Consider the following 72,089-nt stretch of genomic DNA (forward strand, 5'->3'; position numbering starts at 1 on the left):
TAAGCTTATTAATTTTCATCTCTGCTAACTCTGTTCTGTCCTGAGCAGCAGTTGACTTTGCTCCCTCTACCACAGGAGAGGCCAGGAACCCTGAAAAAAGACTAGGTTTCCATATGTGAGATGGACTGGTTTGTAACAGTCAGTACCAGGGTGGAAGTCTGCCCAAGAGAACATAAAATGGACTAAGCACCTGAACAACTCAGGAGAGTAGAGAAGAAAGAGACGCCTCTCAGGTGCCCTGGCATTTTCCTAGAATTAAAGGCTGTCCTAGAAGCAGGACAATTAAGATGGCCAAATGAAATATCTAAGAGATCTTACAAAATCTTGAGAATTGATGGTTTTTGGGATTTCTTCAGGAAAGAATTCTATACCATCCTTTGCTAGGGCTGAGAGCATGCCTGCCAACCAGAAGACATGAAAAATATTTAAGTTATAGTTTGGGTGTTATCTACTTCATTTTTTACACCATTACTTATGGTTTATTCATTGTCAGCATCCAAAGACCCCTGCAAAGAAGAAAAGCCAACACATTCAATAAAAATAGAACATTTGATACACTTTTCCATTGAGCATTACAGGAAAAAAGCCTTTTAATTTGCTTAGTATAGTAATAGCTGTGTCTGACTTAAAGTCTTTGCACTCTAATGCTAAAACACCTTCTGTGCTGTAAAATGCTGCTCTTTTTGAGCTCATTCTGGGGGCAGAAGTTCTTGAGATTCTATAGAAACAAAAAATCCTAAGGACTCACTGGAATGATGAATCTTAATGAAACAGATTTGCCTTGTAGGCTTTTGTGCCTTATGTTTTTACTGAAGCTTTTCCCGAGATTCACAAAGTTTTATCGGCTGTGCACAGTTTTATCTATGAATTTCAGTGAAATCACTGCTTCACCCCATCAGTGCTCACAGTCGGGGTGGTGGGTCCCAGTCATACCGCAGCTCAGCTGACCTTGGGCTGGATTATCCCGAGGTCACTTCAAACTCATTTGCTCATTTGTGATCCTATTATCGGGTAATCTTAATCGGGGTCTTTCTTTTGCAATCCACACAGCGCAACATGTGCATGGTGAGGAAACACTTGTAAACATTGCAGTTTTCTTAGCGTTTTTACATTAAAGAGCAAAACAAATCATAAAACAAGCTCTAACAGGTCACAGATGTACAGACAGCCCCAAGCCTGAGCTCTGGGATAGGGCAGAGAATCAGTGTCAGGTTGGAGGGGACCACAGTGGGGCATCTGTTCCAACCTCCCTGCCCAAGCAGGGTCATCCCAGAGCACATGGCCCAGGATTGCATCCAAATGGTGCTGAAGTACCTCCATGAGGAAGGCTCCACAGCCTCTCTGGGCAATCTTCCAGTGCTCAGTCACTGCACAGTGAAGCTCTTTCTCATGTTCAGGTAGAACGATGTGTGCACCAATTTCCTCCTCTTACCTCTCGTCCTGCTGCTTGGTACCACCGGGAGCAGCCCGGCTCCATGCTCCTGGCACACCCTCCCCCACTTAAATACTCGTATACATGGATGAAATAAGGTCCATAGGAAAAGAGAGTGACGTGAGCAGCCTCGAGCCGTGAGGTGGGATGGTTCGTTTGGCTTTGGGCTCGTGGGGTGAAGTACTGCTGTAAGAGCCAGCCCTGCTACTGCCCCTCTCGAAAGCTGAGGCAGCACCCAGCGCCGGCGGGGCTGGGCCCCGAGGTGCTTCCCTGGATCCCAACAGCGGGACAGGGGGACTGCGCGGGAGGGGACGAGGAGCTCGGCTCCTGCAAACCCCCCGGGGTACCCATTGGTACAGCCCTGCCCGGAGCTCCCCCGCCCCGCCGAGCAATGGAACCTCCCGCGCGCGAGCAGTTTAAATTGGAGCCCCACCCTGACAGGTGCCCGGAGCCCGCGCCGCTCCCAGCCCCGTTCGCGTTCCGCTCCCGCCGTGTCCCCGTTTCCAGCCCCATTGACGTTCGGATCCCGCCGTGCCCCTGTTTCGTTTACGTCGTTACGTTCCGCTCCCGCTGCGCCCCCCCCATCCCGCCCCCCGCCCCAACACGCCTCGCCGCCGCCGTGCGCACGCGCGGCCGCGCCCGCCGCACTTCCCGCCGTGCACGCGCTCCCCGCGCCCGCGCCCCTCCTCTCTCCCCTCCCGGCGTGGGCGGTGCGCGCGCGGTCGCGCGCCTCCGGCGGGGCGGGGGCGGTGCCGCGCGCGCAGCAGCCCCAGGGCCGGCGGCGGGAGCGGCGGCCCCGGTGTGAGGCCTCGGTCCGCCCGTCCGCAGCCCCGCTGCCCCCGCTCCGCGCTCCCCCGACCGAGCCTCCCCGCGCCCCTCCCCGCTCGCTGCCTCCCGTCTTGGCCCCGAGGCGAACCCGGCGTGCGGTACCCGCGACGCCGCTGCGCCCCAGGTGAGGGAGCGGGGGACGGAGAGAGCGAGCGGGGAGCGCTCGCTCCCCCTCCCTCCTCAGCGCCTCCCCGCCTCTCCCGGCGCCGAACCCCGCCGCTCCCTGCTTCACTTCTCCCGGCGGAACCAAACAGCCCCCTCCCAAGATGGGCTGCACGCTGAGCGCCGAGGACAAGGCGGCGGTGGAGAGGAGCAAGATGATCGACAGAAACCTGCGGGAGGACGGCGAGAAGGCAGCCAGGGAGGTCAAGCTGCTCCTCTTAGGTAAGGGACGCCGTGAGGGGAGGCTCCTCTTGAGGCAGCCGCCCCGCGATGTTCTCTCGCCTGCCGAGGGGTATACTTTTATAGGAACCCGGCGGTCTGAGAGAGGGGCGGTGCTGCCCTCGGACCCCGGGGTACGTGCTCGGGGCCCCTCAGAAGTTTTGGGGTTGCGGAAGGCACAGCAGGAGCAGGTGGGCGCCTCGGCTGCTTGATGGGTTGGAGGTAGCGGCCCGGGGAAGCGGCACGGCGTGGGCTGTCCTGGCCCTGACTTCATAGGAAGGGGATAACGCCTGAAACTTTTAACCTGGATTCTCTGTTCCTCTGTTGAAAGAAAGGAAATACGTTACGTTGGGGATATTTATTCTTAATTTTTTCTTGTAGACCCGAATAACTCCTTAACTGTTGCTGTGAGAGTAAAGTATAGGAAAGTGTCAAAAGAACAAAAGGCAAAGCAACATTTAACTTTATGGTGTATTAGTTTTTTCGGTTTTTTTTTAAATTTTGTGGAACTTGCATATGTTTCTGAGATCTTACAACCAAGAAATACCACCTTGATGGATCTACTATGTGTGTAATATAACAACTTACAGTGTACCATCGTGTGTTCTTCAGTTTTGCTCAAAGTACTTGAAGCTTGACTTTTTGTATATTTTAAGATATCCTTGTGTGTAAAGGTAAGGTTATTTTAAAAATTACAGGAGAAAAGAAAGTGAGCATTTTAGTTAGAATACATTTGTATAGGACTAAAACTACTGTAGACTGAGGACAGCTGAATGCTGCAAGACTGCATTGAATTAACGTAGGAAGTTTTGCAGTATATTCTGTATAGCTAAACCAGACTGCATCCTTCTAAGAGCAAGTTAAAGGCTGTTGAGTTGCAGCCTCCCTCTCAGAGGTGATGTTTTGGGCAAATTTTTTAAATGATGCACAATTTCTCACTCCCCTCGACATCGATTTTGCTCTCCTGCAGTGCTCTATTCACTACAAACGTAGTAGACCTCTTAAATAACTTTCTGTTGCTAAATTCTAAGATGGCTCCAGAAAGGGACAAAAGACTGAGAAACTTTTATTGTAGATGAAGAAATGAAGCAAACCTAGAATGGGAAAAACAAAGAACCAAAATGGTTTTCTAGATTTAAAATTTAACTTGTGAGATAAGCCAGAAACAAAAGCTTTAATTATTTTCCAGGAAGTGGAAGCCTATTAGTGGAAACCTAAATCTGTTAGGTTTTGGGCTGGTACTGTGCCTAGTCCTGAACACCTTTGGAATCCTCGGTTTGTTGTACAGAAAGGTTTTCCGGTGTTAATAGCAATACTGCTGATATTACTCCAGTTTTAAAAAGTGGCAAGGTAACAATTTGTGTCGTATGGCAAAGCATTTGAAATTAATTTTCAGTGTTTTGCTGTTCTGTATGGAATTTGTAGTGCCTGTAATTTTTCATCATGAGTCTTGGATATAGGTGACGTCTGTTTAAAGATGCTTTGAACTTAAGAATGGATTTTGTCACTATTTTAATGCTCTTACATACTAAGTCCTATGTTATGAGCTTAAATTTCGTAAATTCTCTGTTTCTAACACTGGAAAGCCTTTGTGCTGGGCTGTCATGAGATCTAAGAATATGGAGCAAATGGTCCAATACATGTGGGCTCTCATGGTGTTCTGAGCAGCAGCTCACTTGGGTTAGCATTTCCCTCTCCCCTACTAAAAGGAGCTGTGAAGGCTGGCAGCCTGGCTTCTTCTGGGACCACTGCTGGGATGATAGTTTAAATAATGATTACCTAAATGTTTAGGGAACTCTGGATGAGGTTTTGTGCATATACCCACAGATGCATGTATATATTTCACATGTTTTGGAATGAAAGTTTTTCCCTTCCTCTTCCTTGCAAGTCTGTCAGATGTCTTGAATGTGATGTGAATTCTTTATCTGATGGCAAAAGTATTTAAAGTTTTTTCCACTAGAGTCACTTTCTTCTCACCACTCACTTTCCCAATTGCTTGTTCCACCCACATGTCATAGTTTATCATCTACTCGGTTGTACTCCTACATCTATTTATGGGTTTGTTCTGCTAAAAAGATACTGGAATAAAAGGAAAAGTACAAATTGTGGTCTGCTGCCAGGAAAATGCAATGTGTGAGAGGCATCTGAAACACCTTGCTTATGTAGGAAAAGGTCATGTAGCAGTAAACATATCATTATTATTATTATTGACCCAATAAATTGGATTAATTCCAGCATATATAAAAATTTTATTTTTGCATGGTGATTACAGAATCCTACTGAAGTTTGAGCTAGAATGCTCAATTGAAAGAAGATGTTTTCATAAAATCAGTCTATTTCTAGACTGGAAATTTAATTTCTTCTATTACATGCTTTCCTAGTTTTGTTTTTTTTTTAAAAAAAGAACAGGAAATTGCAGGGATTTAATTGAGAGAGATGTGACATTGCTGTACCTGCACCATCACTGTGAACAATATCACTGATCCATGCTAGTTTTATTTTTTGTTGTCCTTTCTCTAGGAATAAGCAGATATATTTAATCTGTAGAAAGTACTATTGAATTGGATTATCTGAGTTCTTTTGTCATATCTGTAAATTGGTTCATCACTTCATAAAATTTGGAATGCAGGTATTAGGAATAAAAAATATTGGATTCTACACATTATCTATGTATATCTGTTTTAACCTTGTAATTCTATGCACTTCAATGTGCTATCCCAACAGCATGAGAGCCTTTCCTGGAAAATGTCTGAGAACTATCGTTCTTAGAAGTAAGCTGAATTTGTGCTTGTAGTTGGTAAGCCAGATGGAAAATGCTTGTTTGGATGAACATGGGATTTGATGATTTTCTTTTAAAACCATTACGTAAACAAGTTCATTTACTTTGGTACTATTTTCAATCAATGTATAAGAAAGAAATACTTAAGTTTCATGAGAACTCAACAAAAATTATAAGTGCAATATAGTATATTGGCCATCACCAAAAGTTCAACATACAAAAGTGCATACTTTTTGTTAAGAAGTTTATTTGTTTATTTAGGAACTTGACAGTTCCTAAACTTGTGTTCTAATTGAAGTAATATTTTCTTTTCTTGTATTTTCTATTGTTTTTTTTAAACAGATAAACTCATATACTCAGTGTAAGATTTTGGAACAGCAGTTTATATTTTGGCTGGCTTGCAGGCAGAGAAAATAGTAGATTCAAGTTGGCTTTTTCTTCCATGGTTCCTCATCCTAACTTTTAATATTCAACAAATAAAAATTCTAGTGATGCTTGCAGGATGAATGTAATTCTACTCATGCTGGGAAGTGGTGATTCTGAGTGATGGGTCTGTGGGCTGAATTTAATAGACACATGATCCTGGTCAGGTGTGCATCTGCAAGTACATTTCTGTTGAATTAGCTAGAGCACGTAGGACTGAATTTATGCCAATAGCGGGAGAACAGGCAGTACCCAATTTGGTAGAATGCCTCCTGGTATGAGGTTAAACTCATTAGATTTTATGAATACATTCAAATTGGCACCATAAGTTTACAGGATTAGCACTTTGTCTTTTGAATTATCGCATCCTTCACCTAACATAGCAAATTTGGTGTTAAGATTCTTTGTATCTTGGATGAAAAAGGCAATAGATATGTCTTAAACATTCTTTAGGAGTGGGTCCTGGGATCCGGGAAGTCGCATGTGTTTGACAGTTGTCATTGTTTGTGCCCTTTCTGGATAATCACAGTTGTAGATTTAAGTTCAATGGATACCTTCATCTTCATGACTAGCAGAGCCACTATTCTGTTCCTGAATAGAACCTTGTGATTCATACTGGAATGTGTGCATGTCATGTTCTTAAAGATAAGTGACATTTAACTTCAGGCAGTGCTGCATTTAATCTTTTCCATTTCAGCTTCCTGTTGCTTAAGATGTTAACTAGAACAATTCCATTTAATTGTTTTTTTAATTCTTCACATCTCAGACATCTTTTTCCATTTGCTTTCCTTTTGTTCCAGACCTAGATCTTTTTGTCTGCACAGCCAAACTGACTCCTGCTGCATACTCATCTTCTCAGCAGCATTATCTTCACAGTGCTTGGCAGAAGTACCTAGCTTCTCCCAGACCCTGTTGCACATTGGACAGATAAAATAGATTTATGCTGTTTGTACCATTACTTCTCTTGCCTTTCCTCCAGAATATTCTTTTTCTCCACACTTGCAGTCAGGACTTTAGAAGTCTGAACTTAAGGAGCTCTCAAAGAAGCCTTTTTCTCACAAACGAGTATTGCACATTTTGGAGATGTTGACCTTATCTTCATGAACTATACCAGCCTAGTCTAAAACATTTCTAACAAACTATTTCCTGTCATGCCTTCAGAGACAACTATCTGCAGATGCTTACAAAGTTAGCCTCTTATATAAAAACTGATTTGTGATACCTAAGAGAAGTGTTGAATGTTAGGGTTTGGTTTTTCGCTTGTTGATCTTGTTCATGTTATTGTGAACACCCCCACCTCCCCATTCCTGCCTGTCTCCTTAGATTTAGCAGGAGTTCTAAACGAGGAGGTCTCTTGCATTTTAGTATGGTACAGTTGGACTCTGCCATTCAGGATGTTATTTATGTTGAGTGACTAGATTCTCATAGTGCAATAATCCCCCTTGCATTTGTGAAAGGAGACTCAGGGATGTGCAGAAAGCACACCCATTTAGTTATGGTTGTGTTTGTACAATTGCAGTGTGAGTTCTTTTATGCTTGTCTCCATCTATTTGAATATTGGTGTAAAAGTTTGCAACATCATAATATTGGTCTTTAATGTGTGTATAGACTTTAATGCAAATTATCTTTAGAGATTTCAGGTCTTCTGTTGCCTCGTATTTCTTCTTTTTGGAAGTCACTTTATAAAATGACTATTATGATTATATAATTATTTTAGTTCTTTAACATTCTTAAGACAAAATTTGCTTAAGTACATATTGTTTTGGAAAGGGTTAAAGAGAAGCTGCATTGTGCCATCTTGTGATACTAGTATCAGTGACTTTGCTTTTGTAAAATCTTGTTTAAAAAGTCTAATTATAGATACATAAAAATTAGTTGTGTTGTACCAGGTATTAAGGATTTTTTTTTAACATTTTAAGAGTCAGAAAACATTTTAAGCTTGAGAAATTATTTTTCTTCAACTTTTCATTCAAAAACATATATAAAGCTGCTGCTTCTTTTTTTTTTTCCCCCCCTTCTGAACTGGAGGCTCTAATAAGGTACTTTTTGGTAAACTGTCCACTCCCAGCAGCAGTGGTACCTCAAGACCACACATAAATTTTTTAATACACTATATTGTAATTAGTACCTTCCTACTGTTTTTTTGGCAGCACAGTTTGTTGTATCATCATTGTCATAGATGACAGTTTATTCTGTCCTGTGGATTATATTTCTGAAGTGGTTGTGTGTTTCAGCTAGCCTCCTTTTGTGAAGTTATTTTTAACTGGCATCAGAACTAGACTTTACAGTACAGCTCCCTGCATAGTTGTGTTGGCACAACTTGAACTTGGCGCTTTGTGCTGCAGTTAGGCTGTAGTGATTTATATACTTACATTGCCAAAGTGGGTTGTTCTTTTGGTGCTACGTTTTACCCTTTAGTTGTTTTGGTCCTCTGAGGAGGAATAATTGAGTAGCCAGCACATCCTAAAGTCTGGCTAAATAATTTGAAACCAAGCCATGAGTCTGGCTCAGAGGGCATAAAATTCTGAAGTCAGTTTTTCTGTCTAGCTGATGGATGTCTGCTGTATTTCCTGTAACATGCTATCTGGCAAATGTTGTGGTACAGCAAAACTGGATGTAGAAAAGAGGTATTTAAGATGTTCTGTTAAGCGTGAGGGTGAGGTTTTTTGCCATGGAAACACTGAAGTAAAGATCTTAACTGACTAGATAATTAGCTATTAAAAGTTTGAGTTTTTTTTTCCCCAGACATGTATAGGAGAACCTGTATTAATAAAAACTTTGTGTTCTGAATCTTACTTACTGTCCAGCTTTTACCTAGGTTTGCTGTTCTATTTATTCCCCTTGTTTACTCAGTGCTCTGCTGTAACCTCATGCTTTGTGTAAATTGCACAGTTATTCTATAAATGGAACTTGGTTGGTTTTACCTGAGAGATTTTCTATCCACAAAGTATTGAAGTTGGTAAGGTATATATAGTAGCTGGAAATATCAGAACTTTGGATTTTTCACACTCAAAACTTTTCACTCTCAGAAGTCCAGTTTTTTAAGTGGCTTAACTAATTGACATTTCTGAGTGGAAGGACAACTAAAATTTTGAAATTAGACTATTAGGACAAAAATAAACTGGTTTTGCTGAGCCACTTTTGTGTACCAGGACTGTATGCTTCTGCAATAAGAGATTTGAACTCCTCTTATTACTAAACATTTGTTCTCCTTGACCATTAAGTAGGAGTAGACAAGACAAAATAAGATTTCTTAGTAAAGATGGGAAGTAAAGGAGTGATTTTTGTAGATTAATTACCCTTATTTGTGGCTGCTCATAGTCTTTTACAGTACAGGTGTAAGGAATATTACAGTTGAAGATTTGGAAGATGCTTCCCATCATCACAGGTTTCCCTTAGAGTTTGCAAAGCTGTGGAGCCAACTTCAAGGTCTCTGGAGTTATCTATAGCTTAAAATTTATAGGCCTAAGTATCACTTCGAGTCACAGATTCCCATATGCACCAATCCTTGATTTCAAAGTGTGTTACCTGTTGAAGTTAGATTTTGACTTTGTTTCATTTTGGTTCAATTGCTGACTACCTCTTCTTTTGAAACATATTTCTGTGTTATTTTTTAAAAGTTACTTTTGGTATAATTCTTTCAGTATCTCTGATGGGGCTAATTGACAAAAAGCAGTTAAGAACCAGTTCTTTAAATAAGAGCTTTTTTAAACATGTTAAAAGCAAGTAGATTAGTTTTCTGGCCTTGGTAATTGAAGGGTCATTGAAGCTTTAAACAAGAGCACCTCTGGTATGATTTGGTATTAACTTGATAATCAAGTTGCTGTGTTGACTTATAGATGTATGTTTATATGGGTACTTTGTATTTATATTTACCAATATTTGTAAATTTCAATGTTGTATGTACCTATAAAATTGATACTGAAATTAGAAAATTCTTTTTGTGAAGCAACTTATTTAAAGGAATCAGCACCATTCAAATATGCTGTGCTTCAACTTATGAAATAGGCCAGACTTTATTACTTTTTCAAATATTCTAATAGAAATGTAGTGCTGCTTTTGTAGTGAGTAATATACTTAGCAAAGGTACCTGATTAAATCTTTAGTGAAATATAACAGTATCTAGGCAACCAGAATGGATGGGAGGTCTTTACAATCATTGCTCTAAGCAGATTGTTTTTATAGAAGTAATCAATGTACTGTAATGAAAATTCCTGTTGAAAATGTGAAGTGGGTTTATAATTAATATTCTAGAATTTTATATGACCTGTTTCTTGAATTGAAAGTACTGTTGCAATCAAATGGCTACCTGTAATCACATCTTCCTTTTGCAAAGTTCATCAAATAATTTTTTGCATACGACTTTGGGTTTTTTACGTGGGTGAAGCTGTTGTAGGTATTTGAATCATACTGCAAGTTTTTGTCAATCAGTTGTAAGGATATTCTGAATCTCTGGGTGTTTTAATGGTTTCCAGTAAAACTCAAGAGAGTCTTGCCTACTTTCTAAATCTGTATTGGAATGCTGGAAATAAGCAGTGGATGTTATCTTACAAGCAGCAGAGCTATTCTAGAAGCTCTGCCTTGCTAAAAAGGAAAGCGCTCTTGCAGCATCTGGCTTGAATAGCTTTACCCTCTCCCTGTCACTTTTAAATGCGTTGTTCAGTTCTTTGCTGGTTGAATAGTCAAACTGGCTGTCCTGATTGGACTTCGTTTGCTGCTAGAGTGATCAATTCAACTGATATTTCATAATGGTCTGATGAGGACCTGACTCAAAGCATGATGAGGAACAGAGATATGTGCTGGATGCAGATGGAGTACTGGAAATGCTGAGTAGCAGGAGGGGAAAATGGGTGCAGAATAGGAGGCTTTCAATTTCTGTACTTCTGTGTACAGTTCACAGTAGAAATGAATTAGGAATTACGTGAAATTGTGTTCACCTGCAAGGTCCACTTGGTAGACACATTAAACTATTCAAACCTCACTTTTTTAAGACTTACTTGCTACAATAGGAGGCAGAGACAGCCTACCTTAAGGAATGTGCTGATTGCAAGTTAGAGGTAGGAGTTTCTTTTCATTCCAAGTCCAGAGAGTATCAGATCTGTGCTTCTTCATACTCTTCTGTTTAGTAGGTTGTAGGCTTGGCTAGGAAGAATCCTCTCCTACCTAGCAGTTCTTGGTGAAGAATGCAGGTGGGCGAGAAGTACTGCCAGTCCCGTGTCCAAACAGTAGAGAATGGAGGCAACAGTAAAGTTGTAGTAATATTAAAATAGAATACAGTGTGAATTAAGTGTTGGAATGCGATTTTAAAACTTTCTATTACTGGAGACGCGGGTCTTGCAATAAACAAATTGAGAGTAAACCAGACAATTGTTTTGATTATTTATAGATTTTATTTAAAGAAATGTTATTTTGAATCTTTTTGACTTCATGTCTACCAATAATGTTTTATACAGTGGTGGACTGAAAATAAGTTGTGAAGTCTCACTGAAGTGCTGTCTGTATTCTTGATGCATTAAATATTTCTTGAAGCATTTTGAAAGTGGATTTCTCAGCTGTATGCAGATCCTTAATAAATCTGGTAAACTCTTGGCAAAACCTTTATATGCATTCTAAAGCATATAAATACTTAAGCATAAAGCTCTCAAATCATTGACATGGATCCCTTCTAATATGCTTTAGGGCTGCAGTGTTAGCTAGCAAACGCTGTCCTCTAATTCCTTGATGAGGGTCTATTTATGTTATTTTCTGTCTGCTGCTCTGGGTCATAGAAGTGTTTGCGGCTAGGTTACATCAGCTTTTGCTTGCATACTTGTTTGAAGCCTAACATGTTGGCTGCTATTTAGGTAGGTGTCTGTCTTACTCCTTGCTTCTGGGATTATTGGGTGCAACTGTCTTGGAGGAGGCTGACATTTTTATATACTTCAAAGCTGTCTGTTTAATATGAGACCGGTTAAATACAAATTCTATTTAAACAACATCAAAATCCCAAAAAAGACATACATATATATATATATATTAAGTACTTTTTACCCTACTTGAGGGTAGTTTTGTATGCAAAATGTACGTGCATATAGCAAAAAAGAAGGTTGACTATGGTCATTAATTTTCTTTCTTGCTTCAAATACAAATAGGACTTAAGAAAATACTTGTATTTGAAAGAAATCGTTCACTGATGTCTAGGATCCTTAACATTTTAATCTCTGTCACTTTAAGTCCATTCAAGTTATCTTGGAGTTGGAGACATTGAAGTGAATTTAGGTCAGCTATCAATATGCTTATTCTCCTTATTTTTGTAGATCTTAGTCATTGAACTACAGGATGAGAAACACTTTTAAGTTAGGTGGGGATGAATACTGAAAATTTACATGAACTGAAGTTTACTGCTTTGCTTCTACAATAATGGGACAGCTTTTAATGTAATTGCATTTTCCCTGGTATAAACTGTGACAGTACCCATTTATCACGTTTGCAACTAATGCCTTGGTGTTACGTTACAAGTAGAGCTTTGAATAAAATCAGTAGAGATACGTGTGAGATCTTTTTCCTGCTTTGATAGAAATGCACTCACAGTTTTCTGATTGTCCCAACTCTGCATGGTTACATCGTTATAATGAGGTAGCTGGGATGGTAGGTTCTGTCAAAATTGTAGATAGAGCAACAGTAATGTTGTTCTGAATTGGAAGTGGGGCCTGCAATGAAAATATGTTGTTATTCCAAGTTGTTTTGTTGTATCTCTCTACCAGAACAACCTCCATGAAGTATGCCTTTGCTCCAGAGGGGAATTTTTTATAAAGCATTTTTGATAGCCTGCTTAGTAAGTTTGCTCTGGTATCTCTGAACCTGCTGTCTTTGCACACCGTATTTATAGCATGGTGCACTGTAAAAGGCCATGAAGGCCAACCACACTGTGGACAGCAAGGTCAAGGCACTCTAGATTTTTGGAAGGTGTATTAAATATGTATTTGAAGGTCTGGATGAGGCATGCTGTACTTTTGGCAAAAACTGATGATAACTCTCTTGATAGACATTGGAAGAATAAAGGACTTGGTTCTTTCTGTTGGAGCAGTCAGCATTTATCTTCTAGATTGGGCTCACGTACAATAACCACTGAAACTCATATTCAAGAAGGACTTTAATCATATTCTGTCATACCATGATTTTAAATTATGCAGTAATTGTTTCTGAGCACACTACTTTGTACAGAAGAAGAAAGCCACTTGAATTTTAAGTAGCAAATTAAAATCTTTCTTCAGTTTTCTAGAGGAGACAATTATTTGCTATATTGAAGTTCCATTCAAAATACTGGCAAGTTTTTGGGCTTTGAATTTTGAAGAAGTTCCCAAGTATATTGGATGATAGTAGTGTGGGTGCTGGCTTTTGATACATTTAAGTAGCCGACTGGTACTCTGATCAAGCTGGTGTCAGTATTGACATCTTAGATAAACCTGAAGCCACAAATGTTCAGCTGCTGGTGGTGTGCCATGTAGTTGTCAGGTAGCAAGCATGATTGCCAAGTGGTTTTCATCTCCAAAGGTGCATTCACACCTGTATTTAATTTCTGGCATAAGTGAGAGGTTTATTTTCAAACCTTTGGCTCTTGGCTTGTCATGGTCCTGCTGGGTTTGACACTTCACAGGAAGGAAGCTACACCTCTGTCTGAATTGAAGGGGAAAATGACAATGGCACTGTCCTTGTCGAAGGCAGTGATACTGGTGTTTAAGAGATCTATTGTACATTCTGGATGTCTTTTTAAAGTAGCTTCAATTCCAAGGCACCACATTTCCTTTTGAATGTCTTAAAAAATTTCTGAAATATGACACTTGGCATTGTACTGGTGCTCTCCTTTAGGATGAGGTAACTCCCCAGTACAGTTATGCTATAAGTGATGCACAAAATGATAGAAGGGTTCCTACTACGTAGCAGTAGCAGGAGCTAGTAATTTAAAACAGCTGAGGAATACAGAAATGTTTTTGAAAAGCTAGGTAGAATTTGTATTCAAAAGCTGCTTGTCTTTAATTTTGTGTGGTTCATAAAATTGCACATAATTTCTGCTAAAGTATCTGCTTATCACATGATTGAATTCTAAGGAAAAATAACATTTCATAACACCTTTATCATAAAAAGATATGAAGCACTAATTGAAGATTAGTAACTGAAAACTCAATTCATACTTCTAAAGATGAAGATGTGAAAAAAAGTTACCTTAAGGTGTGCAAAATGGAGTCTGTGCCCTCTTTGTTTCACTGTAAATTTATTTTTAGAATTCATTGGGTTCCAGAGGTTATATTGAATATAAACTCATATTTTCTCCTTATTGTTTCAGTACTAAACTAATTATCATTTGCTTATATGCTTAATCACTGCTCTAGCTACAGCCTAGGTATTTAAGAAACTCAGAGCAGTCTATTAAACATCTAGACCTGAATAAACATACAGGATGCTACCATGAGTTTATACTTGATTGCTTCTCGAGGTGACATTTTATGTTAACAGTTCTGTTAAATGAGGTTTTATGTATAATAGATCAACTATTTTATTGTACACAGTTGATTTTAAACATCTACTAATAGCAATACTGAAGACCTGGGAAAGAAATAATTAGTTGTAATTAATTTTTGATTTGTTAGGGAATTTACAATAGTGGCAGTGGTGTATGGGTGTAAATGATACTACTTCTGTAGGACTACGCATGCAGCTACTGAAAACTTGAGAATTATTTCAGGTCTTTTATCTGAATCAGTGCCATAATTTTAGTGTCTGTCACTTCTCTGGTTCGAATCAGTGATGTAACCTGGGATTCACACTATTACTACATGGCTAATTTTCTGCCAGATACTAATCATACTGATTCTTAATTTGTTGAAACATTCCTGGCACATTCAAATTCCAGTAGCTGTGGAAATTCCAAGATTATTGCCACCTTAGAAGTAATGAGTGCTATCTACCTTTGGTTGACTGTATGAGAACAGTTGGGAAGGGGAAAAGGGACATAAACTGCCAGGGCCAGCAGCTACCCCAGAATAAGAATAATACCAGATGGTGTAGGTAACTGCTATTGTTGGATGACTTCAAAAAAGGGAGTCGATGAAATAAGAAAATTCAGGCAGATAGAGCAGTGTGGGTTTCAGAGAATGTTTCATTTTATTTTCAACCTGTCTGGAGTGTGTTGTAGCAAAGTTTCCACTGTGGGTTTCTTGTACAAGCATTGATGTATTTTGAGTGTAGTAACACTGATTAGCAGTTTGCATTCTAATTTTAATCGGTTGTCTGATAATGTGTCATAAGGTGATAAATTTAAGAGATTATGCTTCCACGATACAAAGCCATGTGTTTTTGCAAGAGATTACTGACCCCTTAGCAGAAAGAGTAGAAATTACTGAGTATTTAGCTTGTGCTGTGACCAGCACCTCTCTTGGCAGCTGAGAAGCAGGCACCATCCAGCTTGTGCTTTCTACTGTGAAATTCAAGTGTCTGACAGAATTGGATAGGAAAGTTGTGGGGAGAGAACTTGACAATACCTCAACCCAAAACTGTACAAGTCCATGTATTTTATTTTAAATTTCACATTTGTCTTTATGCTTAATCTGGTCTCAGTGTCCTATTCTACAGGCTGAAAAGCTGGCAAATATCTGTTGAAAGTTTTAAATTAATTACTCTTGCCCATACATGAATTCTCTTCTGGCAACATACAAGGCTGTTCTACTTTTTTGTGGATTCTGTTCCTTAGTCTGACTTATTTGGTGCTAATTCAAAGCCAACCCAATTTTTTCTCTTCAGATATTATCTAATGCTTGTTATTTTAATTTAGTCTGCGTTTTTTTTCCATGTTCATATTACAAGGAGTATATTTATTCTATTAGAAATAGTTATACTTGACAGTTAATTTTGTCCAGAGAGGGATACTGTGAACTTGAAATTTGCCTTGCTTTTTATTTTGGTATTTAATTGGTTTCTTCAGTAAACAGTTAGCAAATATGTTGGAAGTTAGAAATGTTACTGTTAAGATCTCAGCCTTTCCAAGCAGTGTTTTTGGTACTTGGATGCATAAAACATTTGTTCCAGAAATTAGTAGTTCTGGAATCCTTGCTATGTAGGCAGTGTGTGGGATACAAAATCATGAGACATTCTAGTATTTTAAAGTAGCATTTTTGCTTACCTGTTAATTTTAATCAAATTATTAAATGTTTCAATTAATTTTAAACACGGATTTGCTTAATTGGAAAAGAATATTCAATCTAAGATGGTGTTTGCTACAATTTACTAGTAGTGAGTCATAGGGTGATAAAATCATTTAGATTGGAAAAGAACCTAAATGATTTTATCACCCTGTGATAAAATAAAGATTGAGTCCAAGCCAGTCTTTTTAATTTATTTTTTTTTCTGTAATTGACCAAACACAGCTTGGAGAATCAAATATTGCTTTAGCTGTTTCTTAAATTTATTTTAACTCTGCTTGGCTTATTACTTGGTTCCTTCAATGGGAAGATGCATTAAGACTGATCTGCTAAGTGTTTTTTTGATTGTTTGGGGGATTCTTTTGAACAAGATGCTTTGATTTTTTTCCATTTCCAAAGCAGAGAGCTGTCTTTGAAAGAAATACCATAATGTGGACTTAGTCCCTCTTATTTAGCTGAGCGTCAGCTTCACCATGGTGCAGTAGGGTTGGTCACAGGCCTGGGTTTATGTGCTGGCTCTGGAGTCATGGAGTGCAGTCAGAGTTCATGCTGGATCCAGGTAAATGACTGCTATGGATAGTACAATACTAGCTGGGAAATAATGACATCTGAAGGTAGAGCCTGAGTATTAAACTTTGATGCAGAAGACCCTTCAGATTCCAGATAGTGGAATCTCTGGGGAAAATGTGAAATTTTGCTATTAAAGTTGGATGTGCTTTGCTCCCATACTTTGGCAGTCTGCATAATGAAGCATAAATATCTACCTGCTTTCTGGCAAGCAGGTGTAGGAAGAGTATTAGATTTAATTCAAGTTATGTTCTTAGTCAGCTATGTGAACAAAAGTTTTAAAATTCTTTAGTTTAGATTTTTGTAGGTTCTGTTGCCCTTTTTTGAGCAGAATATGAAGGATATAAAGTGTGGAAGGGGAAGAAAGGACTAATCAGTTATTAAAACTTCCATTAATGTAATGACTTAACAGTAAATTTAGACTTGCATTTAAAAGTGAACAAAAAAATGCCCACTACTCTCTTAAATTCAGAAATTACATGCTGCTGTCTAGCAGTCTAAGCAGAACTGTCATGTGTTTTTAATAATATTTTTGTTATAAATAAATAGTAACTGAACCACTAAGAATGTTCAAATTATTGACAGTAGTGATCTGAAATCAAGTATCACATTTAAATAGCAAGCAATAAATAGCATCATTTACTAGATGATTGAGGAATATACAATCAAGTCTGTCTAAATTTAGGTAGTGTTTGGTTGTGACAGTATAGCTAGCTCTGACATTTTATATGCAGCTGTCATGTGTAATATTTAATGCTGCTTGCTTCTATCTAAAACTTTCTAAACCAAAGTTAGTTCTCATTTTGCTGTACGGGCAACTTATGCTGAGATAAAGAAGGAAATTTTACGAAGTATATCTGTCAGAAAAGCTGGCATAGTTCTGCATTCAGGAGTTCAAAAATAATGAATTTCCTTTCATTATGGGACAATGAGTAAGGTGAAATTTTCCCATGTCCTTTGCAAAGATTATTAGGAATGCTGCAGTTATTTCAGTGTGCAGTTAAAGGAAAAATCCAAACCAAGTACAACCATTTCTATTTTCCTTTAAATAACATAGGGGAATGCACCTTCCAGGAGCTCACGTTAGGTAATAAATGTCTTAATTATTCTTTATGAGTATTAGGGGTGTTTGTGGTTATGTTACTGAGAATGCTTTTATGATAATTGTAGGTGTTTGGTACATGGGAATTCTAACACCATAGAGGAGCATGCATATCTGACTCAAAAAATGGAGTACAAAGTGTATGACAAAAATAATTACATTTTTATACTGTAACTAGTCCTGACACTGGCATTCTTGGTTAATCAAATATGATAAGTTTTTAACAGAACATTTTATGAGGTTATGTAAATTAAATGCTGTAGTATATGTCTTAATATCTCTAAAGTTGCTGTTGAATTCAGGGAATATACCATCTTCAAATTATTTGAATAAAAATATTAATCCAAAGCAAATTATAGTAATTTAATTAATAAAGCTAATCTTTAAACTTTTGTCACTATTAAACTATTTGTGCTTAAGTGCATAATTAGCTATTTTGAGATTTTTTAATTTGGTTTATAAATGCTTCAGGTGTCTAGATAACAAATGACTTTTATACTGGTGTCTCTGATTTCTGTTTATATTAATGTACTTCATGGCCACTCAGATTCTTGAGAACTTTTGCTGCTCTGTAAAGAAAGTTGCAGATTTATAAAAAACTAAGTCTGCTGCTTTGACATGAGCTACAGGTGGCATTAAGCCATCTAGATTGATGCTGTCAGGCCTACTTTATTCCTTAGCTCTGTTCCTCTGAGCTCAGTGACTCCTCTTGGTGCCAGCACTCATGCTGTGGTGTTGGAGGAAGAGAAAGTGCAACCACATCGTAGCAGCGCTGGGGAGGAGGTGGGACAACTTCTAACAGCCAGTCTTAAATTGGCCTGAGCCTGTCCTGAAGTTACTTGGTTTAAAAAGAGGAATATCCTAAAAGCAGCACTTTATAGTATTTAAGTATAGAAATACTCTGTTCTACAGAAATGAAATACTTAAGTTGGAAGAAACCTCTTAGAGGTCTAGAGGTCATCTAGTATCCCTTGGCTCAAAGCCAGGCTAACATTAAAACAGGTAAGCTTGCTCAGAGCCTTGTCCAGTTGAATTTGAAGGTCTCTGAGGCTGAGTTTCTACTTCCTCCATGTGCAGTACAACCTCTTCCAAGGAAAAGGTTCCCTGTACCTCCTTCCTTATATCTCACTGAAACTGACTGTGCTAGAGGTTAACTGCCTCACATCTTTTTGTTGTGTGCAAGTTTACTTCTGCTTTAAGCTGTCTTAAGTGGGTGTTATGGGAAGGACAGAAACTTAAAGACATCTGACCTTCTCCCCACATCAGTCTTTCTAGGATTAAAATGTCCAGTTCCTTGTAGCTTTTCCTTGAATGTCATTGCCCTCTAAACAACTAAGTGACCTTCAACTGTTTTTTGTCTGTCTCATTTATTGGGCTCTGAGGGGGAGAATTGTATACAGTACTCAGATACAGTGTAATGAATGATGACTGCTGGGGAGAAACAGCACCCTTTGACATGTCTGCGCTTTTGCCACTGCAGCAGTGGAGTCTGTTGGTCAGGATCAGCTCAAACACCCACACAGCTGTGTGATCACTCTCCTCTCCCTTGGGATAAGGAAAAAATAGAAGGAAGGTAAGTGCAGTCATGGATCAAGATAATGACGTTTTAATAGAGAAAGCCATAGCTTGAAAGTAGAAAGAAGAGTTAATTCCTTCCTTCTCACTGGGATGCAGGTGTTTGGCCACTTCCTGGAAAGCAGGGCCTTGGCATGCTTAATGTTTGTGTGGAAAGAATCACAGAATCGTTTGCTTTGGAAAAAGCTTATAATGTCATTGTGTCCAACCATTAACCCAGCGCTGTCAAGCCCACCACTTAACCATGTACCCAGGTGCCAGATCTAAAGTTTTTAAATACCTCCAGGTACCGTGACTCCACCACTTTCCTGGGCAGCCGTTTTCAATGGTTGACAATTCTTTTGATGAAGACATTTTTCCAGTCTCAACCTCTCCTGGTACCGCCTGAGGCCATTTCCTATTGCTCTATCGCTTATTACCTGAGAGAAGAGACTGACTTCACCTGGCTAAAACATCCTTAAGGTAGTTGTAGAGAGTGTTGAGGTCTCCCCTGAGCCTCCTGTTATCCAGACTAAAAAACCCCAGTTCCCTCATTCCTTATATGAATTGTGTCTCAGACCCATCACTGTAACCGCAGTTCCAAAGGTTATGACAAAAGAAGGTTCAGACAAACACTGAGAACAAATGACTACCTCTCTTTTGCTGCTGAGCATGGAATATCCCTTTGGTTGTCTTTTGTCAGCTGTCCCAGCTGTGTCCCTTCTCAAGGTCTTGTCTACACTCAGCCTATTCACTAAGGGTTGGGATGTGGTGGGAAAGAGAAAATGCCTTGATGCTGCACTTGCATTTTTCAGCTATAAGAGAACCATCGGTTTCTCTTGCTAATGAGTGTTACTGGCACTGGTTTAGCTACAAACCTGCGGTCCAGCAGGGCTTCTGTGAAGAGAGTTAACTTTGTCCCAGACAGTCCCAGTGCAGCAGCCTGGAATGTGATTGATCTTCATCACCATAAGGCCCACTGCTGACTGTTCCTGAGCCCCACAGTTTTCCTAACCCATTAGTCCCAAATGAGTTGGATGTGTTATTCTGTGCAACTTGAAGGACTTCACAATTGTCCGTGTTCACTGTCATGAGATTCCTCAGCTCAGTCTTCTAGCATATTGAGGACCTTCTGAATAGCACCTCTGTTCTCTAACACTGGCAACCGCTTCCTGGACTCCTGGGCTCATGTCAGCTGCAGACTTGATGTCAGTGCATTCTACCTTTGCTTTCAGGTCATTGGTGAAGATTCTAAACTCTATTAGCCCAGTGTTGTCTCCTGGAGATTGCCTAAGTGTGTTCAGTTAGTGTTTTGAACCATTGACACAAGCCTTTAACTGTGGCTGTCTGGGCAGATTTTCAGACACCCTAAAGTTGGTACTTATTCACTTGGTAAAAGGGCTGCCTTGGAAGGTGGCATTGGAAGCCTTATTAGAGTCAAAGTAATTTACAGCTGTTAGTGTCCTCCAACCCAAACCCCCCCCTTTCCTCATGAGAACTTTTTAAGTGAAGTTTGTACTTTGTAAACCTGTGTTGGCACTTCTCAATAACCTTTATTTTGTCCAAAATGAGGTTGTCTATCATGTGTCAAGTTCTTGCCCTTTTTTTGGAGATGAGTAAGTGCAGACTTTATCAGTGCCTTTCTTTGGTCAGTTTTCTTTGGTGATTGGAATTGGACAGTGCATGATCTCTGCATTAGAAATACCTGTAGACTGTATGAAGATGAGAGTCACTTCTGCAAAGCTTTATTGAGAAAGGGGAACTGTGAGAGGTAGAATTCAGCACAAGTCACAGACAAACTGAGAGGGTGCTATCTGATTAGACCACAGCTGTAAGAGTTCCACATATTTTTCAGAGTAAGAAGCAGAATAAAGATAGATTGTTGAAATGGCAAAAACGGCATCTTTCTCCCTTTCTGTTGACAGAATACTGTTTTTCTAAGCTTTGTATTTTAACATAGATTTTGTTTTGTTTTGTTGTTCAGCACTTAAAATGATACCAGGTTGACTGGTAAACATCATGCCATCTGTTCTAACAAGAAGTAGGCTGACTGTTGGTTTATTCATGCAATGGTCAAAAGAGGGTACAAGGACTAAAGCCTTGAAGAATTTTAAGGTGTTCATTTGCAACAGGGAAAACCATTAATACAGTGTGAAGAATGGATTTTGGTTAGGTTTTGATTAAAAGGCAGTTAGAGGAATTAAGCTTTAGATCCCTTTGAAGTTGAGCAACTTATCATCAGTTCACATTAGAAACACCAGCAGACTGTGTAAAGATTATGCTCACTTCAGTAAAAAGAAAACACTTTTGAGAACTGAGATTTGTTCTTGGAATGGCTTGGTTTTGAAGTTTCCAGCTGATGATTTTATATTAAAAATCAGTTTGTAACATGTTCTTTTATCTGTTGAAGGTTTTTATATTGGTTAGATACATGAAGTATAGAATCAAAATGTATTTTCCAAGATCAGTAAAAGCCTAATGTTGAATTTTCACACATTTATTTTTCAGGAGCTGGTGAATCGGGGAAAAGCACAATTGTCAAGCAAATGAAGTAAGTGTGGTGGAATACTGTGATAGAGAAATATTTTTGAATTTGAATAGAGAATTTATTTTTTTTTTTTCTTCCATAGGATTATCCATGAAGCTGGTTATTCAGAAGATGAATGTAAACAGTACAAAGCTGTTGTCTACAGTAACACCATTCAGTCCATTATTGCTATCATTAGAGCAATGGGGAGGTTGAAGATAGACTTTGGTGATCCAATCAGGGCTGTGAGTATTGAAGTACACACACAGATATACAGCTGAAATACCCATACTATTTCCTTCAGAAATCTTTGTGAGATACGTGTTTGATAGCTAAATGCCTTTGGCCTTTACATGGCAAGGTGACCTGTGGAGCAGACAGCGCTGGGTTGATTCACAACTATTTGGTTTAGATACTATTTTCTGGATTCTGTCTAAATTTGGAGAACTAAACATCTGAATCTTAAGGAGTCCACAGTTATGTCTCTAATTTGTATGGACTTGGGGGCTTTTAGGTATGTCATTGAAGTTAGACATCTTAAAAAGTACAGCTTAAATAGGGAGGCATCTAGCCACTTCTGCACTGTGCTGCCAGCACTCCTCTATTAGGTCATAGACAGAGCAGTGCCTGAAACATTGCCAGCCTCTGAGCTGTTTCATACTGATTTCCAGTGTTGAGGACTTTATTTTGCACAAAGAGACATGGGCATGCACCTGCTGCTGGGATCTTATTTTTTCATTATACTAATCCTGGAACTTTTCCCAGGAAATGAGACCTTTTCCTAAGCTTTTCTGTACCTTTTCCATCTTATCTTGTCTAACATCCTGTGTGTAAAGCTCTGATGAGTTTATTTGCCATCCTACCTATTGGGACCTCCAGTCCTAATCCTATGCTCTTACTTACGGTGACCCTGATTACATCCACATCTAGTCAGGCAGGGAGAAGTTTGGAATATCTTTGTAAAAGGCTAAGTTAATGTGTTTTTGCCTGTGGTCTCGTTACAAAACTCTATACAGTCTGTGTTGCAGTGCTGAAATTGATCCCTAGAGCTGTTACTCTGAACAGCAGTTAAAGTTGGTTCAGGATGTATGCTTTTATCTCCCCACAGAAATCAGAGTGCAGAATGCTCACCAGTAATAGTTTTGGAGCCAGAACTTGCCACATTGTGGCTATCTCATAGGAAGGATGGAGGAAGGATTTTCATGAGCACATGCATGTTCATAAGTACATGTAAGGTAGTCAGAAGAATATTTTCTTATAAGTTCTTTCCATCACTTTAAGGTGGAATTACAGTTTTGGAGGAGATGAGGGTTTTTAAAAATAAGAAACAGTATGTAGATTCTTCATTCCTGACAGTCTTCAAGATTTTATTGGTTGCTTGAAGAGCAGTTTATAAGCATTAGATGGTATTCATTCAGTAACCTTATGAAATGCAGTATGTATGGTTGTCATAAAGAAGACATTTGTAAAATTACGTATAGTGAGTCATGAAGTTGTATCTGAAGTCTAAATCTGATTGACAGGCAATTATAGCCATCATTTTATGTACATGTGTTACTTCTACCTGATGTCTCTTCAGTTTTAAGCATTACTAGTAAAAGCTTCAGTATCATTGGTTACTCCTCTCTACATTTGCTCTCATGTTTTCTGTAGTCTGCCCTTGAGACTAAAGTTTTCCAGAGCACTGATGATATTTCACTGCTTGTTAGTTCAGTGTTTGTGCAGTCCTCTCTGGAGTCTGGCAGTTAATGTTGGAAAGAGGCAGATGGTAGACTTATGTTACTAAATGCATAGTAAGAGAAAACGGAGGAGGAGTAAATTTAGGTGTTAGCAGATAAAATGACTAACAAGAAGATTTTTAGGGCTATGTTATATATGATGTCAGTTTTAAGTCATCTGAGTTTCTTGACTTCAGAGAACTGTATAAATGATGAGGCAAACTTGTGTCAGGAGCGATCTTAAAATAGTTGTACATCCGTTTATACTTAGTCAGGTCTTGGTGGTCCAAATTCTTCTTTTTTTCAGAGGAACATTGCTATGAAATATTAGCATTAGATGTTAGTAGTAGTATGTTTATACCTCAATTATTTTCAATTTTGTTGTCTTTTGCAGAAAAAATAGCTCAAAATTGTAACTTCTGGTGTAAACTGTTACATTTAGATTATTTTTCTTAAATTTCTGAGGTGAATTTCTGAGGGTTTTACTCTAAACGGGGTAAGATTTCTTTGAAAATCGCATACTCTTATTTCTGTCATAAGACTATGACAGAGCAGTGAGCTGAACGTTCTTTTTCTTCAAGTTATTGAATCAAGGGAGCACAGATACACCAGATTTACAACTGACCTGCTGGTGTTATCTTCCTCTGTGCTACAGGACAGTTTAAGTAGGAACTGTGTTTTGAGAAACATTAGTGAATGTAGTTCAAAGGACTGTAGGCCACTTTCTGAATGTGAGATTTGCCCTAGTTGGAGAAGTGGTTAAATTAATTTTTTTACATTACCTTATGTAAGGAATCTGGTTTTAAAAGTGACACCTGTAGAGGAAGCTGTCCTATTTCAGTATAACTAAAGGAAAGTATCTAGCATTGATTAATAATGGAAATAGGACTTGATTATTGCTTACTGCCTCGCTTGTGGTGTCTGTATAGTTGCCATTTTAGCAAAAGGAAGATGGGGTAACAGAGACCATTTTTCATTTTAATGTTTGGCCTTTTAAAAAGCTGAAATCAATTCTCTTGTTCTACCTTCCCTTTCCCAACTCACCTGTTTGAGAGCATGTAAAGACATATGAAAGTCAGACCTTCCTAGGTATAAAATCTTACCATCTTTTGTGACAAAACTGTCAGTTTCTAAGCAGTTTCCATCATGTTTCTTAATATTGTCCCTTCTTAAAGGTTTGCTGCTTTTGTGAGTTGTAGGTCCTTGCATTTGCATTCACAAACAGTATTCAAGTCCAGAGCTGTCATTCAGATTTCTTTGATGCGGGCATAGTGTTCAAATTAAAGCCCCTGAAATCTGACTATCCAACCCTTTGATCTTGACAGCTCTGAGTTTTTTATGTAATCATTTTTCCAATGTATTAAATTTGTATTATTTATCCACAATTTATCCTGTGTATATGTAGTATACAGTATTTTTGTTTGATGAAATGTTCTTTTAGATTTCTACCTACTCTAGCTTTCAAAAGACACTTTCAACTATACATCAACAGCCTGTTCTTCATATGTGTACCTACAGATGTATATATATATATGTATATATATATATGTATATATATATATGTTTAAGTCTCTTCAGGCTTGGCTTGAGTTCACTGAACTGCAAGCCTTTCATTTTCAACCTCTGAAATTTAGTATTACCCAATCCATCTGTAAACAATTTCCCTGTTAGCTCACACAATCTTTGATTATTTAAGTCTACAGTGGACAGTATCTTTAGAACAATTACTGCTTTTTGTGCTTATCCTGAAAATGTGTATTTTTTCCCCCACAGCTTAGTGCTGGAATAGCAAAGTGACAGATTTTTTTACAGATTTGCATGTGTCTTCACTTACTGTTTTGTTAGAATAACCTTATATGTTGCCTTTTTAAATCCTCCTCTTTCTTGAAATATTTAGTTCCCAGCTGACATGTCTGAGTCTCCCTTTTTCTCCTTCCTCCTTTCCAGATTCATTGTTCTGTTTCTTTTAATTACTGGATAAATAGCACATGCTGTGGGTAGTAGATACAAGCTGATTTTTCTGGCTGATGTACCTTGGCATTGGATTGTGTTCTGCTAATAACCAAGGTTAAGCAGCTACCCACAGGAGAGTACTAATGTGGACTTTCTCTATACCCATCTGCTGTCTTTCCTTCAGTGCCTTACAGGTCTAAATACAATAGAAATACTTTAGAAAATAAAATACTAAGTTCCATTGCTCAGTCAGAGTTGGATGTCACTGGTCAACTGGTCAAGTGCTGATAAAATGGGGAATGGTGGGTTTACATCCTGCACGCAATTAGCCTCATTCTCAAAGCCAGTTATTATATATAGTTTTACAATCCAGCATTTGCCCTTAAAAATCTTGATGTTTGCTTTACCAAGAGAACTTGTTCTCTGTAGAATAATTAAGTCAATAGATATTTGTGGCTGATTTAGCTGGAAAAGTTTTTAGAAGCGTTTTTCTAATTTTTGATGCATAATTTGGGAAGAAGTGATTATTTGACACTTTCAAAGTTGTATAATTAAAATTAAGCAAATAATGTGTTTTCTTCAGTTGTTCAATATACAGCTACCCTTATGAAGGGTCTAATCTATATTGTAATCATTTTATCCAGTATGTGGTATTTTATGAGCAAATACAGCTAACTTTAGGTTTGAGCACAAAATGTTACTACTCCTGTTTATAAAAACCTCATTCAAGTTATAAACAGACCAGAAGCTTTATCAGCTAATGATAAATTCGATTTGCTAGTCTTTTTCTGTTGTTGAAAAATATGGGAATTAATATCCAGTGCAGAACACTAAAATAACTTGTTTTCTTTCACATTTTTTTTGTTTAGTTACATTCACATTACCAGGTTAAGTAATGCATCTGTTGAATCTGATTCTTTGGTGATAATACTTCTGTTGTGTTTTTCAATACTTCTCTCTTCACCTTGTTTTTACATCCTAAAGGATGATGCTCGTCAGCTCTTCGTGTTGGCTGGAGCAGCAGAAGAAGGGTTTATGACTTCAGAGCTTGCAGGAGTTATCAAGAGACTGTGGAAAGACAGTGGGGTTCAAGCCTGTTTCAACAGATCTCGAGAATACCAGCTCAATGACTCTGCTGCCTAGTAAGTACAGTGTGACAGACAAGATTCTCTTTGCCTTTTAACTAGTAGCTAAAGCAGTATGAGGTGTCATCTTCTGACAAGTTCTGCTCCTACGCAGATGGAAAACACAGGTATCTGGACAAAGATAGCAAGATGGAGTCTGCTTGGCTCAAAATGCTTCAGGAAAGCTTTGGGATTGGAAAGGAAAAGGTGTAGTGTAATTTTGAACTTGTCATGTTCTGACCAGATGTTTCACTCCCTTAAAGAAGACAAAAATTGATATCAGGTGCTGTAATAGGTTTTCTATTACGAAAGCATAACAAAAGTACCTTTTTAGTATCTGAATGTGTCCAAAAAATGTGGTGACATGATCTGTGTAGATATTACCAAGAATATTACTTTCTTTTGTAATAGAGTTTTTTCCTATTTCAACATTACTATGTTTTCATTTTTAATTAATGGTCTCTATTAGAAATGCATTGAGCCGAGAAACAATTAGAATATATCTTTTATGCCAGGGCACTTCAGTGAGAAAATAAAATGTTAAGGAACTGGGAAGGCAATAATGACATGGTGTGGCAGTAAGTAATGGTAATTCAGTCAAGGAAAGGAGTCTGTTGAAGGAGATATGAGATGGTAAAGAGTGGCAATAGCAGTGATGCTGCCTTGTAGTGCAATTTTTTATGATTCTGAAGTATTTTGTAATGCTTGAAGTTGATTCTCAGTTGTATAAACTTTTTTCCATATGGAGCGCTTCATTTAGCGATTCACATACTCTCCTGTGGTAACCTCCTGTGTTCTATTTGTTGTTTTAGACAACTGTGACTCAAGTTTCATAAGAAAACTGTTCTTCTGGTCATATAAATGTATCTGTAAAATTGTGAACTTGTTCCTCCTAAAATAGAACACAATGCCTTCCCTATTTACTATGGGAAAAGTACAAGTAAGATGTATAGTTTTTGGAAACACTGGACTTGGCCTACATTGCAAGGATTTTGGCAATGAAAGCATACTAATTTTAAAAAATATGTGCAATTAGGAATTCTCAATAGAAAGTTAATTGTTTTGTACTAGGCATTTTCCTAGACACATTAATTCTGGCCAAAATACTGAGTTATTCTTTTCATATCTGTTATCAAATAGAGTGATTTTGGGCTTTGTTTATGGTTCAAAGTAACCTGCAGTTCAGTAAGTTGCAAAGATGATGTTCTAATTAGTGCTAATAACACTGATGTTTATGGAACCATATTTGCATTTTGGAATTTCTAAAGAAGAATTCTTTCTACTGGAATAAATTTCATAAGTTTTCTTTTATCTGGTATGAAAGATTGTGTCTCAAAAGCTTATTTTGAAAAAAACTTGGAAATTTGAGTAGAATGCTGTGTCTTGTGTCTCGGAGAAAACTATTTTATAAAATTCAAGCACAGTATAATGAATGGACTTAAAAGTTCTGTAATTCTTTGTAATTCTTTTGTTGCTGTTTTATGAATAACTGAAAGCAGTGTTTATTTTTACCTTTAGTTACCTGAATGACTTGGACAGGATAGCACAAACCAGCTACATTCCAACTCAACAGGATGTTCTCAGGACTAGAGTGAAAACTACAGGAATAGTGGAAACTCACTTTACTTTCAAAGACCTTCATTTTAAGTATGTAAATCATGCTGCATGGTTATCTGTCTATCAAATTTCCTGTAAAATTATGGGATATGGAATTCAGTGGTGTAATTTAACAAATTTGTCTAACCACAAGTTTGATTATTTCCCCCCCTCTTTTTAGGAAACAAAAAAGTTACTGTGCTTGACTCAGTTTTCCAAAGGAAAATGCATGGCAAATACTGAAATATGGATACTTCTGGGCAGTCAATACTGTGGAAATCTGTTTTGTTTCCTTGTTTTAGGGTTTAATAATACAAAATTTGTATTAATCCACAAAAGAATAGATGATAAATTGTAATGAATCTCTTGCAAACCTAAAGAAAGTAGTCCTCAGCCAAGCCTGAAGAGAGGACTTCAGTATTCTAAGGGGCTCTCCATTTTCTCATTTACTTTCCAATGTTTCTTTTTACCTACTGTAGATTGGTCCAGTCTGTACAGATTATTTGGACTGTTACAAGGACCATATGGTTACACTTCTGTAAAATGTGTCTTTGAGACAGGCCTGTGGAAATTTTTATCTGTAATGTTGTACATTCAAACTCCTGTACCTGTGCCTTAGGCAATAGGCTTAATGAGTTATTGGGAAGGCTTGAGGTACACTGTTACATAACCTTAAAAATAACTTTTAAGATCATCCAAACATACGAAAGGCTCGATTATACTAAGAGAAGGCTGCATAAATATGACTAGCTACACAGGATCAATTTCTTTCATTATCTTTTCTTTCCTGTTCTGCTGTGTGTGTTTAGATTCCTTGGGGTTAAGCCTCTCTTCAGCCTTCTCTATAAAGCAATTAGCATAGCTTTGATTATTGATTCAATCCAAAATGCAAATAGCAAGTCACCTTCATCTTGTTTCTATAGACTTGTCCGAAAGTTGAATCTGATTATTTACTACTTTTGTGTTCAAAGAACACATTTTTTGTAGAAGTGTTAATTCTTATGGAAAATGAGGTCTCAGTATAAAGTTATAAAGCATAACATTAAAATTGACAGAAGTAATTACTAAAATTTAGGGGATTAATTAAGATATGGAAGTACAAAATATATTCTCTGGGTACAGCCATTGCTAATTATTTGAGAACTAAGTAGGAATAGTAGGTGACTGGCTCACATTTGTATAGGGTGATATGCAGAAACTTCCCTTCAAATATTTTTTGAAGGTAAGGAGCACCTCTAAGGAATCCTTTTTTTCAGCGACAATAATCTTTCAAGTGTTTTTGACATGGCATTATCTCAATTAAAATTGAGAACATTAAAATGGCAGTGAGTATTGTCACTTCTCAGAAGTTTACCTGAGTAGAAGACCTTGTTAGAGGTTTCAGTGTTTCTGACAGTTTTCCATGAGAAAGCAAAGGGTCTTTTTCTTCCAATTTGTTTCCTTCTCTACTTACTTTTACTGTGGGTTTTTTTCAAATTAAAACCTAGCAACTTGGAACACTTGAAGATACCTAAAAATAACAACTGTAATTGAATCCCTTCAAGTGCAATTTACAGTGTTAGTGTAGTGCACTAACATTAAATTGGTAGGGTTTTTTACTTGCCCTATACTTACAGTCTTACTTTAAACGTGGCCAGTTGAAGAACAGATTTAAGTTCTAATTTGGCTTAGAGGAGAGAGGAGCTAAAACCCACCAGGACTGACAGTCTGCAGTCCATATTGTTCATCAGTATCTTTTATTATGGTAGACTTTCTAGTGAAGCTAACTGTATATTTTTATATTATACAGATTACAATTAACTTTGTTAATTAAATATAATATTGAAAATAGTTAATTTTGTTCTTTCATCATCATCCTTCTCATACTTCTCATGGTCTCTAAAATGTACAGGAAGATTTTTAAGGCTTTATTAAAAGTGAGGTGTATGCTGAAAAAAATAGTTATTAATGATACAGGGGTTTTTTTTTGCATTATTTTTAAGATATTGTTCTCAGACTTACACAGCTGATAAGTCCAGATTTTGGTTAATATTCAGAAAGCAAAAAATTTGAAAGTTCATTCACTGTTTTTTACTTCTGTTTTGCAGAATGTTTGATGTTGGAGGCCAAAGATCAGAGCGGAAGAAGTGGATTCATTGTTTTGAGGGTGTAACAGCAATTATTTTTTGTGTGGCACTAAGTGATTATGATTTGGTCTTGGCTGAAGATGAGGAAATGGCAAGTACCGTAATGTTGAAGGGAATAGTTGTTGGACAGAAGCTAAGCTTGGAGGGGAAGCTATAAATGGGTCTTTTGAAGTATTATTGCTTTATAAGATGTATGGGGTTTGTGCAAAACATCTCAGTGAAATGGTGATAGAATTCATTCTTTTGGGTTCCAGAGTATTTCCTCATAGTCTCAGAAGGAATAGTAAGAGATAAGTATTCTTCTAGCTACACTTTTTGTGTTTTAAAGGAAACATAAATTAACGAGGATACGTTGTCAGTAATACACATTTTAGTCTCTCTTTATGGATGCTAGAAGTACATAGTAAGAATTCTTTTTACTTACCTGTATCTGCTTTACCACGTTTTGTTTTCCTTTCCTTCCTCAGTCTTCAGTTTTTGTTTCTTTCTAACTGTGTTTCTCCAATCTCTTGTCTTAGTTGCAGAAATGTTTATCTTCCTTTTCCTTTCCAACACCCTCGGCTCCTTTCTCCTCTTTCAAGAGTTTACTCCTTCCGTGTCACTGTGCACAGGGTACATTTTACTATCTTGAGTGGTCTGAAGTGATGCTTACCTCTGTATGTGAATCATTAACAGACTCTGTGCTCTTCCTTGTGTTCTGCAACTTTCTATAAAATATAATTTGGGGAGGAAAGAGAAATAAGAACCTTTCAAGTCAAATATAGTCAAAGAAGGTCATAGCTAGCATCCTGCTACTTAAATGACTGGAACTTGGCCAAAGTACTTACATGTTGGATAATTTTTCTACAGAGTTAAATATTATGGTAAGAGTTAAAATACCTGCTTACTTGATTGTCTAGCTTTGTAGAACTTTTTTCCTTACTTTGGAATATCAGCTAGGTGCAAAATTTATTTTCAATTTCCAGAAGATCTAATCAGTGTTAAGAAAATTTCAGGTAACTCAGCAATTCTTGTTGACTATCTGTATTGCAGAATGTCAAAACACACCAAAAATGTCTGAAATATTAAAAAATAAGACCTGGAAATGAGAAAAAGTAGTTGCTTAAACCCTGCTCGTGGAAGTGATCTCTGTGGTAGTCTTAGCCTCTCTGTATTTCCCTGCGGTAAAATGTGATTTTGTTTGCTAAAACTTAGTTTTGTAACTCGTTAATTTCTAAGTAATCAAAAATATGTATCCTTATTTTATTATTGAAATCTGATAAAATAGAAAGTGATGGCTTTTTCTTCAATTACAGAATCGGATGCATGAGAGCATGAAATTGTTTGACAGTATCTGCAACAATAAATGGTTCACAGACACTTCTATTATTCTATTCCTGAACAAGAAAGATCTTTTTGAAGAAAAAATCAAAAGAAGTCCTCTCACTATTTGCTACCCTGAATATGCAGGTATTGGAAGGATGCAGATGTCAAGAGGGTTTTTTTGTTAAAATACCTAATATTTGAGGCATGGGTCACGAGGATTTGTATAACTCTAGGCATCTAAAATATTTATGTGACCTAAAAATTAAGATAAGGATTGTTGTGATGGATCACAAATAAAACATTGCTTAAGTCTTTTTAACCAGGTGAAATAATGCTGGTCCACTGATAGTATGTTTCTGCTGCAACTGGTCAGGTTTATTTAGTACATTCTTATTTCTGATGTTCTTCTTCTTTTGTACTTTGATATAAGTAGGAATTCCTGAGATACAGGAGAGGTTTATGAACAGGGAGTTTACATAGGTTTTGACATTATGGTTTATTCAGAAAATATACAGCAAGAGAGCAGGAATTAATTTAACAAGTCAGCACTTTTATATATGATTTGCATTGTAATTTCAGACAGAAGATAGCATATTAGAATTAGAAAGCTTGGGAGAAACGTATATTCCAAGTGTCTTTGTGACTGTGGGAAAACTCCAAACCTTTTAAAAACATAAAAATTGAAAGCAACTAACTTAAATGAAGGACACAAAATACCCTAACCTCGGAAAGGGATGGGTCATGAATAACTTGTTCTTCTGGTGCTGAAGTAAATGGAAAGACTATTCCTACACCTGGATCTGAGTTGAGTGTTAAGTTTTTATTATTAAAAATGCATCCAAAAGGTCTCCTTCCAAGGTTTTTTTGACGGTATCTTAAAGCAATGGCTCTGGAATTTGTCCTCTTCAGGTTTAAGTTAACTGTTTCCATAGAATCCCTTCCTTCAAAGATAGTGTGCGTATCTTGTTCCTCCTCTGTTAGAAGAGACTTACTGAGTAATTTTCTTCTTTTAGGGTCAAACACTTATGAAGAGGCAGCTGCTTACATTCAGTGTCAGTTTGAAGATCTGAACAAGAGAAAAGACACAAAGGAAATCTACACTCACTTCACATGTGCCACAGACACAAAAAATGTGCAGTTTGTTTTTGATGCTGTAACTGATGTCATTATTAAAAACAACCTTAAAGACTGTGGCCTCTTCTGAAAACAAGACAAAAGGTTGTTAAATGGTAAATTACATGCCTGAAAACAGGACTTAAACATTTGGAATATGCCCATGCTGTGTAAAACCTGCATAGATATACTTAATTCTCTTTTATTTTATTTTTAGGTTTGGAGATCGACTTCGCACAATTCTAATCTGATTCTTTTCAAGGTGAAAGAAGTGCAAAATGCAATGTGCTCAATGATAGATCAGTACTGTACTTGCCTGTTTTAACAGCTTTATTTATGTTTGTCTTGTAAATTTAAGTAATTAGTTAACACTGAGATGTCAGTTGATTGTATGTAAACTTACAATTGTAGTAATGTATTTGTATAAACGTTGAACGGAATATTTTAGTAACTTGATGTCCTCTAAAACATTCCTCTAAATTTTCCATGTTTTATGAAGATACTCGTAGGGGAGACAGACACTCTTTGCCTTTGGATTATTTAAACATCTTGTAAAATTAAATTTTCTTTTCATCTTAAGGGTGCATGCTGCCTTATTCCTTACTTTTGTTGGTAATATTGTATATGGCATTAGCTTTTTTGATATTTAAACAGCCTCACACACCTTCTCAGACTTAAAGAAACATAACCAATAAACTTGTTTTATGCCTTAAGTTTTGAAAAAACATCTTTTTATAAATTTAGGATAAATACAAAAATTATTTTAAAATTTAAATGAAATCCACAGTTTATTAAATCTAGGCTTGAAGTCTTTGCAGTGGAAATGTGGCAACACTGGGAAATAGATGTTTAAGGGTCAGCTATCACTGAAGCTGATGGAAATGCAAAAAGGAATTGTTAAATATCAATAAAAAAGAAAAGATGCTGTGGGCTTTACTCAGTGGAGTGAATGGAAAAATTACCTTTGGGGTGTTTTAAATAGACAGCAAAGGGTGGACTTCAGAGTAATGTTTTTTCTGCTTACTTAAACCATAAATTCATGTTCTCCTTAAACTTTTTGCTATTTTCTGGTAATAAAACTAGTTGGATAACCTAATAAGTAAGCATAGAAATATTTGGTTCTCCCACAAGACAAGGGGGCTTCACAGTTTAAAGCAAAATCCTGTTGCCTATAGCGAGAATCTTCAGTGTTTTGGGTAGGGTGTTTTAGTGACTTAGGAGTGCTGATTCTTTAATTTCCTCTTTAATTATAGCCTCACAGTTTCTTATAAGTTAAAAATTATTTTCTTCTGGTTATGCTTTCATTATGCGATTTGCTGTCTTAGGTACCTATCATCCATTGCCTTAGGGATAGTGCCAAAACTGATTTTTTTAATACAGATTTTGAAAGGAGTAAGGTTCTAGCTGTAAATAAGTTGATGGTTGTCTTAAATATATGTTGTCATCTAGAAAACACAGACGTACCAAAACTGGAGATACAATTTTCTATAATTGTTAAAATATTTCAGGCAGCTACAGTACACCATAAGTTCTTTGGGAAGTAAATAAGTCTTGGAGCCTGTGGCTATTTTTCTATATTTTCTTAGCATTTATGTTCTTAGAAATGTTCAGAATATTGAAGTCATTGTTCTGTTGTTTAATTTTTGATTGTGTATGTGTTTAAGTTAGGCCTCTGCTTGAGTAAAACTTACCTGCCCTTCTCATTCTTTAATGTTTTCTTTGTTAGGTACAGAATTGCTAAATGCATTTTAAATGAAAGATTAGAAAGGAGATAAGTTATTGCTGGAGGTTGTTATATATGTTGATACATTATGAGCTCTTTTAGCAGTTATGGTAGAGCAATCTGTATATCCTGGGCTGCTTTTAATTGTGCTTTACAGTTCTGGATATGATTTTAAATCTCACTGAACTACTTTGTGAATTGTATTTACACCTACGTTCCAGCTGGTTTTTGTACTTAATGTAAAACAAAAATTGGGATGAATCAAATAAAATAAATCTAAATTTTGTGCCTTGCTTGAAAGAAATGCTTTTCATTAAATGTGCTGATGGAAATCTTTTTGCATGCTTTCTGTGGAGGTAACTGGGCAGAAAAAATGAGAAGATAGAAAGTCAAGAGTAAATGTAAAACCTTTGTGATAGAGGCATTAATTTTTTTATTAATTAGTTAATACTTTTCTTAACACCTTCAGTTGGAGAATTTTTGGAATTATATAGCTGGTGGTTTATGAAGTATTTGTATATTAACACAGAACAAAGTTGTGAACTAATTTGCCTTACTAGTCCACAGATAATTGTGGGGTTTTTTTCTGACCTGATGCATGGCCAGTGGGGATGTTTCCTTGTAGAAGTGCTGCACAATCTTTCTCCAGAGATAAAGCTGTCAGCCTAGGCCACTTCTCTAGGAAAAGCTACAAGAGGATTTGCATGCAGCTGTGGTGGGAGCCACACATTTAGCCTTCACTGCAGCTGTAAAAATCTCTGCATCTCTGTTCCATGAGGAGCCTGCATCTCTGTCACAGCACTGCAGAGAATGGAGGAAATACTGCAGATACACCACTAAGGGGGACAGTCTTGGCCCTCAGCAGCCTCAGCTCTGCTCTCTTCCAGTTCCCCATTCCTCTGATTTCTTCACACAAACTGTGCAGGCTTTGTCTAGCATGACACAAAGAAGCTTCCTCTAGTACCTTAGAAATTCCTTCAGGCTATTGTAAATGTAGCACATGAAAAAAAAAACCAGACCTTTGTGGAGACTTCTCCAGCCCCATGGTCTTGTGCACATCTGTGGTTGAACTCTTGGTAAAATGCGACTGTCATTAAACATGTAGTTATTTTTAAGAGGCTTAACACTGTGGAAGGGTAATTTAGAAAATTTGCTATTTGGCTTCATTATGCCACGTATGGAATCTGGAGGTAATTTGATGTTAAATGTAGTAACCTCTCATTAACTAAAACAAGGTCCAGGATTACAGCATGGGAACAATGTAGATTTGCTGGATTGCTGTTTCTGGTTCTATGTAGGCAATTAGCAGATTCATGATTTAAAATCTACATAAAACCTTAGGGAGCAAAACAGATCAATCTGCAGCATGCTGAACAGCATGGTGGCTGGTGTGCATTCAGAACTGTGGAAAATTAAAGGATAATTGTCTGTTCAAATCAAGCAAAAAGGGAACCCTACCAAGCTGCTGGCTATCCTACTGTGTGAATGTGTCTTACAGTTGTTATACTTAATACTAGTAACTAAGATCCTGTGGGTCAAAGAGTATAATGCCAGGGTTGTCAGCTTCAAAGCCTTGACTTTATTTCATTTTAAAAAATTATAGCAGGTGCAACAAGAGTTCTTAAGCACCTCACCTTGAATTATTCATAGCCTGTGGTAGTGCACTCACGGGCCATGAATGTGGAAGATGAGACTGGTAAAAGAGAAACTTTTTTTCAGTCATGGGCTATAAGGAGTGCTTATAGTTTTTGCAAAAGCGTTGTTTTTTTCAACCCTGTAATACTGAAACTTCAATTGCATAGGTGCAAGAAAACCATTTTGTGGTTTTGTCTCTGGGGTTCTTGCAAAGAAGCTGGCTTGACATAGAGGGAACTATGACCAGAGTTTTACTTAGTTATATTTCCAAGTCATGAAAATATGTTGTACTTAAAGCTTGGTAAATGCATTTTTTTTTTTTCCCTTAGTGTATTTAGAAGCAGTGCTTTTTGAAGTTGGTCATGATTCCAGACTAAGGTGCTTCTGGCTGGTTTACTCTGCTTTTGTTTTGTTTTTTGTGGTAGTGAGACTTTGACTGTTACCTGATACAATAGAGATCAGGATTATTGAGCAGTTTATTGTAGGAGTAATTTATTTGATCTAAGGCATAGTTAGGCTTATTTTTAAAAGTACAGTCAATAGGTTGAGATCTGTATGGGGTAGTGTAATGCTGTACCATTTTTGGTCATACTCTGAGTGTTAGGACAGGAAAAATTGACTCCACAGTGTAGAAATACACTTCTCTAACAGAACTGTATTTCTCTAGTGCTATGTGTCAATTCTGAAAGGAATTTAAGAGTATCTGTTACAAAAGAAAGATTTGTGTGTGCAAGGATGTACTGATAAAAATATGCTATCTGAAATCTGACTCTTTTTAATTGCAGTGGAACAAAAGGCATTTAAAACCAAATACATTGTCGCTGGAAGTCACTGCAGCTTCACAGAACTAGCTGTTCCCTGCTACCTTAGTCTTCCTCCTTTTCTGTCCTCCCACTAAGAGAAGTTTGGGGAGAGGTGGTGTCACTGTGCTTTCCCTCATGGGTTGTGCTATTTGTGTCGACATCTGAGGAATGGGTACCTGGAATCGTGCAGAATATGCTGATCTGTACTTTCTTTTGCAGATAAAGAATATGCAGATGTCTGATGTAAGATTGCTATTAATATGGTAATGTAAGAATATGCAGATAGATTAGAAAATACCTGGTACTTAAAACTGTATGTGTTTGTATTGAAAAGCATGAAGAAAAGTAGGAAACCAGGAACCTGAGCAGGTGAAGCTTTTTAATTCTGTGGTTTACAGTTTCACAGTGATCCACAGGCTGATCAGAAGTCCTTACAAGCAGCACATCTCAACTACCTCTTACAAGTATCCTCCTGCCTACAAAATCAGAATGTGCTGTGAGACAGTACAGTACAAGTGACTGAGAGGGAAACACATTGCAAATAGAAGCATACTTCTAGGTTTTGTCCATTTGTCAAAGTAAAGAAACAGTTTTCTAGACTAAATTAAATGAATAAACCATCTATTTTGTACATAGCTTCATAATAATTTGTCTCAGGAACTTCAGTATCGTCTTGCTCTGAAAAAAATACCTCCATATGAGGTATGGTCACAAATTTTTACTCTTCCTCTGTTCCAGTGTCATGATTCTCTTGAAATGTGATTAAAAATACCCCAACCCACAAAATCTAGTCTAAAAATGCTGTAAAACTGTCATCCTGAGGATGTTAAATAGTTTTGATTTAAAAATACTAATACTTGTCCTGTAATTCAGGATTTTTTAAATAGATTAAATCAAAGATCATGCTATTCCTGTTTCGATTCCATAAATCACGAACTTATACCTTGTCTAACTTTCAAGGGCTTTTAAAAAATACAGTTCTTTTCCTTTTGTGAGAATGCTGTTATCTTTGTGTGAATTGCCAAAAATTATATTTCTATTCTTGTTAATGACAATTAAAGGTGAATTTATTTTAAAAACCCCAGACTGTAGTTATCAACTGCATATTTTAGAATGTAAAACTGAACACAACAACCAGGAAAAAAAATTACATTGTAATTTTGTTGTAAACATTAGAACATATTGAAGATGTGAATTTGGCCTGTTGGTCTGTAAGTCAACAAGGATGCTTCATTACATCCACTTTCTAATGATGCCTTTCTACTATTTTTGGCATTTAATGAAAATGTGATTGTAATCCTTCATAATTCTAGACAGATTATTGAAAAACAATTGAATTTGTTAGGGACTGCACATGGAGATGAGTACATTTGATCAAATTCTGAAGTCGTTGCATGTAAATTCTGCCAGTATCTTTCACAGCCGAGTTGCGTTGGTTTGGCTTAAATGTTAGTTTGCCTTGTTTTTCTACCTATTAACTTAATTCTTTGTAAAGTTCTCAGTCTTTGGCCCTCTGACTTGATTTAAGGAATGGAAGAAAGTCAAATTCTATCATCTACTGAGACAAAAAAACATTTTCAAGATGTTTGTAGGTGGTTAGGCATATATGAGATTAGTGTTCTGGGAAAGCATTAAAGAAACTATTCAGCAATGATCTTCACAGCTCTGTCCAACATTTGAAGAAAGCAGCTTTGAGAGAGTGTTGTGGCATAAAGTTGTCTTTTTGGTGTGCTCTCGCCTGCTTTTGTTCTCTGGAGCTCTAGCTCCGAGGCAGTAACAGTGAGGTATGTGCAGTTGCTCAGCTACTTTTCCCTTTCCTGGGTGAGGCTGTTGATGTCTGTGTGTTAAAGGCCCAAGCAGCCTGATCTTCCATATAATGAGGGAAAGAGTTCTCAGATAGCAAAATGAAATGGGTGGGAGGCACTCTGATCCTCCTGGAGAGGAGAGAGGGAGCACTCTTCAGCAGAGTGAAGAGAGGTGGAGGAGGAGGGACACAGTTGCACTTCTGGTGTCTATTAAGCTTGTATTTGAACTCTATCAGGGCTTAATACAATTTTCCAAGTAGAGATGATGTATTTGGGTGCTGCTAGGAGACAGTTGTTGGTATGTTGTACGCTTAATCTTGGAGCATGTTGTTCTATGCAGATTCTCAGTCCTTCAAGATCTTTCTTCCTTCAAGTTAAAAGCAGTGCCAGAAAGAAATGCTAGTAGAGCTGCAGAGTAATAGTTTGCTAGTCTTGAAAGAGTTTTGTCTTCACCACCAGAAATAAGTGTTGCAGCATTTCAAAGATGATCTGAAAGATAAATGAGGTTAAATGAATTTTATAGTGTTTTAAATATTAAAGTGCAGAGACAGGAACAAGCTATTTTATATCACTTCATTTTCCCCCCAGTAAATCTGTGAAATGAAGATGAATAGAGATGAGCTCCAAGAGATCTCAAGACCACTATTGAATTACGATGCTTCCTTAAGCTGTAGGAGAAGCAGAATATGAAGAATTTGTGTCTCCTGTGGAATCTCAATAAAGAACTGATAGCACTTCCTGATAACAGTGGTGTTTTTAATCCAGTACACGGACAGTTGACATCCTTGGCAAAGAGGAAAGAAATACTGGCATGGTATCAATGATGTAGGACTCTAAATTACAGTACAAGATCATTTGAGGCCAACCTGTGATGGCTGCTGCAGATGAATTATTTACAAAACTTTCAGAGAAAGCTGTGGAAGGAGTTACCTGTTTCATCAGCTTAAAAGGACTGCAGAAAGCAATGAGCAGTTCTGCTAGAAATGCATAATTTGCTTCACTTTATTGTTCATCATTTCAAGTGAGTTAAAAGAGTTTTTCAAGTGACTGCCTGTCAGCTGGCATGGGGTAATATGTTTTCTGGGCCTTTGGCAAATGCAGGATAGTTCACATTATTTAAAGCAACAAAATTTGTACTTCTGAGAAGTAAGGAAGGCATGATCTCTAGGGAAATGATTTGCAAAATTAAAATTGCATATTAGGTAACTAAGACTTGCATTCTTCCAATAACACTTATATCATCATGTTATGCCAGCATTTCAGCAATGTTTTTGAAATTTATGCCAGGTAGCATTTCTCATTGCCATGTTTTCTACAGAAGTGAGGGGATAATGAGACTAATAGTATTTTCTAAGGTCCAAGTTGAAAGGATGTTCTTCTGGAATTTGGGATGCCAACTCTCAAACTCAGTTTGGTTTTTGAATTACATTTGGCCTGCTGAAATCTGAGAAAATCTTCCTAACATTCTGGGCAAATAAATATTCTGAAATGGTTATTTTTACTTTGTCATGTTTATTTGATTTCATTTATATGGTACTGGCTTCCTGCAAGGACTAGAATCTGTGTCACAGTTACTTCTTTTTATTATTCATTCCTTCGCATCAAATGTCTGTATTTCTACTGAGTGAAGTAAGTTCAATAGAAGGTGTCAGAGTGAGACCCTTACTCAGCTCCGTGCTCTGAACTCAAGCTGAACTCTGTTGCCAGCCTGAGGGAGGACCTGAGCCAGTGGTGCTGTGTTGTATGAGAACATTGCCATCCCTTCTCTTCACCTTTGGATGATAACAAAATCATCCTTTCACACTTTTTTTTTCCCACCAGAGGTGACATCTTATTTATAATAGTTCACAATGTCTAATTCAATTTGAAATTAATCATTTTTTGAGCTACCAGCTCACTTAAGACTGACTTGGTCATCCTTTATCTGTTTCTCTTTTGAGCTAGATGGATTTGGCCTGGGGGGACTTTCTGTACAATGCATTTTTAGTCCATTCATTCATGCAATTTTTTGTTGCATCAGTTTCCATTTCTCCTTGTGTATCTTGAATTGTGAATATATATAAAAATATCTTACATATTTATAAATGAAAGGGGTTTAAAAGTGGAAAGCTTTTTTTTCTTTTTTAATTTCCCTTTTGGTAGGATTGATGGGGATGGAATACAAAATGAGTGTTTTACTAAAAAATACCAGTTTGAATCATCTCAGCAAGCTTCAAAATTTTCCTTTCCTAAAGAATAGACATTACTTGAGAGGCTTGTTGATTACTTAACAATTTAATACACTTTTTTACCAAAAAAAAAAAAAAAAATCTGATTGAAAAGAAAGCTGATAAAATTCTAAAACCCCTTTTTGCTTCTGTTCTATTTCTGGTCAGACAAGATTAGTTAATTGATGGCTTCATTAACTCATGATGCCATTAGACCAGGGGGAGACAGACAAAAATCAGAATACTGTGTTCATTCTGAAAGAGTTCAGGTAGCACACTGAGGAAAGGCTGAATGATGAAACATGACTGCAGGAGTTTAACTGGATAATGGAACACTTTAAAATTTCTGAATAAAGGCATGCAGCTTCCTTGAAAGGTGTTTGTCCCTTGCCTGAATTGACTCTAACTAAAGGCTGCTGAGAAGGCATTTCTTTGCCTCATTGCCAGCCACTATTCTGCTTTAGAGCCATTAATCTTTGCTGTGTTCAAAAAGGGACTCTTAGGAAGTCAATTTTCCAATGGCTCAGGAGGTATAAGCTGGACTTCTAAGGGCAGACCTTTCTTATGAGATTTGTTCTAGAAGGCAAAATTGTGGAGTTAATGTGTTTACACAGGTTTCTGTGCTTTAAACAGAGGAAAGTGATGCTTTTAGCATTTCATTATACCAAAATAAAAGTACTTTGTTAGCCATTCTATCAGCACACCTCTTCACTTGTATTCTTTGTTAGGTGCCCAGTGATGCTGAATTCTTTGAAAGAGAAATGCCATGAGAAGTGTGGTGAGAAAGTACAATCATTTATTCTCCTATATTGATTAATATCTGATTTGGTTTTTTGCTGCTATCAAACAACCTGGAGGTCATGCCACTGAGAATGTTAATCATGAAACAGCATCATCAGAATGTATTTTGTCACAAGGATGAGTTTGCTTCTGATGCCAAAGGCTGTAGATAATGGAGGAGCTAGAGCTAAGTGACAGAACTCGGTAGTTCCATGGGATGTTTGAATAGCTTTGTCCAATGGGTCTTTGCTTTAGATCTGAGCTGCCTGCTGCTCCCTGGGGGATCTTCAGCTCGAGAGACAGGTAGGTAGTTTTGTGGCCTTGGTAGTTTGTAATGCTTTAAAAAAACTTTTTCTGTCTTTGTTGGAAAGTTTTCCCTCATCACTCTCTCTTCTAGAGCTACAATCTTACGCAATATGTGGAAAATGCCTCAAATATCTCTACTGAGCTTTCTCATTGTCTTGCTATGGGTTTAAATATTTAATGGGTCTAATTTAGAGGTCTTTTTTCCTTCTGTGGTTTCCCTTTTAATTTTTTTTTTCTGTTGTTGCACTCTTTTCTATGTTCTATAGTTCTGCAGCTGTCCTAAAGATACTGTTAAAAAAAACCCCACAAGTATTTATAGTCTTGCTGATACATCGATTATTATGGACCACAGTATTTGTTTCCTCTGCAGTTTAGAAATGTCATGCATGTTTTCTTTTTCTGTTTTAGTACTGTACTTGAAGCCTTGAGTGCTTTTTAAAATTACTTTTTAGTTCAGGCTCCCTGAAGTGTCTCTGTAGTTTAACTTGGGCCATTAGCTCACAAAACACACTTGGATAAAAGCTGAGTAGTGCCATGAAGCTGTGACCAGTATACCTTTCTATTTACAGGGCTTTTTTCCCCCTCTCTTGTTATTTTTCTACAGCTACAGTAAATGCACTTGCCAAGTGATGAATTGATTTAGGGGGATTTTTATTAGAAGAGGGAGGTAACAGGAAATGCAGTGAGCAGATCTTGGGGAAGAGGAAGCAGCTGGGGATGCTGGTGGCTGTGGGATGTGTTATAGCTGAAAAATTAGATTTTAACATCTGTCTTGTGAATGCTATATTTAGTGTTTTGGAGGGGAGGCAGAGGTAAAGAGGCTGTCAGATCTGCACGCTGTGGAAAGATAAAGAATAAGCCCTTTTAAAGCAGTATAGAATCCTTACGTGCTTCCTCTTTTGTAACAGCTTCCTATGATGATTACATGGTCATATACGCAGCCTCTGGCTGTCCTCCAGGCTACTCCTGAGCTACTTGTCTTATGTATGATCGAGGAAGGTTTTTTTAGCACTTGCTGTGGTGTGTTCTTAAATGCTTTATACCCCACTATAAACTGTAATCATGTTGCTTTATTTGGGTCAGCACTTTGAAAAGTGTTGTTTTCAGTCATTCTTACCCTGCTGATGGAACAAAAACTCCTGCCTGGCTGCTGTTTTAATGGTGGGAGACACAGCTGGTCAGCCTGACCCAAGGCAGTGGAGTGCCAAGTGTGAAACCATGCTTAATCAGGGATGAAGCAATGATGGTCCAAGATGATTTGGAGGACTGCCAAAACCAGACTTTCTAGATCTTTCCCATTTAAAGTGAACAAACTCATTCTGAATTGGAAGTTGCCTCACTTCCTACACGAATACCTGCTCTGGCCACAAATACAGACCTCTTTTTCTTTGTTCCCATAAATGACCATTTGAGGTGAATTATCTGGAATAGCATTCAATGAGAGTAAGACATGGGTAGTATTCAATTCCCCACAGTTATTTGGGACATGTAAGAAGTCATTCCACAAAGTGAATCACAGCCAAAGGAGTCTGCAGCATGTGCAGGGGACATCATGATTTACCAGTCAGACAGGGTTTCACTGCAGTAAAAAGCCTGAGATGTTAGCCTGGTCTGGAGAGGGATATAAATCCTCTTTAGGAAAAAAGCTCAGAAGCATCAGAACACATCACATTTCATCCCTTAAAACCAGCATCAGAGGTTGGGAATTTCTCTCAAGACACAAGCAAAAGGTACTGTAACTAGAATGCAATGCTAAAACATACCTGCCAGTGCTGCCCATTGCTTTGCTGGCAACACAGACGGCAGATTTGTGTTCAGTGTTGTCTGTCCCACACAGCTGAATCCTGCTTCCTCTAAGGTTAGAGGATGACCAGCTATTCTAGTGCTGACTTACCCGTGATGACCACAAAACCCAATGCTGGCCAGTAGGTCAAGTGAGCAAGCACCTTTTAACATGGCAGGACTAATAATGGATATTGTCTGATGTGTAATGGTTTAGTAGCAGAACTTTTTAGCATGGTATTTAGTATACAGTGAGCATTTAAGATGGTCTCTGTGTAGTCTGATGCAATAAAATCCAAATGCTGTGATAAACATAACAACATGTAATACTAGCAACAGGATGGTTCTTCTGTATATTTTAAAATCCCCCTTTTATTCTGAGTCCAGTTTTTTGTTTATTATGTATGACTGTATAAACAGTACCATGTACAGTATAGGGGAGAAGGGTTCTTCTACCTGTAAAACAATCTCCCTTTTCATGCTGTAATGTGCTGTTGTGTGTTATTTTCTGTAAGAACAAACTGGAACTTCTTTACCACTGATAGAAACTGCATGAAGTATTACTCTGTTACTGAAAACAAGCCAAAACTGACTTCTGTAGAATCTCTGAAAGACCATCTCCTGGTATACCTTACTCATTATAATAAATTTCTTACTTGAAGTTGCGTGTGAAATCTGTGGCAGAGCAAGTGAATATGAGATAGTCATATTCAGCCTTTCTCTTTAGATAGCTTTAAAACTGCACTATTATCTCTCAGCCATTTCTGAGATCTGGATCTCTGAGCTGTAGTGATGTAGTAAAAATCACTTATTTAGTATTTAATTATCCTCATATCCTGGAAAGGTACTGAGCCTTTCTTTGAAGGCATAAGTTAGAAAAGCAGTCTAAACTTTCCAAAGAGACAGAGTAAAATACTACTTTAGAAACTAGATCTGTAACCTTTTTCTCAGAAAATGTGTGCTTATGTCCTTTTAGAAAACATGTTTATCTGAACCTTATCTTAAATTAGTCAGTTTTATCTTATTTTCTCCCTGATAAAAAATAGCTGACTTCAGAGTGGTATTAACTTCTCCATAGAAAATAGATTTCATAACTTCTCTTCAAATATAGTGTTCTCAAATCCAGATGCAAGGTAGTAAATGTTATGTACTTATGCTTTACAATATGATCTGTCAGCAATCCAGTTAAAGCAAAATTGAATATCTTTTTAAGGATTCATAAAAGCTGGCACTAAAACCAGCTGGTAGCTGAAACTGAAATTGCCAGACCTGTTCCAGCGTGACATGCTTTTTATATCCATTAGAGGAAAACAGAACACTTGTAACATGCCTCGCAAATAGAAAGAATCTATGGAGAGTTGTGTCTCTGCTAACTTTTGTAGGGAAGGCATCAGGGAGGGCATTTAAGTCCTCCTTCCAAGTATTGCAGACTGGCTTGTCTGTGTTCTTCCTTGTGCTCTACAGTGGCTTGCCTGGGCTGTACTGTGGTTCAGCTGCAGCACCAACTCTGGCTCTTTCTGGAGTGTGTCTCTCATCCACCTGTGCTCCTGGGTCACTTGTCTCACACTCACCTTGGCTATACCTGATAGCAAGCAGCACAAGAAGCAGATTTGTTCAAGTAAAATGCCTGTTGCTAAGGGTGCAATGCCCAAGTCTCTGTTTTACAGGATGTTACTTTGAACCAGCTGCTCTTTTGGACCAAGTGCCCCTCAGGAGCTCTAGGTGCAAAAAAACTTAATGTTTGTAAGAGGTGTAGGAGCAGAAAAGGCTCCCATCAAAACACTCAAACAAACTTTTTCTTAAGATTTTTTTTTTTAAATAAGGATCCAGCCAGCCTGTAGGGGGAGGAGACTGGGATGAGGTTGACAGCTGTCTTAAAGGCAGCCTACTTGACCTGTGCATGGATGCCTGCTACACCTGTAGAGCCAGAAAAGTGTCCTCCCATGGGGTCTTCTGAGGTCGGGGATTCAGATTAGAAAATACAACCAAAGAACTGCACTTTTCTCTGTGTCCATAACCTTCCTTCAAATGCAGCCCATCAGACAGTCTGTTTTTCTGTTGTTCCCTCTTCTCTTTTTTTTGCAGCATTTTGACAATCAGCCTGCTGCTGATGGCCCACACTGAATTGCATGTGCAAGCCTGGGGATAGGTGACAGCAAAGTCTCAGATATTTTTGTGGTGAGGAACTGATTTATTCTGAAGACATGCAGTGTTGCCAGTATCTATGCTTAGCTTTCTGGGATCTCAAAAGTTTTGGTAAGAATATTCGGTTTGATGAAAATACAATAAAAGAAAACCTTCTTGGAGAAGGGTCTTTACTTTTACTTTACTTTTAAGGGGATTTACTGACTACTGCTAAATGTCCTTTAGTGTAGAGAGGGAGAGGATGGCAGTGGCTGTGTGTAGCCTGAATCATCTCCTTGTTTTCATAACCGCCTAGAGATAAGAACCTGGAATTAATTTTTCTGTAGGAAAAGCAATTGAGATGGGAGTGTTGGGCTGGGTCTGTTGTGGGAAGGGCTTGATACCACTGGTCCATTCCTGTTTTTTTCCTTGTTATCTGCTCAGGAGGGATTGGATTAATGTCTTTGCACTGGTATAAGGATTTGCTCTGTCATTAATCACAGTAGCCACATCATCCTTTAAGGAAACATGCCCTTCTGCTGGGAGTTGTTCTTGTCAGCCACATCTGGAACTATGTGATCTGCTTCTGTTCCTGATGGCAGCAAAATACCTGGCATGGGTACTGCAGGAAAATCTACTGATATTCCTTCTGGGAAGGTCAATATTTGGGATCCATAACATGGTGGGGCTGTCCTGGTAGAGGATAAGCAGCCTTAGAAACTTAGAGTGGTCTTGTGGGATGAAGGTGGAGTGTGGAGGCCAGAGAAGAGGCCAGTGGGGTAGTAATCAGGTGTTCCATACTGGGTGACTCGTGTTTTGTGATGTCCCTTTCCCACAGCTGCTTGCTTTCATCCCATACCATGAGTGCAGCTGCTGTTGGCACATCCTCCTGCCCACAAAAACACAACACAAGCCATGCAGGGCTGCTCCTGGTTTTTTCCTTACCATAATGGGGCTGGAGTGTTTAAGTCCTTCAATGGTCCCAGAGACAGTGAATCCATGCAGTTATAGCATATGGAATACTTAAGATTTCCCAAAGCAGAGGAAGACTACCACAGAGATGTGAATGCAGAGATGCCAAATGGCAAATCTGAGAATCTGCAACTTCTGTCTTTGTCTCAATTCAAGAAATACTGGTTCTGAACTGATGGGAGAAGAAAACTCCAGTGAAATAGTATGGAATTCCTTTCAGGAATCTTATGGCAGATACCTTGACAAAACAGATGCTACTGGTGTGGGAAGAAAAGGAAAAGGGTAGATTTGTTGCTGGAGGTTTCTGAAATCAAATCTTCTGAAGCTGATCTACATCTTACCACAGGATTTGGTTGCATAGTCTGAATTTTGTAATGTTTGCATAACTGTAGATATGAATCATCCCGTTTGAAAAAATAAGTTGTGACCTCAATTTGTTATTTTGTTATTTTTGTTATTTTTCCTTTTTTAATTAAAAAGTTAATAAAAAAAGAACATAAGATGATTACACTTTTCTTTCCAGTCTTTGGTATTTGACTGTGCTATATAAATCCACCATCATATCCTACTTAACTTTGTTCTTCAATAACAAAAAAGTCCAGAGCAATGAGATTTAGCAATTTTTCTGTTTGTTTCTATATCTGCACACTGGTCGAAACATTCAAGGATGTTGCTGAAAATAAGCATCCTCTTCCTGCAAGGCAGTGATCTTGGACTGTAAAGTGCATCTTTCAGGGAGGTACACAAAGTAACAGGAAACCAGCTCAGTCTCATTTCAGTTTACTGGTGCTTGGCAATGATGTCACCCTTCTAGAACAAGGGTTAGGCCCTTAAAGCAGGAGTAGTGATTTTGTTCCACAATCCTGTGTTTCAGAGAAATGACCTCTGGTTAGCTATGAGGCTGAGCCAACATGCAGTCAAAATTGGAAGGCAGGGTCATCTGAGCTTTCTTCAGGGACATCTGTTGTACTTTGGAAAAAAAAAAAAATGTATACCTAACCATATAGCCTTTCCTTAAGTGATAAAGCTGGTGATAAACCCCAGGTATTAATATGTTCCTTTTGTCAACAGAGTTAATTTTTTTTCATGTCCTATTCCCTTCATTTCTTCAGTTAATGAAATCACCTGATAGTGTAAACAACAAATTTTGGGCATTCAAAATTCTTATTTGTTGCTAAAAATCCGCAAAACCAAGCAAACTACAAAAAGAAGGAAAAGAAGAAAAACTACTCTAGTGTCCCAATAAAAGATATTCAGTGTCTCTCTAATTAATCTCCTATTTTCTAGAAAATAATTATTTAAATTTTAACAGATGAAAAACTATCTTTTGAAGTGCTTTGATTCAAGCTAAAGGTATTTATTTCAAATGGAATTTGTAAACTGTTAGCCTGTTTAAGGAGATTACTTTCACAGCAATGATATTTTTGTGTTAGCAGGAAGATTATAAATTATATTCCAAATTCCAGTTGGTTTTTTTACTTTTGCTGGTTTGTTGGGGTTTTGGGGTTGTTCCCCCTTCCCCCTGAGCAGGTTTGTCAGGTCTGCTTAAGTGTGCAATAGTTGCACATGAGATTCCCAACAGAAGCCTAACCAGAAAATATTAAATTCCAACCCAAATGAGTTCCATTTGTTTTCTTACTTCCTTTTTTCCAAGCAATTGACATTTTTGACACTGTTTGAAGTGTTTGTTGTTCATGAGTACTTGGCTCTAAGAGAAAGGATTGTCCTCATTGTATTGATAATTTTCAGCTACCTTTTTGCAGTGTGCATTTTAACATTATTGTGAAGTGTTTTACCTTAATGCAGACATTTAATCAAGATTCATATGAATCTTATTAATCCTTAAATTCTTTATAAATAAATGTTACAATACTTATGTAACAGAAATTATTGGCAGTGCAGTGTTAGTTTACTCACGGTACAGAATTTATTAATATAAATATATTAATATTCATTCAATGGAATTTATTAAAAGAAATATATAGCTATTCCCTCCCTATGAGTGAAAAGTTGAAGGAGAAGAGAGTGAAAAGGGTCACTGGGAAAATCATCAGCCTACTGTAAAAGTCAGAAAGATTGTCCTGTTTTCAGAATTCAGTGTCAATGTATCCCAAGCTACATTGGCTCTGAATGTCAAAAGCAAAAGATCTGCTCTTTTAGAAACTGCAGGAATGAAAGGGAAGTTCCCAGGGTTCAGCATCCAAGTGTTAGAGTGCAATAACGAGTATTCAGTGAAGGCCCCTTTCTGCTGATAGATCTGACTTGCACAAGCTGTTAACTCAGGGTGCTTTCAGGGTGATTGAGACTGATTCAGTATTGGGGATTTGGGATCCAATAAGCCCAAAGTGAAGACTACACCTGGTCTGTTGGAAAGTCTCCTCAATCTTTGCAGTCTAATACTTTCAACTACATTCAAAGGTGATGTAAATCATGTGCACTGCACTGCCAGGTATCATTACTACTTCAGGCTAGGTTTGCTTATAATTCTGTCCTCTAAACATAATGTTGCTGCTTTCAGGTGAGTCCAGGAGGGAATACTGCATGACTAAATCATGCCATTAAATAGGCAGCTCAGCTGAAGTCTAGCAGGAAGGGTTCCCAACAATGCATTTCTGTTCCTTGAACACTGCAAGCTGGTGGTCTGCTGACTGTGTCTTTCCTAAAGAAAACACTATCTTGAAACTGGTATGAAGACACTTATCTGTTAGGAGAGGAAAAAATGTTTTTTGTTTTTTTCTTTTTTTTTCATCTCTAGAGTAATTAAAAACCTCCCAAACTTTTTAAAATATTGTGAGACTATCAGTTAAGGGACAATTCTAGTTAAACAACCTCTACATTGCATTGCTAATTATGACTGAGATCTGCAAGATGTTACAGTTTTTTAAAAGGTGAGTATATTAAATCATAAAGAGAGTTTTGAGAACTTTTCATTGTCTACTTCCTGTGAAAGTGTAGATGATCCAGCAGAGAGAGGAAGGCAAGGAATCAGCTCTTGGTTTGGCTGAGCCAGTACCCAGACACTTCCATTAACAGCTCAGGGAAAGTGCTGCAAAGAATAAAGAAAACAGCTGAATAACACATTTATCTTGTGTGTACTCCCACAGTTTGCTGCATACAGACCTGACAGTGTCTTTGGGCTGTAATGTGTAACAGTAAGGGAGATGAGGAGAAAATGATGAAGTGGCCTTTCAAGATGTCTTTGGCTTGTATCTGGAGTTGAAAGTACAACAAATAATGTTCAAATCATCAACTTACTCATAATGAACAAGTTCAATGGCTTTCAATGTAAAAATCCAGGCATATAAGGACATCTTTGTTCTTCCATAAATGACTTTAAGGCCTGATGTTAAGTCTACTAATGTTATTCAGAACACTTGAATTGACTTTTGTGTGCTTTGGATGTAACACTTTATAAACAGAGTAATTCAGATGAGATGAATCTCCTTTCTCTTAGGAAAATAAATACAGAAGTCTCTTATGAACTTTTCACGTATGTGACCAGGGACTTAAATATTCCTCATGATTTGATTTCCCTCAGGAAGTAGAGAGAAATAGACACTGAACAGACAAAGCCATTACTGGAATCATTCCCCTGGTGTTTAAGCTCAATCATCAACAAATTTGGAAATGTGATAAAAGTGACCTTTAAAAAACATGAACTACAATCATACTATATATTTTTTAAGACGTATCTCGAAGTTATAGCAAAGATGGAAATTACGTCAGAAGCAATGACGCACATCTGCCGTTTAAAGCATTTTAGGATGGCAAATTAGCTATTACCAGTAGAAATAGATTTTTATGTCCATGCTGGCTGATATATTCTTGCTGTTTTTTCTCATTTTTTCCATACAAAGCAAGTGTAATCGGTATTTTTCAGTAGAGTTTATGGCCACTTTTCTTCTTTGGGGTAGAATAAAGCAAGTACAATATGTTAATGAATCTGGACCTATACTTTAACAAAGTCAAAGTAAGTACTCCAAGCAAATAAGTAACATGCCTGGTAATCAAAAGTAAGAGGCATAAAGCAGCTTTTAAAACTAATCTTTTTTTTTGCAGCTAAAACCTTGTTTTTTCAGACCTAGATTTACAGCTGTCTGTGAGCAAGAGGGAAAAGAAAAGCAAAGATCAAATGCTCTTTGGAATAGTCTAGACTAGACATTCTAAAACTGACATACTTAAACAATTTTGGTACTTCAGGCTTTTGTGGATTCCTTGTTTCTACTCTCTCCAATTAAGATCCTATTCCACAGCAGCAACAAACATATTGCTGAAGCAAAAGAGCACAACTGCACCGGTGAAGGAATAGAACATCTTTTTTCTTTCTTCCTTTTTTTCTGATCTGCTTTAATTCTTCACAGCAGCCTTTCTTTCTGCTTTGACTACTCCACACACCTGAAGAACAAAATCTATTTTAAAAATTCTTCAGACCAACAAAGATTGGGTTTTTTTTGACCTAACTTTGCTGTTCACTAGGAAATGCCACTGAAGATGAGTGGGAGAGTTGCAAGCTCCAAAGGTTGTCCTGTAGGTCTAACCATACTGCTCCTGTAGATCTAAACTCCGGACTCCTCTTGAGACAACACAGGCTCTTGTGATAAGCCAAGCCTTCCCCATAATGTGGGTGATGTTACAGAAGAAATATTTTTTGCCCTCATCCTCTACCTTGTAGAATAGGAGGTGGGATTCAACCCTTTCTGGCTTTCTAGTCATTTTATTACATAGAGTCTCCAAGAAACAGTGCTTCTGCACACAGACAACAGGCAAAGGCTGCCTTTGGCCCTGCCCCATGGCTGTACCTGGACATGTCAGAGCTTTGGAAAGCTGAGGGAGGATCTGGAGCATGGTAGGGTGCTCTGAAAGCACCTCTGGGCCGTGAAGCTGCTCTTCCCCCTCCCTTTGGGCTCTTCAGAGCTGGGTTTAACATAATGGAGAGTCTTTCCTTCTTCCCCTCTGTCAGCAGTTCTCACAGATGATTATCCACAGACAATAACATTATTGTTATGACTTGCTATGAATTACAGAAGCCCAGCGTGGCTGCTCTAGCTGAAGAACAGCATGGACAGCAGTAGCACATTTAATTGGTGTTGTAATATCTGTTACAGGGTGCACATAGAGAGTTTGGAATGGAAAGTTTGTCATTTCCCACCTAGAAAGGCTGGAATGAAAAACTCATTCCACAATGCTAACACAGAAGTGGCAGACAGTGAAGACTAGTGAGTTGTTATATTTTTCTTTGGTTTAAACCAATTTGATCTCAGAAATAATATTTAAATATGGTAATTATGCTGACAGCTTGCTTCCTGTGGAGGTATGCACGACTGTGCACAATTATTAGTGTATATTGTAACAAGGGATTAAAAATTACAAATTTAAACTTTATGCTCATTATTGTGGCTCTTTTAAACACATGGAGAGTAAGTTGTTCAGCCATGTAATTTGGCCTGCTTACATTAAATGATTGCATGTTTATGGGGTACAGTAAGATGAGAATTTTCTGAAAATCTGTTATTGCATTGGGTCTTGCAGTAGGATGTTTTCTATGTGCTGTCATTTAAAATAACACACAGTGGAAGAAAGGCAGTGGAGAGGGTATTGGCACAAATAAATACTCAAAAATAATACAGTCTATAGTGAGTTTAATGGTTCTTAGTTCTTGCTTGCCTTTTGCCCTTTCTTGGCACATGATTTTCTTGCTTTTGCAATATCTCTCAGAGCCAGCTCTGGAGCAGTTCAAATGTAGCACACTGAAGTGTGGTTTACAAGATCATTTCTGATATTGCCTTACTGCTTTGCTTCAGGAGCAGCAACATTAAACCTTTTTTTTGGCCTTGTGAAATGATGCTGTAAAGTATAGACTGCAGATAACTAAAATTCATTCTGGATCTCAATCTCCTTTCATGTGAAAAATGCAGCCTGCTCCAAAGGCACAGAGGAATTGACATATTAAAGATATAAAGAGATTATCATTAAGTGAATTAGTCAGAAACAGAACTACTGAGTCTTTTTGAAAAATGAGTCCAGGAGTTGCCTGAGATAAAATAGGAGCTGGCTTTTCACACATGAACGTGCAGCCGGTGGAGCAGCGTAGCTGACATGAATTAGTACCATCAGCTGAGCTGTGGGATTAACCATGTGTGTGCTCACAGTCAAGGGTAAATGCAAAGTCAACTTTCAAGGTGTTTTCAGTTCATAATCTTTACAATGGCATTGGAGCAGCACAGAGCCATCATGCCTGGCTCTGCAAACAAGAGATGATACACTAAAATCCTACTGTTGTGGTGTTTGTTCAGGTAACACATGTTACAAGTTCCTTAAAATCCCACCCAAATTTCTCACTTTTATCTGAAAATTTATATATAAAAATGTTGAACTGGATATGTGAACATCCACCCAGGGACCTCTTTGTATTACGAAAGCATATTTGAAAACATCTTCAATATTTTTCTTAATTTTTCTTCTTTCTAAATGCTAATGTACAAAAAGTTTCAGATAGCTTTAAGTTTATTTGGGGACCCCTCTCTCCCCTACAGTTTTTATGATGCAGAGTGCAATTTTGCCATGAGTGTTCTTGATGTATTTTGAAAGCTTCCTTGTGAATTATTTCCAGCCTTCTGGTATTTTGTGAAGCATCATATTTTGCAACTGAAATATTTTTAGCATGATTTTTGTCGCATCTGATTTTCCAAAATCATAGGGAGCCTCTCTTGACACAGATGGAAAAGTGATAAAACACCTGAAGAGGAGACTGAAAATAATAGGGACAAGTAATGAGTGATGCTCTGTGTTGGTTCCCCTCCTATTAACTTCATTTCTTTTGATCCCAGATTCAGTCTGTGAAGAAAACTTGGAGCCGTTTTTTATGTTTTCCTTTTTTTTTCTTTTGGGGCGGGAGTGTGGACTGAAGAGGGGAGGGAACATCCTTTGGGATTATCAGGCATTCATCTTCTGCAGCTGAAGGCAGAAGTAAAAATCTCTTCTGGCTTGCTTATTTCATAATTTAGCATTATTATAAGTTTCTTCCAACCTCCTCTAAAATATTAAATACTCCTGCCGTAGTCCTGGGAGCGTGATTCTGCATATGACTATATTTGGGTTTTCCCCTACTTACAGCTCCTTTCAAATGTGTTTAATGATAGTAATTTGATGAAACTGACTCACTAAATTTGTCCAGAAGGAAAAAAAATACCATTCTTGATTCCCTGTTCCCCCAAAATACAAATCAGGGGTGGATCTGAGTCCTCTCTCCCCAGCTAACCATGAGCTCTAACTTGTACATCAGGTTGCCATAGTGGGTTTTTCCCCTCCCTGAAAGGATTTCTGTTGTGTTTACTTCCTCAGCACCTGGAAATATCTGTGATGCCTGGGCTTTGGGAGTGGGCTTTGCATGGCCTGGCAGAGTCCTGCAGCATCTCCTGGGCTGGGTACCAGCTGCTGCCCATCCAACGTGCAACTCTGGAAAGACTAAGGGAATTTGCACTTCAGTCTTCCCAAAAGATGCATTAGGATTAAAATTCCAGCCCTGTAATTTCTTTCTCATGGTGTTTTTATTCCCACTGATGTAAATGAAAACAGGATCTGTCCAGACAACAATAATAATTTCCCAATGATGGCAATGGGCACAGTGGGAAAGTACTCTTGCAACAAAGATTGTAATGCATGAAGAAGCCAGTGGTCTTGGTTGCTGAGGAGCTGCTTTAGTCCTTAGACTCCCCTGAAGGCTGGGGCTATCTGCCATGCTCTGTCACTGCAGACAGCCGGTGCACAGCAGGCAACGACTGCGCTGCTGTAGGCTTTTGTGACACTTTTTGTGTTGAGTTTGTGTCGTATAAGATTTTTATAATTAAATAAGAAGCAGCAGTTAAGTATTATACAAACTCGGCAGGATGTTTTCCCAGTAAATCAGCACAGTTCCATTGGCTTAATTTACATTATTCAGCCCTGGTGTACTGGGATCCTGGCTCATCGTGCTGATCGACATTGTTTCACTGCTTTTTCTACACCAGTGTATCTGTAATCTCTCAATTCTTGCTTTGTGCTGAGGATACAGAACTTAGTCAAGGTTATGGGGCACCTTGTTGTGTGTTTTCGTATTAGTGTTCTTCATGGTGTTTCATGGTGTTATGATAACCCAAATAACAATAATAAAAGTTCCAGGGTAAATGGTGAGCTGGAGAGGCATGATGTAGTGATTGAAGTCTGGTGTTTGTCAGGCTTCCATGAGCAGGGCTGGAGCTCAGCTGGGGAGCTGAGGGTTCGAGGGTCTCCTGCTGTGATCTCAGTCCTTTAGAAAGGGGTTGTAGCCTGGTTTGCTCCATACAGAAGTAAAGATTAAGCAATGTTTGCTTTACTTGCTCCTACCTGTTTGAAATTTGCCCTTAAAATACCTTCTGCTTTTTCTCCTTGACTTCAGAAGTGGTTTCTTTTCAGTGAAAGTGCATAAATGTGTATCCAAAATCCATGTATTGAAAAAATGTTCTAATATTTGTTATAGTATAGTGGGTGGCTCAATGGTTCCTGCCAAAATAATCACAGAAATTGGTGTCACAAATAAAATTGTGTCACTGGAACTGAGCTTTCCATGAGTCTGATGTTTGACTGTAATATTTTCAAAAGAAAGCTGTTATAGAACCCCTACAGGTTCTTCTTGCACAGACACATATAGAATATTTCAACTAAATGTAGGACAAAATGTGTCCTGAGAATTTTCAGATTTAGTTTACTTGACTGGTTTTTTATATAGTTTTTGACAGGAGGGTTGTAGGAAAAGCATTTGGCGTGTTCTACATTTCTTGGTTAGTTTTGCTGATTATATAACTTTTCATCTGAAAGTGTAAGACTGTTGTCTATCTTTATCCCAAGCCCATGTTTGATCTCCCATGCTAGGGTGCTGTTCTTACTGTGGCAAAGCACACAGAGGTTTAAGCAATACAGCAAATATCTCTCTCCAGGGCTCCCACTCTTTCCTTAGCAACTCTTACCCACTATTGCATTAGTCAGCCACTGCCAGAAGTAGACACTGTTTTATTCACTAAGTTATGATCAAGAATTTGTGTCACTGGGACAATTTGGTGTCTGCTATTGCTGCCTAAAAAAAAAAACCCAAAAAACCAAAACTTGCAACAGTGTTAAAATAGTAAGATAAAAAGCAGGTCTTTAATGGAAACTTCCAGGTAACCCCATGGTTATAGGCACAGCTGGCATCAGATTTATACAATTTTTATAAGTTTAACAAATTTTCATTAGTCTAAAAAGTATTATCCAATTAGAAGAGCAGTTGGTTAGGCAATTTCTCCCCAGGTTCTGCCCCACTGGATTTGCTCCAGAGGCTTTCTTGTTATGTCTTCTAGGTTCTAGTGGAAAACAAAATGTCTTTGATAGGCTTCTTCTTCTTAAGAATAAGACTAAACAGAATTCCAAGTATGCGTTAGAAGGGCTAGCTTACACTGAAATCCAAGAGAACGTGCAGGAAAAATACAAGGAGCTATAAAACCATGCATTGTCACTCTACAAAGCTACAAAAGATGAAAAATTAATAAAAACTTAAAATCTTTAGGTATCACTAATAAGAATGGAGACATTAGGAATTAATTAAAGCAGTGTTTGGTCTGTTCCCCTGAGTGGGGTCACATAATTGCAGAGCCTGTCTCCTGTGGTTTCAACTTTGTTCCCAATACAAGCACGTGATGGAGCCAGTGTTGGAGCTGGGGGAAAAAAGCGAAGATGCTGGAGAACTCTCCTGAGTAGCTGTGTCCTTGGCTGAGGTCACTGTCCAGGCTTTCATCTGGATGAATGCTGAACCTGGCAGCACAGCACCTGCCTCCTCCTCCTCCTCTGCCTGGAAATGGCTCTGGAGGCAGAGCATCCCCTGCCACCAGAGCTGTGCTCCCACCATCTGCTTGCAGTGTAAGAGACAAACCTAATGCAGGGTTACCCTGGCAATGTGTTAGAGTGACTGTCTGACACTGAGATGTGTTGCTTTCTGTCACAATTTCTGGGTGTGTTGTGTTTGTGCTGTAGTACAGATGTAAGATGAAACCAGTGGGAAGAACCATGAGTGTGTCCAATCAGGAGATGGTGAAGTGAATAAGTATTGGACTTTTGAACTTGATTTTAATGGATCAAGGAGTCCTCTGTTTATCTTATTTTTTTCTCTATCTGGAGCTTTTTATGAAAAAACTCTTTCATGCTTTTAAAGTGGTTTTTTTTTGGATGAGGACTTTGAGGCACTGCACAAAGTGAGTGATATCCCTCTGACACTATCCAGTGCATCCATCCTCAGCAACAGGGCAACAAAAATTAAGTAGCTGCTACCTTGAACCTGTACCTCAAATTTTACTGAGGGCTGGACACTTACTACTTTGTTTTCACTATTTCTTGTTTCATAACACCTCATTTTCTCTCTAATTAACCTGAGATATTTGATGCTTTCACTTCCTACTAAAATGAGTGGAAGACTATATGTTTGAATCCCAGCCTGGTTTCAACTTGGAATTAAATGTAACACGACTGTAAAAAACAGAGGACTGCAATGTATCCAATCCATGAGGCGTTTTTCTAGAAGTGAGGCATCATTACTAAGGCCTGCTTATGTAATTTTGATTTTTCTGAATACATTATGAAAAGGATAACATTGTCAAGACACTGCGTCTGGTGGCCTTTATATTACTTTTCTGAACAATTATTTATGGCTGCTATTCAGGCTCCTACATTATGTAATTTCCTCTATTATTCTCAGTGTGATCTAGATTATTTGTTCACTGAAAACACTGTGCTGACACTATAGAAATGTAAAAGATGCATCCTACCTCAGCTCCTGATTAAGGAAGGCTTCTGGTGGATGTAGCCATGATTGGTTTTGACATGTTGAATATTTCAATTTTTAAAAGACTTTGATCAGCTACTTTGTGCAGACTTTTTTTTTTATTTTTATCTTGTATGACTTTCTGCCTTTAAATGATAATCATGTCAATTTAGAGCCTACATTTATTTTTCAGTATTGAAAAAGAACCAGACAGCCATGGCTATGCTTAGGTCAGATACACATCAGAAACAAACTTACAGTTGCCTTTAGGAAAAAAGAGATGTTGAAGAAATGTTTGAATCCTTATAAAAAGAAGGATAGATTTTAGATTAAAGCAGCCTTCCTGCAAGCTGTAGATGTGTTTTTTTCCTTCAGAAGCTGTTCCATAGTTGTAAAGGTGTATAATTTCAGAGGATGTCACAGTTGTCATGGTGATTGCATTAATATTGCATGGGAATAAAGTGTGCAATAACATCGTGTCAGTTCCTCCTGCCCTCAGGCTGCCACAAGTTACTCATTTTATTCCTTCAAAATTGTGCTAATTTTCTTCTATGAACATTCCTTTTACAAACATCAGCTCTTTAATTGTTCACTTTTAATTTGCATGGATAAATTGCCAGTCTGTGCACAGTCTGTGACAGTGAGAGCAGCCCTGAGGAGAAGCGTTGGAGGTGTTGTTTGATTAGGAGATGGACACGGCCCAGCAATGTGCACTTGCAGCCTGGAAAGTCAAACATGTCCTGGGCAGTGTGGGCAGCAGGTGGGAGGTGATTCTGGCCCTCTGCTCCTCCCTGGTGAAACCACCTGGAGTTCTGCATTCAGCTCTGGGACCTCTACTTAAGGAGGATGTGAACCTGTTGAGTCGAGTCCAGAGGAGACAGCTAGGCTGATCAGAGGACTGGAGTATCTCTCCTATGAAGCCAGGCTTGAAGAACTGGGATTGTTCAGCCTCGAGGAGATGCTGGGGAGATTTTAGAGCACCTTCCAGTGCTGAAAGAGACTCTGGGAAAAAAAAGAGAGGGACTTTTTACAAGGACATATAGAGAGACATATAGAGACATATACAAGACAAGGAGAAATGGCTTCAAATTAAAAGAGGGTAGATTTAGATTAGATATTACAAAGAAATTCTTCTCTGTGAGGGTGGTAAGGCACTGTAACAGTGCTGCCCAGGGAAGCTGTGGCTGACAAGCCCTGGAAGTGTTCAAGGCCAGGCTGGAAGGTGCTCCTGCCTATGGCAGAGGGGCTTGAATTGGGTCTTGCTTAAGGTCCCTTCCAACCCATCCATTCTATGATTCTACAGCTTGCTATAAAGAGGTGACTTCTATAAATGCAAATTCATGATTTAATTGCATTGCTCAGCTAAGACTGGAAGAAAGATGTGGTAACTTAAAGTTAGGACATGATTATTTTCTCTTTTATCTGCTACATTTATGTCCTTTCCCCTCATATTTTGGTCATTATTCTGTCTCAAGTTTGAACTTGCCCCTTTTTGAGTCAATGAAATCTCAGCCAATGGGCATCAGGTAAATCTCCACATTATCTTTTAGGATAAAACAATAATAAGAACCAGAAAAACACAGAAATTCCCATTGATTCAAGCTGTGTTGCAATTTGAATATTTTTCTAGCTCTTCTGTTCAATTCAAGTTGTAGTTTGTGGGATAGGGAAGGTCATGAGGGTACCTTGCTCCTTCCTGCTCTTTAGTTAACTTCAGTGGGCTTTGCTAAAGCTCCTCTGGATGAAAGAGGTGTTATTGCTTCTGCTTCCTGCATATGTTGGGTCTCATCAAAAGTGGAAAATGCTGTGTTAACAGCTGATCCCAAAAGCATGTCCCCTGCTCGTGTACACCTGTGCTGTCTGTGCAGGGGTGAGCTCACCTTGTTGTGTTTTGATAAAACCCATTTGGAAAGGGCAGCTGCTGCAGCACTGAGCTCCCTGTTAATCAAGCAAATCAAGCACTGTTGTCTGAGTCAATAACCTTCTGCTCCTCCACCTGTACTAGCTGTCTTTGATTTGGATGTTTAGTTTAGGATTTCAAAGCCCCAAATAAAGCCCGTCTGCCCGAGCATACGTTCGTTAAGTGTCTCAGGAAGATTAATTTCTCTCCTGTTTCTGTGTGGCGACTACTCTGGCACCTTCAGTGGCTGTAGCAGAGTCCACAGAGCAAATGGGAGAGGAAATCTCCTGCAATGCATTTACACTTTATATATGAGCAGTGCATTGTCTGCTTTCCTTCACATATGAAGTGGGTTGATCAAATTTCCTGCCTGTGTGATGGCCAAGCTGATACACTCAGCGTCTCAGAGGGGTTTGTTAGTTGTGACTTTTCAATATTCATAAATATAAGACTGTTTTTCCACATGTAGCATGCTCTGTCCACGCTGCATAAACTTGTCTTCACCTTTTCCTTGCACTCTGGCTGCTTTCTGCACAGCTTCAGCGCTGCTGGTAGGGAAGTGATGTGCCTGGCCAGAGCCTTTCCAGCCAGCATCCTTGAACTTGTCTTCTCCTTCCTCTGCACGTGCTGGGCTTTGCTATCCTGCTGGCTCTGTTTGTCCTCAGCTCATGGAGAAGTTAGCAGCTGTCTGCTCCTGGTAGCTTTATAGCCTATTACATTCCTACTTTTTGGTACAGGCAACCTTGCCTGGAGTTTGGCATAGACAACTCTCAGTTGGATAGAATCACAAATACTTCAGTTAGAGCTGCAGGTGTAATGCCTTAGATGATGAATAATGGGAGATTGCAATCAATTCACTTCTAAGAGCCTTATAACTAACACTCATAGGAGAAGGCATTTTTCTCCCAGCTGTTTGGAGCATTAAATCCAAAGCTCAGCATTAGAGACCTAGGAGGGCCCATCAGCAAAGTGTCACATGCATTAAGCCCAGAGCTGAAAGCCTTTGCACAGCAAGCACCACAGTAGTTAGGAGGATGCACTAGCTGTGCTCCAGATCACTTACTCAGTATTAAAATTCAGCACCTCAGCCTTCTTTTTCAGCACCTGAAATATTTCAGCTGCCTTTATTTTCTGTTCTCTTTCTATTTAAAGTAAATCAGGTTTATTTTTTAAGCTCTAGCTTATGAGTCACTGTTAATGGGAAGGTGGAGCAGGGCCAATAATGCATTTAATTGAAAAGATTTGTTCTGCTGGTGGATTTTGTGAGGAAATGAAAACCACAAACTGCAATAAATTTACTTATTAAATAGGCATTAAAGTTTTTGCTGTAAAATAGTATTCTTCATTATTTTTTCCCAAGTCAGCAAAGTCTTGTATTTCTAGAAATAAAGTGACTCATTACATTTAGTGAAAGGTTTTTAACTGGTAATAGTATAAAACAAAAGGAACACATAGTCTACCAACACAGGTCTACTTCACTGATTTAAGAGGCATCACCATAGAAATGCACAGAACTTCCCTCATCCTGTGTAGGGGCTGTAGGGTTTTCAATAGCTCTGTAGAACCAGAAAAATGAAAAACCCTTAAGTCTTTTAATGAGTTTCTGGCAGTACTAGAAATGGAAAACATCAGAAATCTGGGAAAATGTAGGTGTCCCAGAAAGGACACCATTCTGCAATACAGAATTATGCCTTGCTGACATCTTTCATAGGAAATTACTTCATCAAAATAAAATAAGAAGAGGTATTGCTGTCACTCTGGCATGGACCAGTAGAGCTTTTGTCAAGCAAATGCACAATATATGGAGAGCTTCATTGCAAGTGCTGCTCCCAAGCACATTTCCTGGAGGGTATAAGGGCAGACAGAGCCCTCTTCTTCCTTACTAATTCCTCTAGATACTTCTTGCTGCTGAATAGTGAACACAAATGGCATTATGGTCTGAAGGCTGTGAAAATCCAGCCTTGCCATCCTGTAACAATCCTTTTGTGCACTGCATAGGCACAGGTCACATAAATCTCTTTTAAAAATATGATAGTGCTGCTGGTTTTAAAGTGTGGCTTATTTCCATTCAGTGTAGTTTTGGTACTGCTGTGTTCATGTTTAATATAAAATAACCCCAAGTTTTATAGATGCTGTCAGCTATTTCTCACTCTTAGAGGTCGATAACCTTCCAGGTTAACTGAGCTTAGCTGTAATCTTGCTGGGTTTTATTCCTGGTATCATCTCTGTGTGCCCTGCTGGTGTGTATTTCCAGGTTAACTGAGCTTAGCTGTAATCTTGCTGGGTTTTATTCCTGGTATCATCTCTGTGTGCCCTGCTGGTGTGTATTTACAATAACCATTTTATCAAGCTCAAGCATATTAAGCACAGACAACCCCATAGTCTGAAAAAGGATGTGCTTTTCATACTGATGTGGCAAGTCTCTCCATGTGTAGTGGACCCCTGTCCCTTGTCCCCTCACTATTGGTGTGTCCAAGGTCCCATTTGATTTTCCTGTAGTCAATTGTAAATGCTCTACTTACTGTGAATAGATTTAAAACTTGCTGCAATTACTTTACCCTGTCCTGTAGATAAAGTCAATGTGTCCTAATCTAAACACTTCCAGCTCTCTCTGTACATTCCCTACTTGATGCTATCCACCTACATAACTTTGCCTCAAAATGCCTCTCTTTGATTGTCTGATCAGCAAAAGGGCTGACACTGCTTTCATTCATCTCCACAAAATCAGTGCTCTCATTGCAGAGGCTGCTGGCCTGTGCTGTGTCAGGCTAGGGCAGGCTGAAGTAACAGGGTCCTGGTAACATCACTCTGGATGAAGTTTAAAATACACATAAATCTGGAAATATATTAAAATGTCATTGCTTTCCATGTTGTGTAGCTGTAAGTACAGCTGAAAAAGGATGTCTTCCTCTTTGTCTCAGTATAAATGTAAGCTAATGACAAATTTGTAACAGATTCTTAACTTGTGACAAAAACCCTGCTGTGTATTGATGAATAAATTGATTTAATTTCCCCAAAGGGAACCATTGGCTCAACATTATCTGCTGGGGCAGCACTGCAGCAGAAGGTAATGTTACATAGTAGTATATTTGGAATGAGATATTTTAGCATACTGTTTTATTGCTTACTATCTTGAATAATGGTTCCCACACCATGACCCTGGATCAAGGTAGTCTGCAAAAATCACGAGAGGTCTGCCGGTGCTCCCCAGCCTGCTGTGCACTGGCACACAGCAGACCTGATGAGGCTCTGGTGCCCTGTGCTGCAGGGCAGAGACAGTCTCTCACCCTTTGTGCTCCCTCCTGGCATGCAATGGGATTTGCATCAGGCCTTGCTGCCGGAGTGGATGGGAGGAGGGATGTTGGGAAGCCACTGACACCGACAGTCGGCTGTATGGATGTGTGGGGTCAGATCCAGGGGGTGCTTTATTGAGTCCCTTCATTTGTCTGTTCTGTGAATTGCTGTCATTCTTCCCATGGAGAAAAGATACATCGTGAAACTTGGCAGAGGGTGAAAACCTCAGTCATACATGCTTGCTTTGGCTCTGATATCCAGCACGTGGAAAGGGTCAGAGTCCTGGGGTAATGGTTCAGTGAGCTGAGCTGATAGAAGGCAAAGATGTACATCCTGCTTTTTCCTGAGCAGGGAGCCTGGAATATAGTTTTCAAGTAAAACTGTTCAAAGTCCCTTGCACAAAGCATTTTCCAAGATGACAGCTGGGGTATCTGGAGCTTGAAGGGGTACCTGTGATGCAGGTTTCTGGAAGCGGTGGGATAGCCCGAGCTTTGAGGAGAGATACTGTGCTAGAAGTGAACAGAGGAAGCAATGTGCTGCTTTGCGCTCCAGCCAGCAATAATCTCTTTTTCTGCTGAATGCTGCATTTTTCTATTATAAAAACATTAATCTGTAGGGTATTGGGACATGGTCAGATCCTGCCAAGAACAAATTGTTAAGTAGTTGCTGTGCTCATTGCCTCTTAAAGCTGTAACTGTTGATTTTCATTTTGCAAAATAAGTATCATGGGGCAAAAATGTATTGGCTGTGACATTATAACTATTTCCCAGAAAGATTAATTCTAAACTGAGAGACTTGGAAACAAATCATTCTTAGAAGGCTCTGTTTGTTTAGCAGCTGTTGTTTATATATGAAACAAAGGCTATTTGGTTAAAATGGTAAGATATACCCTTATATTTCAAAACAAGGCTGACTTTAAAGTCTCTATTCTCAGCTGACTTTAGGTCATGGTACAATACATGAGTTTCAAACTGACAAGGAACTGGTCACTCCTTCACAGGCTCTTGCCCTCTGAGGGGTCAGATGCAAACTGCACCATCCAGAGGCACCACAGCAGCAATTCCTCTCTTAAATTGTGCCCTCTGCTTTCTACAGAGACTCCAAGTTCATTCAGCACTTCAAATTCCTGCCTCTGTGACCCTGTGGCTATCCAAGCCCCCTAAAGTACATGAAAGAAAGTTTCAAATAAGGATCTGCACAAGATGACCATCTCACTTAAAGGCACTTTCTGAAATTGCCAAAAAACATGCTAGGGCTTCTGTCAAGCATATTTCCAGGTTTGTTCCATGGGGCAGACCTAAAGCCCATTCACTCAAACCAATTGTCTATTGGATCTATTACAGCATAATAGCTTTCAATTAAAAAATATAGCAATAATGAATATGCTGAGATAATGGAATTTGCAATAAAGAGAAGAATCTGAAAATGCAGTTTGCCCCAGCCTGAGGGTTAGTCCAAGCTCCTGCCAAGATCAGTAAGAGTTATAGTCTTCTTCAGTGAGACCACTTTTTGCAGTTTTGTTGCAGCCTAAAAGGGGAAATACTGTCAAATACTACATCAGCTCCTCAGCCAGCTCGTTTTTCTCCTCTGTGTAGTTAGATATTGAAGGTGTTGCCAGTCATGGTTACGGAAGCTGTGTCATACTGCTCCTCTTCCCATGTCATCACAATTTGGGAATGTGTATGTCTTTCTTCCTGTAATGACAAATTCTGCTATTGTGCTGATGATAAATTCTGCAGTCATTTCAGTAGTATTTCTGCTGCAAATTATGAGCATTTATAAGGTTGAGACAGCACAAGGGATCATAGAAAACCAGATTTTTAGGGTCTGTGTCTGCAAAAAGAGGAGGGTTGCAGCCTCTCCAAGACAGGGGTCTTTGAGACCTTTCATATTAGGCTGGTTGAACTTTCCAGTAATTCTAGTGTATTGAGAAAAATCTATATTTTGTGACAAATGACTTAATAAATCCTTTCTTTAGGCTTTTAGTTAGTTTCCACCAGAAAGACATATTTAATTTAATATATCATTGACTACTCTCAGGTATGAGGCTACCTCCACAAATCTTTTTGTACTGTCACCTCTTGGCTGGTTATTAAATTAATGCTGTCTACAAATTTATTTGGTCATAAATTATTTGGTAATTACTAAGAAGTTCCTTTCACCCTTTGTGTCAGATGGTAGTTAGGAAGTAAAGTGGAAACGAATGGGTTTTTTTCATGGTAATTAAAAAGTGCTTGGGAATAAGTGGAATATAAGAGAAATTGCTATGTTAAATATCTGAATTTTGATTTTGGTATAAATGTCAAAGAAAATAGGGTCTCTGGACTAGACATCAAACTTTTTATTTACAAGTCAGATTCTTAAGAACTGTTATGTTTGGTTCAAAATAGCCTGGTGAGAAATTTTATAACTAATCAACTTAATTAATTGCTACAGCATTATTCTTTCTTTTATTCTGAAATTGGAAATGAATAAGAGCCTAAATGCCCGCAAAATATGTTTGGCTCCAGAACCCTTCTTCAGCTTCCAATGTTTACAAGCAATTAGCAGCACAGCCACGGGGGTATTGTCTTTGGCCCAGGAAAAAGGGATGGTATTTCAGGTTTTCTTTCTCTAGAAACACTGTGAGTCCATTGGACACTGAGTGCACTGAGGAGCTGCAGCTTGGCTTTGCCTTTGCCTTTGGGAGCTGAGGGTCTGTGGTGTGAACAGGAGGGTTTTGAAGCTGGGAACAGTAGGGACTCTGATGTGTGGAGTTCACAGCAGCACATGTGCTAAGGTGGAGATCACATACTCCATTGCAGAGCAGATCACAGAATATCCTGAGCTGGAGGAGATCCACCAGGATCATTGAGCACAACTCAAGATGCTGCTTGCAGGATCTGCTGCCTTTACACTCGTGTTTCTTTCCTGAGGAAGCTATCAACTCCCCAAAACCAACCATCCCCTAATATGAAACACAAGTCATCCAGCTTTCATTATATTTATGATTTTATGTTTTTCTTAGTGTTGCTTATCAATTATCATTTATGTGATGGCACCAAGGAAAGAATGAGGGAGCATTAAGTAACTCATGAGCAGCAAACAAGTATCACAAGCATGGCAAAGCATAAAGCCTACTGCTGTATATCAATTTTAAAACAAGGTACTGTCCTGGCTCCAGCCAGAACAGGATTAATTTTTGCAGTGAGAGGGGTCATGGCTAGGACCTGGACATTATTCTATACCACCTCATCCTTTCTGGGGCTGGGGGTAAGGTGAGAAAGGGTCTCTTCCTGTTGAGTAAAGGTGGTTGAGGAAGCCCTTGGGTAACACCAATTCTGAGCATCACTTGCCTCTCTCTTGTACCCTTGAAACTTGAGAGGTGATCACTGAGATGATTTTCAGTGTGCATTTTTTATTTATTTGGACCTGCTGTTCAATCTTAAATTTTCATTTTGTCAGACAGAGCATTCCTATTTCAGTATATTTCTTAGTCTGAAGGTCTGAGCTGATTTCAACCCTCTTTCTTTGCTATTCCATGAAGCTTGAAAAGTTGTGTGCAAAGAGGGTTAAGTTTGCCTTGGTTTAGAGAATTATGTCAGTGACAGAGTGGGATCAGGTTTTAAAGTACACACAGATGCATATCTTTGCTGACAGGATCTGTCAGACCATATGAATGAATATAAATAAACCTATTCCTGCTTGTTAGACATGGCAGTGGAGGATAAGACCTGGAGCTTAATGAAGAGAAAGCACAAGCTTCTCCTGTCAGCCTATGTGGAGATGGAAGCAGATAACCTGGAGGTTTAGCTGCACTTTCAGTTAATCCATATGAAGTTTAGCTCAGCTTCATGTAGAGGTTGGCTACAGATTCTGTGCACTCTCCTTGCCCAATTCATTACCACAGTATGACAGTTTCTGCACACAGGATATTGCCATTTACTTGCAACCAGGTTAATTTTTAGCCTGATCAGTCTGGTCATACAGACAAATTGATGGTTCTCTGCTCATGGTTCCTCTAATCTTCCCCTCCACTAAGTTTAAAGCAAACAGCCAAACCAAGAAAAATAAAAAAAAAATATTAAATATTAACCATTAAAAATTTGGATGTAGTTGGATAACCATAATAGCATAAAATTCTTGGCCATTGTGTGACTTTTATTTGAATTTCATGTTATTGTTAATGCCAGGCTGGTGGGGCTCTGAGCAACCTGGTGTAGTGGAAGGTATCCCTGCCCAAGGCAAACCAAACTACCAACTGCCAAACTGCCAAACTACCTTCAAGCTCCCTTCCAACCCAACCCATTCTGGGATTCTGTGATTCTGTGTCCTGAAAACCTGGAGGATTTGGACATGGAACACTCCCATACAGCTCAATAGGGCTGTGCCATTAAGCCAAGTAAGTAATTCTCAGCATTTATCACCTGATGATGTCTGTTACCAAGACTTTGTTCTGCTTTTGCTCTGATCTTGGGTAGCCAATTATGCTCTTGTAAGATGTTGCATTTGTGGATTTTCAGGTTAGTTAGGGACAGACCAGGCTTGAGGCTGTGGGAAGGAGTTGAATGGCAGGGCACAGCTCACAGGTCTCAGTTCCAGGTGACACTGTGCTCTCTGCTGAAGTTCCACTGCCAGTGGACCCTGCCAAACTGGGCAGTGGCAAGTAGGGTCAGGTTCTGGGTGGAGCAGAGGCATCCCCTTAAATGACGAAAAAGGCACCACCCTTCTAAATTTTTTTTTACTTCTCCAAGAGCCTCAGATTATGACCAAAAGGCCAGATTTGTCTTAGAATTTAAATCTATTAATCCTGCATTTCTTACCACAATGCTTTATACATAAATTATACCGCTTAAAATTACTTTCAAAATATCTTTCCTCCATGCCTCTCTTTTGCTAGACCTGAGAAGGCTGTGGTTCCACCCAGCTTCTCTGGAGGGAAAGGTAGCAAGCCTTGTGAATTCATCTCCCTTTCTTCGTTAAGATACTATGTTTTTTTTTTTTTCAGCTTTTCTTTAAGACTTCCACAGCTTGAAATGACTCCTGTTCACTACAAAAATCCATGTGAGAGAACAGAAAAACAGACAAACATCACATTTTTCTGCTTGCCATTTGCATCATTTTTTGTGTAGTTATTTGGGAGAAACCTGGCCAAACCAAATTAATCCCAAGGCTCCTTGAATTTCAGTTTCTAGGGAGAGAGTTCTATACCACACAACAAATGTGCAGCCATGATCTGGTGTCCATGGCTCGTGCAGGGTGTCCTGCTTTGGCTGTGACCAGAACAGCTCCCAGCACTCAGTGTCATCCATTCATCTCTTTTGTTTCATCCCACCCCGTTCACCTCTTAAAATTCTTTGTTACCATGAACTTTACCTCCTGCTTCTACATCTCTCCTTTTAAGCCAGCTGTGAGTTTCTCAGCTGATTGAACTCTTGCTGGGAGATAGCTGCACATTGTTTTCAAGATCAGCAAGGTCTCTCAGCGACCAGCTTGTCTTACCAGGAAAAAAATCTGCAAAATATTCACGGCACATTTAGCCCAAGCCACAGACTGGGCTCAAGGATAAAAAACATAATGAAAAGAGAGAACTTTTCTCTGTTGTCCCTGGACTGTAAGTGATGCCAGCCAGCTTTGCTGAATGAAAGCATGGCTTCAGATCTTCCAGTAGTCATGAGCATTTCTGCCTTTACAAATGCAACCATGAAATTCTTCATATATAGAGTGAAATGTATCTGTCCTCTCACAGCCTGAGTCGGCTTTGTCAGCTGGCATCTTCTTGTGCAGGCCTGAGGAAGCAGAGTGTTTCTCTGTATCTGAACTGATAATTTTCTGTGGCTATTTTTAGAGAACTGAGGGTGGACTTTTGTTTTTTTCCATTTCTTCCACAAATGAAATTTCAGAGTGCCTCAGTGAGTTTTGACTGCTTGTTTTATTCCTTATGTCTCTTCAGTTATCATTACTCTAGGGTGATTCACTAAGTGCATATGTTTGGATGCCTATTGTGGGGAGCTTAGCAACTGCATCATGCTGAAAGCCAGGCTGGCTGAGGCACGGCTGATGCTTAACCTTTACTTCTCTTTACAGGAAAAAGGTCACTGCTGTGAGCTCATGACTGAGCAATGTTCTGAAATGTTTGATTATCCTGCTTTGTACCTCTGCTTTCTTCCTCCCACAGTCTTCTCCTTTCCTGGCCACGGTGACATTTTTTACTCTGTTACCTCTTATCCTTCAAATGAGATTTTGCAGCCCTGGCAGTCGTACACCGAGACACCGCAGGTACCTCAACAGAGCCCTTACTCTGGGACACTACTGTTTCATTTTAATGATGCAACAAGAAGTCACAGGCTTTCCTCTGTCACACCTAACATTACTCCATTGTTTTTTATTGAATTTTCTGAATGGACAGTATTCAAAACTCAGGACTTAAATTCCAAGCCTTGCCTACAAGTCACTTTCACAGAATCTTGGCCTAGATTCAATTCATTCTAGTAGACTTCAGTCATATCTTTTACTCATAACATTAGTTTCTGGTTTTCTTCCTAAATCTGCAGGCTAAAATAATTTCACATAGAATATTTTATTTCTGGTGACTGATTGACTGACTGATGATATCTAGAAAATTAAAAAAAAATAAAAAGGAAAGAAAGGAAGAATTTAGCTTTTTAAAACTAAGTCTGCCATCAGTGTATGTTGTCAGCCCAACATACAGCACTGCAAAGCAAATAGTAATACAGAATGGAAAACTGCTTGTTTTATTTTAAGCACAAGCAAAATCATAGACTGACAAACTGCAAAAAAGCTTCTTATTTTTAAGAAAAAAATGCTCTTTTAGAGAAAAAAAATTCTACCACAGTTTATATAGAGATAGAATAAAAGCTCTGTAATGGACCAAATGGAGAAGGTAGGCTATCTTAAATGGGTTTCAAGGTGTCAGAGGCCCCATGCTTCCCTTGAGTTACATGGGAAACATGAATAAATGCTTCAAGGAAAGCTTCACACATTGTGTGCTTAGAAACTGAATTTACAGCATGTATTCTTCAAGAAATCATATTCAGACATTTTCTATAGCAAAGCCTGGAGACTTTTAGGACAGCATGTTCATTAAGCCATCGAGATGCTGGTGCTGGACCTGCCCTTGTTGGCTGCTTGGCTGATGCCAGAGTTGCTGTCTGCTCTCATTCCCACCACAAGGAAAGCTGATGTATTTTGTATATCTTTCCATCTTTATCTTTCTTTATATACCCACCTTTATCATCTACTTTAGATTAATTTACTGGGTTGCAATATCAGTGTGGTTAGGTTTATCCTCTTTGCCCATTAGCAGCAGTATTAACAAGCCCACCATGAGTGGAGTTCAAGCTGGGCTTGCTGCAGGTCAGGCTCTACCAGCCTGCATGGACCAGCCTCAGTCCTTCTACCACTTGTGAGAACCTGAATCCCAAAAATAAAAGCCTTCCTTTCTAACCCCGTGCTTTCCTAACCCGTTAATGTATAAATTCAAGGCTCCACATCTGCAAGCCCAAAGGTCAGCACCGAGCCTGGGAGGTTTATTTCTCTTAACCAGTCCCTCAAAGCACCCACCTCAGCAGGCACAAATTCCCTACATGGAAGATCTTTTACCTTGCTGAAAGTACAAACAGAAAAACTGGTGTCAAGGTAAAGGAGGGTAATGACTTCTGGAAGACATTAGCTGGGTAAGAACCAATATCAGCATCAAACACAAATTATCATGGATAAATGATAAATGCATGGATAAATACAAATTATCATGGATACTGAGAAGAATATTTTCATTTATTTTCTGAACAGACCACTGTGAATGACAGCAACTAAAATATAAGCAGCAAAACCAGCAGTGGCATACTAAGAATATTTTGTAGACTTGTCCTTTGTTTCAAAATGGAATTGCTGACCTTTTTTCTAATGAAGGTAGAAGTCACAGACCTGCTATTCCTGCTCTTAATTGCAGCCTGGAAATTAAGCAGTGTTCTGAGTTAAATTTTTCTGATGAAGGTGAATTCTTGCAATTAACCATGTTAAATTCACTTTTTAAATGAATATAGCAAAATAAATCTGCCATTTTGCATATGGTAGCACACGTGATTGTTCACCATGAGTGCTGCCCTCACATAACTTAGTTTACTTAATTCAACTCTTCATATAGTAAACCCAAATGTCAAACCCATGAAATTGGATGGATTAAAATAATGAGACTTTTACATGTAAAAAGCCCTGGTTTTATTTTTTCCTCCCTCTCATTTTAAGATTTCTGATCTTGAGCTCACTTTGTAGAAAATAAAGACCAAACTTCAGTGGAATATGTCTTCTAATTAGTGCTTGATTGGAAATGGGTTTTTATTTTGGCTTTTGGGGGTTTTTTAGCTTCTGAATGAATCAGAGGGGCTGCAAGATCCACTTCTCAGTCCAGGTGTCTTGATAGCTGGTTACTTCCTGCCAGGAATAAACTTCTGCCTCTCTGCTTGCTGTCTCCCTCATTCTTCCTTTCCACTCTTGTTTTGTTCTATCCCTATCACATGTTTCTGCAAACTTTCTTTCTACATGTATTGGGTGTCACAAGATTATTTTGGTTTAAGGTCATGAGACTTCAAATTCTGCTTTTTTTCCTACTTTTAATAGGCCTCTTAGAATTCAGTGGTTTCTGTAGCACTGGGCTGTGTGGGCTATCCCAGACTTCCCAAACAGAGCAACTGTGGCCTTATTTAAAACTCTAGTGGAATTCCAAAGCTTGAATTGGTGGTTTTAGTCAGGATTTTTTAATTAGTAAAAGAACAATACCTCTCCTTTCTTCTGTAAATCCATGTGTGCAGCTCTCTTTCTGTTGTTGGATCTAAGCTGCTCTGTGTAACTCATAGGCAGGGTCTGTTAAGGGCTTGAAAGGAAGTGGGATATTTGCAAGACAGTGCCTCCACCTGGGTTTGAAATTGCACCTTTCATTCTTTTAATTAATTTTCTGATTTTGCCTTTTGATTTTTAGCACTAATATTTCCAAAGTGTGTGAATAAACTACCCTGCAGCAGGCTATAAAAAGTTTAATAATGGAAACATAGATGCATTCTACTGAATTGAAAAGATGCTTCAGGATTTCCATTGGCAAATCTCATTACCTTTAATTTGTCAGTATAAATCATGACACACCTTTTGACGCTGCAGAATAAAAAATTGAATTCATAAAACATTACAGGGGATGTTAAAAACTACACCAAACACAACAACAGCCCTTGCCCCCATACAGTGCTACAGGAGACCCT

At 38.5% G+C, this 72,089-nt stretch overlaps 1 protein-coding gene across 2 annotated transcripts; it reads left to right on the plus strand.

The window, feature by feature from the left end:
* The first annotated feature begins 2,228 nt into the window (after positions 1-2,228).
* Positions 2,229-34,712, plus strand: GNAI1 (G protein subunit alpha i1). 2 transcript variants are annotated; one of them, XM_005526023.3, is made up of 9 exons: positions 2,229-2,644; positions 21,750-21,792; positions 21,872-22,013; positions 26,424-26,581; positions 28,082-28,210; positions 30,247-30,376; positions 31,581-31,734; positions 32,604-32,819; positions 32,921-34,712. In XM_005526023.3, exons 1-8 carry the CDS (start codon positions 2,527-2,529, stop codon positions 32,792-32,794), a joined length of 1,065 nt encoding a protein of 354 aa, XP_005526080.1. In that variant the 5' UTR covers positions 2,229-2,526; the 3' UTR covers positions 32,795-32,819; positions 32,921-34,712. The 2 variants fall into 2 exon arrangements, with proteins under 2 accessions (XP_005526080.1, XP_014110668.1); XM_014255193.2 differs by having other exon boundaries at positions 32,604-32,808.
* The last annotated feature ends 37,377 nt before the right edge of the window (positions 34,713-72,089 follow it).

The sequence above is a fragment of the Pseudopodoces humilis genome, chromosome 5, assembly GCF_049639895.1.
Source record: "Pseudopodoces humilis isolate 2021_Gansu_Grassland_sample_001 chromosome 5, ASM4963989v1, whole genome shotgun sequence".
NCBI classification, from domain to species: domain Eukaryota; kingdom Metazoa; phylum Chordata; class Aves; order Passeriformes; family Paridae; genus Pseudopodoces; species Pseudopodoces humilis.

Coding starts and splice junctions, on each gene's coding strand:
- GNAI1 (XM_005526023.3), top strand. CDS start 2,527: ATGGGCTGCACGCTGAGCGCCGAGGACAAGGCGGCGGTGGAGAGGAGC. Junction 21,793..21,871: donor ACAATTGTCAAGCAAATGAA/GTAAGTGTGGTG, acceptor TTTCTTCCATAG/GATTATCCATGAAGCTGGTT. Junction 31,735..32,603: donor TTGCTACCCTGAATATGCAG/GTATTGGAAGGA, acceptor TTCTTCTTTTAG/GGTCAAACACTTATGAAGAG.